Source organism: Equus asinus, chromosome 6, assembly GCF_041296235.1.
Source record: "Equus asinus isolate D_3611 breed Donkey chromosome 6, EquAss-T2T_v2, whole genome shotgun sequence".
Classification (NCBI taxonomy): domain Eukaryota; kingdom Metazoa; phylum Chordata; class Mammalia; order Perissodactyla; family Equidae; genus Equus; species Equus asinus.
The window spans coordinates 74452850-74522753 of NC_091795.1; the positions used below are offsets into that span (position 1 = coordinate 74452850).

General features: G+C 40.0%; 1 protein-coding gene across 1 annotated transcript; it reads left to right on the forward strand.

The window, feature by feature from the left end:
- The first annotated feature begins 44362 nt into the window (after positions 1-44362).
- Positions 44363-60374, forward strand: FAM98A (family with sequence similarity 98 member A). Its single transcript, XM_014854923.3, has 8 exons — positions 44363-44569; positions 47495-47643; positions 49816-49950; positions 53699-53883; positions 54887-54967; positions 55547-55663; positions 58342-58509; positions 58597-60374. Exons 1-8 carry the CDS (start codon positions 44517-44519, stop codon positions 59260-59262), a joined length of 1554 nt encoding a protein of 517 aa, XP_014710409.1. The 5' UTR covers positions 44363-44516; the 3' UTR covers positions 59263-60374.
- Positions 60375-69904: the final 9530 nt, after the last annotated feature.

Here is a 69904-nt window from a genome sequence, read left to right on the forward strand (position 1 = left end):
CTTCTTCACTACTGTGGTTACCAGTGTCTTTGACCTGCCAGCAGCATTATAAACATCATCTATTATTTATAAATCGCTCACACAATGGACCATAGACAGTTCTTTGTGACAGGCGCTCACATTTTTGTCTCCACCACATTTAGCTTATTGATGGGGTGCAAAGAAGAAGTGTCCCTAACCATTCCAGGAATTGATGTGAGGATGTTCTATGTGAACACTTGCTCCAAAAGCTTTTTATTCTTTTATCACCAGAGGGTGGCTTTTCACAGAGATGACACTTGAACAAAATAGCCTCCAATTTCCCCTTAATGAATGAGTTTTAACATGCCCCAAAGGCAAGAGAAAGATTTAGATTTTATTTCTAATATTACATTAGTAAGATGGGCTGAGTTTCTGAATAAATCTCTTTTTAAACAGCACATCTGAGTTCAGATAGTAGCCTGACACATAGATTGAATTAGAAAGGAAACACTGACAGGTAAGGAGATGACAGATAAATAGATAAATAGTGGTAATAATAATAGATAGATAGTCAGACAGATAGATAATTACCAGATACCAGCAGAGCCCCCTCTGAATGGGTTCTGAAATTGTTTAGCAATAGAAAAGCTTTGCAATCCTCAGATCGGCCTGTGGCTCTCAAATAAATCTTGGTAGAGTTCCCAAAATACATCTTTCTCTGTTAATATATTAGCTTATTCTCTGTGTCATCTAAACATATGGTTATAATTTCCAACTATTGAAATTTTTAATTTTTAAAAGGGCATTCTTGCCTCACTCCCATCCTGGCCCTGTTGCTGAGGTAGAAGAGCATTGACGGCAATTTAGAGCTGTGGTCCAACAGACATTAACATATTTTCCACTTCGTAATCACAGTCTTGTGAGGTCTGCTCATGCCAGTTACATTTTATAGAAATACGGAAAATTAGCACATGTAAAAATAGTCAAATTTTTTCAAAGCCCTTTAATTATTTGCAAGGCTCACCAAAAAGGCCCAATGTAACCAGCCATTGTTCAGCATATAGCCCAGGATTAGAACTGATGTCTAAGAAAAAATAAAAAGAATGTTTTCTGCAGCTCTGTGTCTTGCTGATAATTTCTTGATAATTACATCTAAGATTCAAATGTAGGTTTTGTTTTGAAATAGTAAAGCCTCACAAGAAAATAAACGAACAGAATAAAAACCCATGTAGTTCAGCAAAAGCATCTCTTCATGAAATAGCTCAAAAAAATAGACATTTTCTATGCAATTACTTTTTGCAAAGAACTATGAGCATGCTCTGATTCTTACTAGAGGAACTCTGAGAGCAATTAAATACGATGTTATCTCTAGCCCTATTCGGGGATGCTGTTAATAATAGTAACAGCTATCATTTATTCAATCTCTACTTTTTTTTCAACAAATGTACTTAAGATGTACCTTCATTATCTCTCAACCTCCAGATAACCCCGTAAGGAAGTTAATCTCCCCTTTTCAGGGCTAAGGACGCTGATGCTCAGGGAGGTAAGGGACCTGCCCGAGGGAGCAGAGCTAGAAAATGGCAGTGCCAGCATCACAAGGAGGTGCGTCCAATTCCAATTCTCTGTCAACTTTGCCACTCCTTCCACTCTGGTAGAGGCAGGGACCCTACAGATCTCATCCAAGGTGTGTCCTATAACAGACGACATTCATATGAAGGACAAACTACCATGGGGCTCTTACCAAAACTGTTATGGGAAAGAAAACAAATGGTGCCAGAGGCAACACCCAAGGATTTGCTAATTTTATTGTGCCACTCTTTTTCATGGTAGATCAGTATCAGTCACTTACTCTAGATTATAACTTAAATTTGATATGATTTAGGTTATAATTAATTTTAGACACTTTAGCTAATAACCCACATCTCTTTCTCCCACTCAATATGCATCACAGAATACAGAAGAATGAAAGTGATCGTGGTATAGGTACAACATTAAATCCATTCTAATTTGTCATTCATTTTAAAACAAACCAGTTGTGAGTTTTACTAATTTATTAATAGAAATTGATTTTTTGTAACACTTCCCAGCTAATTGTGATACATCTCTTTGTCAACACTGCAGTCAGGAATCACTCGTGTGGCATATAGTAGGTACTCAAATTTTACTTTTATTTGATGCAAGTTATCGTTTTACCTAAATTAACGTGAATCTTCAAGTCAAGTGTGTGAGGAAGGGAGAGAGGGATGGAGGGAGTAAGTAAATGACTTTGTCATCTAGTCAATGGCTCGACATCTCCAGGGCTTGGGAATTTGGTAACTCCTGAGGTGGCTCATTATAATATTAGCAACTTACTTCTTAATTGAACCAAAAGCCTTTCCCCTGAATCTTCCTCCCACCCAGTGGTGCATGTTCTACTTTCCGCAGCCACCCAGAACCGCTTCATTCCGCATTGTATGTGACGGTCCTAAAAATATTGGAACAGTTATCACATTTTTTCTCCCCAGGCTATACATTGCTAGTTCTTTCAACTATTTCTCCCATGATCTGATTTTTCAAACTTCTCACTATTCCAGTAACTCTCTTCTATTTTTCTTGCACTTGGCTCCTTTCTTTGACGCTTCACCTACACTTAGCATTCTCACTGATCGTGTTGGCTTCTAGAGCCTTGACTATTCAGTGAGGGTGCCTTGTCATTCTATTAGGAAAACAACTCATGACACTGTCTAGTGATATCTTTTGCTTTTTGGTCCCTGATATTGCTGCTATCACCCTTAAGTGGTGATTTTCAATCTGTGTTCCTGGAAACCCTAGGATTAGAAGAAGTGCCTCAGGGCAGATCAGGAGACACCAACAGCCAGGAGGGGAAGACTCTCACATCCTGCCTCAACTAGAGCAATTACATTTTTACCCAACTCTACATTCAGCTTCTGCATGGAATTTCATTTGAAAAGATTGTTCTGAAAAGAAAAAAAAAATGATTTTAAAGTTTGAATAGCATTGCCCTAGAACAGAAGTGGAAGAGTGCAAGGATGTCCAGAAAACAGCAGAAATCCAGGGAGCCCAGGACCTATTCAGGCAAGAAGACCTTCTCCCAGGGCTCAGCTTCTTCTAAGCAGTCTATCAACTTGAGACCAATATAACAATTGCATTCAGAGAGCGTCACTTCTGCTCTCAATAACACAGGCAAACTCATCCTCCCCACCCAGATGAGCTCCTGACTGACATAACTCAGTGTAGCCAGATCAATCCACTTGGCTGGCATTAGGAGCACAAAAAGGACAATTCCATGGTATATAGGAAGGGTACTTCCTCAAATTCAGAATATGGGATGCCATATTTCCATTTGTGAAGGATAAGATGAAGGTTAATGGCTGGTTTTACCTGCTCAAAGAGAGGGTCATTATTGGGAGGCATAATTAAGAACTACATCCATAGAAAGGTTTAGGAAATTGGTTCTCAATCTTAACTCCACGTTAGAATCTCTCAGGGAGCTTTAAATAATACCAGTGCCCAGAAGTTTTGATTTAATTGGCCTTAGATACAACCTTGGCATCAGTATTTTTTTAATCTCCCCAGATGACTTTAACATGCAGTCTGAGTTGAGAATCTCTCATTGAAGATAAGACCAATTGAACATAATTTAAACAGGAAACTGTTCGTTCAAGTGTGGATAATCAGTGGAACTAATGGTTGAAGTGACTGTGGGATTTTATGGGGCTACAGAGAGATTATTTTGCGGTGAGGGTCAGGAAAGGGGGGAAGGGACCAGGAAGTGTCCATTTCACTGAGCATTTCTCTCAGGCTTCAGAGTGATCCATTTGCATATGGGGAGGGTAAATTCATGGTACTCTCAACATGTGCCTTGGAAAGATTTGTAAACTGTAGGGTAGGAAGACATTTCCTCTACCCACTCTGGGTCCTTCTGGCTGGACAATGAGTTAAATTCACAGGACACAGAATAACAGGGGAAAATTAAACAAAGCTTTATAACATGTATACATGGAAGAGGCTCAAGAAAACTGAGCAACTCACCAAAATGGTGGAAGCTCTCACCTTAAATACCACCCTCAGCTAAAGACAAAGGAGGATGTTGGGGGTGAGGGAGTCAGTTATGGGAGATTACTAGAAAAGCACAGTAAATAAGAGTAAGGTTATTATGCAGATTTAAGTCCTTGCCTTCTGCATTGATAAGAGTTTCTAGAGATAAAGTCATTCCCCCCTTCTTCCTGGTACAGAGAGGGAGACACCTTTACAAATGGAGATTTCCTTTACAAATATAAATGTCTCTTAACAAAGGGTAAGTAAATTCAACTTTCCAGAGTTTCTCTCCTGTCTGCAGTTTTTAAAAGTAACTAGCCCAAAATAATCCTCATGCCAAAGAGACACATCTTGGGGTTGCCAATTCTAGTCCCCCAAAAAACCATCATTTATGGTTATAGACACAGGCTGGCCACAACCAAAGGCCTGACAACCAGTTGGTGTCTGTTAAGTATAGTAGAACTAAGCAAGGGTTTGAGTCTAGAGGAATGAGAAAAGAAGGAGCAGAACAGATTAGATCATTCAAACTACTTTCTTGCTTGTACCCTCAACTTCCTGACCCCTCATCATTTCTTTCCTTTAGCAGTGTTTATTCAGTCCTTACTTACTAAGCCAGACATATTGAGTGTGGGAACTCATTTTTCATTAAAAAATAAAAAGACATTAACCCTGTTCCCTTGGAGCTTGCTTTCTAGTAGATGAACTGATGGTCTAGCTTTTCCTTCCTTTTCCTGAAAGTTTTTGAAGCACTAGATTACATTCTGTCTGTCAGCTTCCTTGCCTCCAAGTCTCATCTCAGCGTACAGCAATCTTCCATCCCCTCCACTGTTTGGTAACTCACAAAGACAGATAATGACCTCCTGGCCACCAAATCCATTCATTCAACACTCAATAAAGGTTTGAATGGTCACAATACTTTTCTGTTTTAGTATTGGTTTTTTAACCTTGCTTCAGAATTAGACACTATTGTCCATTTTCTCTCTAGAAATTCTCACTTCCCAGAGTGCCTGAAATACTTTGCTCTGTTAGTGCTTTTCTGCCCCTGATGCCAGATCCTCTTCCTTTCTCCACACTCTAGCATTTCAGCCCCTCTGTCTTCTGCCCAGGTAACTGCTCCACCACAAATTCACTGTCTCGTTTGATCATCATATTTATTTCCTCATATGATATCACTGTCGTGATGTTACTGACTTCAAAATCAATATCCTCCTCTCAAGCATCCCCAAAGCCCAAATCTATATATTTACCTGCCCACTAAATGTCCACCTAGATGTCCCACAGGCATAGCTAGCCCAACACTTCCTAATACCTCTCCTACCTCCTTAAACTGCTCTTGTCCCACACTCACATCTTGTTGAAATAACACCATCCTAGTTATCTGAGTTGTAAAATGAGAGTTCTTCACAGCTGTTACCCGTTCCCCACCAGCCCCTACCTCAGCCAGTGAAATAATCCAAGAGAAACTCTTTACTCCTTAAATGGCATTTATACTTTTGAAGAGTATGGGTCGAATGTCATTTCATATCCTTCTGGTTAGAATTCTGTTAGCTGGAATGGCATTTCAAAACCTAGGTTTTAACAGCTGTTAATGAAACACACATTACGTAACTACGGAATTGAATATGTAAATCAAATAAAAATACATATGTTTTGTAAGCTTTCTATCTTTTTAATCACAGAAAGAATCACTGGTCAATCAGATGCTTTTCTTAAGACATGGTTTGATACTCTCCCATTTTTCCTGAGTCTGATATAAAGATCAGCATCTTTCATAGTCAGCACCCCTGGAGGAAATCTAATAAGGAAGCAGGGAGAGAGACATATTTAGTATTTTTTATTAAAATACAATAAGAACAAGGGCTATATATGGACCAGTCTCTGCATGGATTTGCATATAGAAGATTATAGCCTATGAGCTATAATTAGAACAATATTATAAATTAGAACAGTATTACAAACTTCTCTTGCATGTCTCAAGGAACAGGATAGGAAATTCATCTGTAACTCAAAGCAAAACTTCATAAACCCCTTTTCTTTTCTTCTTGCTCCCAGTTCTTTAATTCTCTCCCTTCAACACACAACTTTTTCTCCACCCAGATAGCTAGGTTTGCCCCCTCCACATCTTCATCCTCCTACTGCCGCCCAGCTCTTAGCCTCTCTACCTAAGTCTTTTCCCTTCCTCTAGTCTTTCTGGTCTTACCCTTCTCTATCAGGTTTCCCAATTCTAGGTAATATTAAAATTAGGCTGACAAAGACAGAACTCTCCTAAGAAATTAAGAGGGAGAAGAATCTGTGTGAGCAAACACAGAATTACCTTTAGCTAGTAAAAGAAGCCTGAGAATGCTCATACATTATTAATAAATCTTGTTGCCACCACATTCACTTACATAGTATTGTGATACTGTGATTTATAATAAGAAATATATATTTGGTCTTCCTTCCTGTTTCTAGCACAGAGCTCCTAAAATCTTTGCAATTTCCTGTGATGAGGACTTAAATGTGTCTTTTGTTATGTTAATGAGGTGATATTTGGGAAGCACCTAAGGAGGGGGGCTAGTTACCAAGGGACCCAACCATGTGATTAGAGTAGATGGCTAATGACTTAATCAATCATGACTATGTAATGAAGACTCTGTAAAACCCCAAAAGGACAGGTTCACAGAGCTTCGTGTTGGTGAACATGTGAAGAATTGGGGAGAGTGGTGCATCTGGAAAGGGTATAGAATCTTCACGCCCCTTCCCCATACCTTGCCCTAGGCATCTCTTCCATCTGGCTGTTCCTGAATTATATCCTTTCATAATATAAATAGGTGATCTAAAAAGTAAAATGTTTCTTCGAGTTCTGTGAGCCTCTCTAGCAAATTAATCAAACTCAAGGATAAAGTCGTGAGAACCTCTGATTTAGAGGCCACTTGGTCAGAAGTACAGGTAACAACTTACAACTGGTGTCTGAAGTCCAAGGAGGGGGTTGTGGGAACCTCTAATCTGTAGCCGGTTGGTCAGAAGCATAGCTAACAACCTGGGCTTGTGATTGGTGTCTGCAGTGGAGGGCAGTCGTGTGAGACTGAGCCCTTTACCTGGGGAATCTGATGCTATCTGGTAGAGAGTGTCAGACCTGAGTTGAATTATAGGGTACCCAGATCATGTCCTGAGCATTGCTTGCTGGTATGGGAGTAAAACCCCCTTGTAAGGGAGGAAGACAAATCCTCTACCTTCTGGGTCCCTCTGGCTGGGCTACAAATTAAATTGACATGAGACAGAATAACAGGAGAAAATCAAACAAAGCTTTATAATATGTATACATGGGAGAGACTCAGGAAAACTGAGCAACTCACCAAAATGACAGAGGCTGTTCCCTTAAATGCCATCTTCAGCTAAAGACAAAGGAGGGTGTTGGGGTAGTGGTTTGGGGCTTCAAAGGGGAGGAAGGCAATTCACATGGAGATGGAAAAGCAAATGTTTAGTAGATAAGAATGGGCTTAGCAAGGACCCTCACAGTCTTTGGATACCCAGAGTTATCTACAGTGACGGCCTGTCCTGGGGCCAGGGCTTTTATCTTAAATTCTTTTAGGCAGTTAGGGAGAAGATCAAAGTTTCTTCCAGAGTCTTTTGTTCTTAAAAATAATGAAGCCAAAGAGACACATTTTGAGGTGGCCAAGCCCACACCCTCCACACACTGGAATTGGGTCCAAAACTTTTAAGTATGTAGTTGAATTGTAACGCATCTCTACCAACTGCCCAATGACTTCTAAGCCTGGAGGAAGGTGAAGGAACTCAGGTTCAGAGTTCTATGTCTTCCCCGTAAAAATAAACTGCCTCTATCATATCTCTTCCACAACATGTGTACTGTTGTAGATACTCTGAGTCAGTCTCTCCAACATAGAACAGTGGCATGAGGAGCTTGGCAGAACTACTCTCCAGCAAAACAAACATAATTGGTGAAAATTACAAAAATACAACCATTTGAAGACTCTAAAATTGCCCTAAGGGTATACAGCAAATGAAGAAACATTTATTCAAAAATTTATTGAATCTTCATGAGAATGGTGTCTATGGCACTTGAGCCATGATCCACTCCCTCCTTCGTGCCCCAGCTCAGCATGAGGAAAGTTCCAATCTGGGTGAGTGTGGCCAAGAACTTAGGGCTCCCTGTCTCCCCAGACAGAGGCTATGGTGTCCCCACAGAAGGGACATGCTGCCAGCATTGCTTACTCCCAAACCCCAGCTCCCTGTAGCAGAGGCTGAATTCTAGGTGAGTGCAGCCGAGAGGTTAAGGGTTACCTTCCTCCCCTCAGCCCCCACTCATAGGGTGAAAGCTCTACCCCAAGCACAGCAGGCCAAGAATACTGGGACCCCATCACCCTCACCCACTCAGAGGACTGCAGTTGCCTGTCAGGAGAGGCAAACCAAGAAAATTAGGCTGCTGCCCACCCTGTGCACAACTCATAAAGCCGGGGCCTCACTCTGAGAGGAGACAACTGTCCTCACCCCAGTTTTAGAGGAGTGACTCAGAGATTTTGCCCAGAGGTAGAGGCAACAGCAAGATTAAAAGCCAGATGTCAGTATCTATGAGCCTTTCCTCGGGGGCTCTTAATTTCCTGGGAAGAATCCTTCCATTTCCTTTCTCGGGTGAATCCACCCAGTTCCAGTATTCTGAGGCCAAGGCTCGGGGGAGGGGATGAGCGTGCCACGATTCAGAATGCAGGCTTCACATGGTCTCCACACTGTGTCTCACAGAATGTCTCTAGAGACTAAACCATTCCCTTTGTGTAGGGGGTTGGGAGGAACCTTGGCAGTTTGAGTGCTCACTATACATATTTCCAACAGTGCCTGCTCTTAGGCTTTTTCCCACATCCCCACCTATATAGAGCCTGGTTTCTCTAAATTCTGAGACTTCAACCTTCTTTGCGTGGGAATTCTAACTCTTGACAGTGGTGATCCTCTCTGAGGGCACCTAGGCTACGGGTTCTTTGCTAGGTTAAGTCAGTTATCACATATTTATTCACTTTCCTGATGACCTTCTGTATCATTTTCTGGCAGATGGAATGGATCGGCCACCCAAAGGCCATTCACATCTCGCTTCTCTCCTGTGTCCTCTACCAAAGGACTGAACAGCTAAAATACTCACCTTCTCATACTCCCCTCGAAGCCAGGGCTGGCTGAGTGACCCAGCTCTTACCTATAAGATAGAAGCAAATGACACTAAACGGGGCTGCAGGAGAGCTTTCTAAGAGAATCAGACCTAGTCTTCAGGCCACTCACCCCATTGCTTCCTGGGGCTGCAGGGCTTATCCAGAGACTATGAGTGATACCCACCCTCTTAATCTCAAGTTCATGTGCCTGATGCATAGTAAACCAAACACTGAGGGAGACATTGGTGCTTAGGGATGGAGATAGGTTTATTCCAATTGGCCAAGAGGAGAAATCAGGAGAGGATTCTCTCAAATCCACTTTAACAAGAAAAGGCAGGGAGTTTTATAGAGCCAAGGGGAGTGGCAGGAGGAGTGTCGGAGAAATAAAGGGGTAATCCGTGATTCTTTCACTTCCGATAAACCCCTGGACAATCTGACTTCTAGGCATCAACAGCAGCTGGGGTCTGGTAATCCTTGAAAGCTTTCTCTTTGTTCTGTAAAACAAGCTCATAAATCCTTGTGACCTTTGAGCGACCCCTCAGGTTAAACAGGCAAACAGCAAATTGACAAGATTAGCTTCTTTTCATAACAAGGTCAAGAGGTAATCTCATTGAGAATTTACAGTAACTCTCAGGTACCCAGCTTCAAGAAGACAGACACCTCATGCTGGTATACAATAAGACTTTAGAAATCATGGTGAAAACGAAAATTTTAAAATGACTTACAAGCCACTGAAATCACAAAAGATCCCAGAAATAGACATAAGTCATGGAATAACACCAGAGCCTTCATTCACAGGAAATTCTCAGGCTTCCTAGAGAAGCACAGTGAAACATGGAACGATTTGCTTAGGGATTTTCACTGCATTGCCACTTGCCTCTGTGTCTTCATCCTCCTCTCCTTGGCTCTATTTCAGTGAATAATTTCTGTTAAAAAAAGAAACACATATGCACAAGCTCCCGTTTCATCTTTTCTTTTACTCAGAATTGTCCTTTAGAAGCAGGAAAGGTATACCACTGTGACCCCAGGAGACTGGCTCCCTGGGGGCAGTCCCTCTTCTGGCTCTTACATCTGCTTCTGAATCAGGACTCACTGTTCCAAAAATAGATCAACCCTGCCCGCCCCCACCCCCCCATCATATTAGTGAGAAACGGATATCTATTAATGATTTCTTGGAGAAAATTGTAAGGTGGGTTTACACTGAATATCATAAGGTAAAACACTTCATTAAAATAAAAATCACCTTTAAAGATCTCTATTTTAATCCCACTGGTGACCAACCATATCTTTTTTCCCCTCTACCGTCCCCTCTCCACCCTCCAGCCTCCCTGCCACCCTGGTCTTCCTATTTTATGCAGAGTAATTTATCTCCCATCTGCTTCTTATCTTCACATGCATCAGCCAACCTCTTAAAACAAAAATCCATTTTTAGGATACATCCTTCTTAGAAAGGAGTTTGTGAGAGGGCTGTAAATAAGAATTTTTTCCTGTCACACCAGGGCCATAGATTTTGTTGTTGTTGAATTTATTTTACTCATACTCCCTCTGTGTCTGGCTACATTTCTAAACTCTTCAGCCCTTGTTTTCTTCTCCACAGTTCCTGCTTCTTTTTCTTTTGTTAGTTCTATCTCCTTCACACTTTCATAACTTGCCTCTCTCCTTCTCTTTGCAGAAGGTGGTGAGGTCATGACATGGGGGCAGTAAAGGAAGAGGGCGTGATGCTGAGGGAAGGAGGGTGCTGGAGGAGGGGGATGTTGGGGTGGGAGGTAAGGGCAGTGTCTTGGGCAGGTTCCTGAGAGGTGGGATCTGAGACTGGGTTTTGGGTGCGTGTGATTCGTTGAAAGAATGCCCTCAGAAAAAGCATACAGGGCTGGGAGGGAAGCTAGAAAGGAAAGGGAAAGAGCTAGCAAGGATGTGGTCTTGGGCAAAGACTGACTTGGCCTGATCTGTGGGGAGAGAGCTCTGGAGCAGAAATCACACCCAAGTATGGTCTGCTTTGAGGCCAGGGGCCAGTCTTTTGTGTGAAGGATCAGTCAGCCCTTGGCTTTTCTGCTGTCCCCTCAGGGGTGGAATGCAGGGCTAAATCACAGAGCAATACTCGGCCAGGGCAATGCTCTGGAGAAAGGGGGCAGCAGTGAGCTCTAAGCAGCCAACCTTCATGGGGCAGGAGGATGGGCAGCCCCAGGAAAAGGCACCCAGGTGGACCACTGCACAGTCTATACAGAAACTGGCAACCATTAAGGAAGAGCTGCCTCTCTCAGTGATTATGTGTGAGGCACTGCTCAAAATGTTCTTGCATTTTCTCATTTACTCCTCACAACAGTATGGAGGGATAGATAACCTTTTCCTCCTTTTGCAGATGAAGAAACATTAAGCAATGCATGAAGTTACAAATAGTAAGAGACAGAACCTGGACTAGAATCTTAGCTGACTTACTCTAACGTCCGAGCTGTGAACCATTGTTTGGTCCTTCTAATAACTCTAGAAGATAAGTATTATATTCCCAATTTACAGATAAGTTTGATTCAGGTCCATTAATGTACTTGTACTTCTGTACCTGGCACACAGTAAGCATTGATGACTGGCACAGAAACAGGTAATTAAAACAATGTGATAGAAAAGATGCTCAGCATCATTAGCCATCAGGGAAATACAAATCAAGATCATATCAGGTACCACTCACACCCACTAGCATAGCTAAAATTTTTAAAAACAGACAATAACAAGTGTTGATCAAGATGTAGAGAAATTGGAATCCTCCTACACTGCTGCAGGGATTGTAAAATGGTGCCCCCACTTTGGAAAACAGATTGACAGTTCCTCAAAATGTTAAACATAAAGTTACACACAACCCAGCGATTCTTTTTTTTTAAAGATTTATTTATTTATTTATTTATTTTTTGAGGAAGATTAGCCCTGAGGTAACATCTGCCACCAATCCTCCTCTTTTTGCTGAGGAAGACTGGCCCTGAGCTAACATCTGTGCTCATCTTCCTCTACTTTATATGTGGGACAATTACCACAGCATGGCTTGCCAAGCGGTGCCATGTCCGCACCCGGGATCTGAACGGGTGGACCCTGGCTGCCCAAGCAGAACGTGCAAACTTAATCACTGCACCACCGGCCCAGCCCCTACCCAGCGATTCTACTCCTAGTTACATACCCAAGAGAAATGAAAACACATGTCCACACAGAACTTTGTTCACAAATGTGCTTGACAGCATTATTCATAATCACCAAAAAGTAGAAACAACTCAAATTTTCATCAGCTGATGAATGCATTTTAAAAAAATGTGGTAAATAAAGAACTAAGACATGCTACAACATGGATGAACATTATGCTAAGTGAAACATTACACTAAGTGAAAGATGACAGTCACAAAAGATATATCGTTTGATTCCAGTTATATGAGATGTCCAGAATAGGTAAAACCACAGAAGCAGAAAATAGATTACTGTTGCCTAGAGCTAGTGGATTCGGGGTGAGACTGCTAATGAGGCACAGAGTTTTTTTGGGGGGGGTGATAATATATTCTAAAATTAGATAGTGGCAATAGTTATGCAACTCAGTAAATATGTTAAAGACCATTGAATTGCGTACTTTAAATGGGTGACCTTTATGGTATGTAAATTATACATCAATAAAGCTATTTTAAAAAATGAAAGCGTGATAGAAGAAAGCATGGGATTCTAGAGGAAGTATAAATGAGGGGTATGGTGGGTCTCAGTAAGGACGATTTCAGCCACAAATAACAGAAAACTCAATTTAAGCTTCATTCAGCAATAAGGGAATTTATTATCTCACATATCAAGGAGGCTGGAAGAAGAGCAGTGCCAGGGTACTTAGGTCAGCAATTCAGTAGCATCTTCAGGATTCCAATTGTTTCCATCTTTCTGTTCTTCCATTCTCAGACTATTGGCCTTTGCCCTTAGGCTTGTCCCCTCATAATCAGAGTGTGGCTGCCACAGCTCCACATGCCACTTCCTCACCAGCAACCTTCACAGACTAGAAGAGAGAATATCTCTTTTGGCTCCCTTTTTAAGAGTGAGATCCACTTTCCCAAAAGCTCCCAGAAGACTCCCTCATGTGTTATCAGAATTGCATGATTTGATTATTCCTAAAACAGTAGATGGTAAGAGGAATAGAATTATTGCTATTGTCTTAAACCAGTCAAGATTCAACCCCTGAGTCCAGGAAGAGGCCCAGCCACCCTCGATGCTAAAAAAATCAGAGTATTGTTCAGTAGAAAGAAGGGAGGATACCTGGAAGCAATCAACCTCTGCCACAGTGTGAAATAAGGAAGAGACCCTGGTAGGCAATCCCTGAGCTAAGTTTTAAGGTGCTAGCAGAGATGTGGCAGATTGGGTGGACCCAGGAAGGAGTGGCTTGAAGAGCAGGCAGGGGAGAGAGGACATTCTAGGAAAAGGAGAAAAAATGAACAGAAGCATAGAGACTAGGAAGAAAATGGAAACGTACGAGCTATTCGCTGAAGCATAAAATGATGAAAGATGCATTCACAAGCCAGCAAGTTAACTAGGTTTGTCTGTTTACCAACAAAAGTTTATGAAACTAGAAGAGACAGGTCAAATCTGCTTTGGATTTCTCTGTCAGAGAGATGTTCAATAGATGACCTGTGCTTCCCTAAGAAATCAGAATGAAAAGTGAAGAAAGATAGTAGCTTTAAATTAATTCTCCTGTTTTTCCAGAGCATCTCCTCCCCACCCCCACACCCTTCTCTCTCTGTTAGGCGGCAAAGGCCTACAAGCCAGGGCTAGACCTTTGGTACTCGTGTTCACTGGACTGCCCACTGCATTAAGTCGTTTGGGGTGGAGGGGAGGCTCCTGCCGTAAGATATCCTACTGTCTGTGAGCTTCTTTTCCTCTACAGCATTTTTGACATAAGGTTTCTTGGCATGGCTGTAAGTTCTTTCACTCTGATGCAGTGCCTTTGACTGGGAAAGTGGAGAAGGCTTAGAGAAGTTCAGAAGTGAGAAATGAGGCTACCTGTCCATAAAACGGAAGCCCATTCCTATGGGGACACTGCGGACTCATCGTGCTCCTGTGGAGTGTTACCTGTCCCCACAGTCATGAACTCAGGGGTCATCTCCAACTCCCTTCCCCCTACACTTAGGTAATCTAATAACGTGAGCTGTGACTGGGATCCTGCCTCTGAACTTGGGGATGATCTCTAACCAATTGTAGCACCGTTTTGTACTGTCTAGAGGTGGCCTCAATCATCTTCTAGGCTCCATGCTCCACAAAGCCAAAAACTATCTGTCAGACTTTGTATGAAAAGTAAAATCAATTTTCTGTCCATACTAGTCAAAGTTAGGCAGTCACATCTGCAGAGACAGCAGGGTTGAAGAGCGTGACAACTGGCCATGTTATACAGGCCCCCTGTGTTAAAGGAAATTTATTTACTAAGTGCAGACAGAGGGATGGAGCAGCACCAAGAAGGAAGGGCTCTTTTCTTGTTGGGGTGATCATGAATCACTGGACAATAGTGAAGATGGCTCACCTTTGGATTCTAAGCCCAAAATGCCATTTATACCAATGGTAGTAATATGCTGAAACTAATTAATACTGTATCCCAGGTCACTCCGGGTAAGATTGCAATTGCCTCTGAAAAATAGGAAAGATAGATATAAAGAATTATTTCCAGGTTCCCCATAAGAGAAGTAAAAGCTATAACCACTGAAAATTTCTAATTTAATAAGGAAAGAAAGCAGATGAAAACATGTTTACGGCTCATATCTGCCAAAGAGAATTAACTACAATGCACTTTAAAGCTCTTCTTTCAGTGGGGGATTAGGTGCAATAAAGCCCAGCACATTTTGTCTCCACCACAAACTAAAATGATCATCTGCTTATCTATCATTTATTTCACACAGAGGGCTCACACCAATAAAGCTCTGATTTTACAGAGCTAGGAAGGAAGATAAAACCCATAAAACATGCTGTACACTTTTATGGCTTAAAGATATGTCTCTCAGAAAGGTGAACCAAATATTTACAAACAAGCCTATCTCATTATCTTTTTTGCACAGTGATTTTTTTCACAATATGGTAATTCCTTGGGTATCGGGAGGTCAGATTCCAGCAACTCTAGGTATCTCAGCATGATCCTTGCAATCAGAATTTCCTTACTAGGAGGAAAATATTCTTGGCACTATTGTCTGATGCCTACAGGGTGGAGGTAGCCCTGCGCTGACAGTAGAAAAGAATTGTCAGCCCCATCCCCTACTCACTTGAAGCAGGAGGAAAGGACGGGACCAGAGGTCATAATCAGGGGAGGACAAACAGACAAACAGCCTCTCTTCTGGAATCAGCACTCATTTGTGGAGATTCTTTTGCTGAATCTTTGACTTTTTATACTTTGAATTCTGTCTGTTCAGTTCAATGGAAATTTGTTTAATAATACTATAATCCAGACACTGGAGAGATAATAAGTTCCCTCAAAGTGCTTATTGTCTAGGAGGCAAACAGGTAAGCAAACAGATGATTCCAATATAGTCTGATATGAGTCAAACAGAAGCAGACACAAGGTGTGGTGGAGGATGTGGAGGACGCCAACCCTGAGGGAGACAGGTGGGGCTGTGGAGATATGCAGAAGGGTTCTCAGAAGATGCTTCAACATAATTGAAATGTTGTATTATGATCGTATTAAATACGAACATTTTATATCTGTTAATGAGGTAGTTAAATACATAAACTACTTATTTTTAAGAAATAATGACCTTATTTTCTCATAAACTCATATAAAAAAGTGTTACCTACAAGAAACCACACCCTCTAACCCTATTGTCATCAAAGACAGGTCTCTGTTTCCTTCTCCTTCTATGCCTTCACAGGAGGTGGGGATGAAGGTCAAAAACTGTGATTAGAATGATGGATGAGAAGGAGTGAAAGTGCCAGGTATCAAGGAGAAAAGCAGCAGACTATACTCTCCCTTTACTGACTTCAGACTTTGCATCTGCAGCAGCTGAGGCTGGAGAAAGACAGAAGATTTAACTTTAAATCAAGATTAAACACTTAACTATGACATGGGACTGGAAAGCATCTTTGGTTATCTGAAAATGATGAGAAAAGTTATGGGAACGGCTTTAAATTTCATTCAAGGGCAAAGAAAGAGCTGGCCCCACAGAATAATAAAAAGAGAGTGGTAGACAAAAATAAAATTACGTCATGATTTAACTCAAAGCAGTGCTTGTTCAAAATAAGAGACACAGCTGAAATCCAAGAAAGAAATGGAGGGAAGGAGGGAGAGAAGGCAGGAAAGAAAGAAAGAGGAAGAAAAGGATTAGAAGGAGAGAAGAACTGAAAGCCAGGGAAAAGGAAAACTTCTGAAAAGTAGAATAAAAAGGAAAGGCAAATGGAAGGAGGAAAAAGATAAGAAAATGAGAGGATCGACCTGAGAAATCTAACATCCAACTAGTAGAATTTCAAAGTTAAAAACAAGTGAGAGCCATATGATCCAGCAACTCCTCTTCTGGGTAGATACCCCAAAAGAACTGAAAAGTGGGGACTTGAACAGATATTTGTACATCCAGGTTCATGGCAGCATCATTCACAATAGCCAAAAGGTGTAAGCAACATAAGGGCCCATCAACAGATGAATGGATAAACGAAATATAGTATATGCATACACCGGAATATTGTTAAGCCTTAAAAAGGGAGGACATTATGACATACACTGCAACGTGGAAGAACCTTGACAACATTATGCTAAGTGAAATCCGCCAGTCATAAAACAATAAATATTGTATGATTTTACTTATATGAAAATAATGATTAATTTTATATGTCAACTTGGCTAGGCTGTGGTACTCAGATGTTTGATCAAACATCTGTGTAGATGTTGCTGTGAAGGTATTTTTTACATGAGATTAACCATTTAGATCAGTAGACTCTGAGCAAAGCAGATTATCCTCCATAATGTGGGTGGGCCTCATCCAATCAGTTGAAGGCCTGAATTGTACACTTAAAAATGGTTAAGATGGTAAATTTTATGTTTTGTGTATTTTTTCACTATTTTTAAAAAATAAAAACAGATGAGAGGACTGTCACTCGTGGAGAACATGAATCCAGAGACTGGAAAAGACTACCCGAGAGCCAGAACAGAGATGAGAAAAGACGCATAATCAAGGCATGCCATTGTGAAATTGCGGAACACCAAGGTTAAACAGATTATAAAAGCTTTAAGAAAGAAAAAACATATATAAAAGGTCACTTACAAAAGGAAACTAGAATGACTAAATTAGACTTCTCAAAAACAGCAATGCAATCTGGAAGCAATGTTTTTAAAATTCTGAGGGGAAATTACCTTCAACCTCGATTTCTATACTTAGTCAAAGTACTAATCAAGTACAAGATTAAATTTATATTTGTTACACACAGTGTAGAATGTTCTTCATCAAAATAAGTAAATAAATCAGGAAACACAGAGACTTCGTATCCATGAAATAGGAATCTAGAAGGGTAACAATGAATAACTCCAGAGGATGACTAACAGGCCTAGAGACATGGACAGGAAATCTGTGGGCTCAAGGAAGGTCTCCAGAGAACCAGAGAACCTGGTAAATTATCTGAAGAGCCTGTCCAAGTGCAAAATTACATTGAAAAGTTCTCCCTCTCTCTCTGTCCCTCCCTCCCTGTCTCACTCTCTCCCTCTTTTTCTCTCTCTCTGCTTATTCATATGTATATTTGTGTATATTATTCATATGTATATAATTACATTTTTATAAATATTTTAATATATTTATATGTACATAAAAAACAATGCAAATAAAAAGCTATGAAATCACTAACTTCAAGACAAGCAAAACATAAACACAAATAGGAAAAGTGAGCAATGAAATTAGGCTGAGGAAAAGTATGGTTTCAAAGTGTTAAATCTTCATCCTTCATAACAGGAAATGAATCGATAATGTATAGAATTAATAAATTAAGACATTGCAGGGTTATTTTAAAATATGGAGGCAGACACCAAAAGAAACAGGCAAAAGAGTTCAAAGTATTTGTCTCTGGGAAACAGGACTGGGGATTGGAAAGGAGTGAATCCAATAGGTTGATTTTCCTTAAAAGCCTTTTAGTTTTATTTGTGTTAAAACTATAGTAGAAAAAATAAGTTTTAAAAGCTGTATAGGGACTACACACCTAGAAAAATCCAGAACACAGAAAACACCAAATGCTGGCCAGGATGTAGAGCAACAGCAACTCTCATTAATTACTCGTGGAAATGCAAAATGGTGCAGCCACTTTGGAAGACAATTTGGCAGTTTCTCACAAAACTAAACATAGTCTTGGCATATAATCCACCAATTGCACTCCTTGATATTTACTCAAATGAGCTGTAAATTTATGTCCACACAAAAACCTGCACACAAATGTTTCTAGCAGTTTTATTTGTAAGTGCCAAATATTGGAAGCAACCAAGGTGTCCTTCAGTAGGTGAACAGATAAATAAACTGTGGTATACCCAGATAATGGAATATTATTCAGTGCTAAAAAGAAATGAGCTATCAAGCCATGAAAAGATATGGAGAAAAATTAAATGCATATTATTAAGTGAAGGAAGCCAATCTGAAAAGGCTATGAAGGGTAGCGGAATATGCCATCCCAAAATATGCCACTTTGGCCTAAGAATTATTCTGGGCTAAAGAAAATTAAAAAGAAGCAGATACAAGAAAAAAATCTCTGCCCTTCCCTTATTTGCTTAAAGACAGGGCATAAATTTGTAAAAACGTCCCCTCCTCCCCTCTTAACCAGTGAGGACAGAAGTTAATCACCAGAGACAACTGTAGACAGCACCAGAGGAATCTACATAACAAACTTTGCTAAAACTAGCCTTTATCTTCCATTAATTTCCCCATATATGTGCCTTCCCACAATTCGCCATCCTAGAAACTCAAAGTCCTTTTCCTTTGTCTTGTCACTTTTCTAAAAATTTATTGTTCTTTCGTTAAGATCCCATATAAGCCCAAGTTCTAACCACCACTTTGAGTTTCTCATCTCTGAGTGCTCCCGTGTGAATGCACAATGCATGCGTTAATAAACTTCTGTTTGCTTTTCTCTTGCCAATTTGTCTTTTGTCAGTCTAATTTATAGTTCCTAACTGGAGAACCTAGGAGGGGAGAAGGAAAATAGTTAAGTTTTTCCTGCCCTACAACACATACTGTATGATTCCAACTATATGATGTTCTGGAAAAGGCAAAACTATGGACATAGTAAAGGACCAGTGGTTGCCAGGTTAGAGGGAAGGAAAAGATGACTAGGAGGAACACAGAGGATTTTTTTTTTTTTTGAGGAAGAGTAGCCCTGAGCTAACTACTGCCAATCCTCCTCTTTTTGCTGAGGAAGCCTGGCCCTGAGCTAACATCTGTGCCCATCTTCCTCTATTTTATATGTGGGACACCTACCACAGCATGGCTTTTGCCAAGTGGTGCCATGTCTGCACCCGGGATCCAGGCCGGCAAACCCCAGGCCGCCGAGAAGCAGAACGTGCCAGCTTAACTGCTGCGCCACCGGGCCAGCCCTGAACACAGAGGATTTTGAGGGCAGTGAAACTACTCTGTATGATGTCATAATGGTAGATACATGTCATTATACATTTATCAAAACCCACAGAATGAACAACACCAAGAATGAATCCTAGTGTAAACAACAGGTTTTGTGTGATAATGATGTGTTCATGTAGGTTCACCCATTGTAACAAATGTACCACTTTGGTGGGAAATATTGATAATGGGGGAGGTTATGTATCTGTGAGGGCAGGGAATATATGGGAAACCTCTGTATTGTTTGCTCAATTTTGCTATAAACCTAAAACTGCTATAAAAATTAAAGTTTATTTTTAAAAGTACATATTTGGGGGACCGGGCCGGTGGTGCAGAGGTTAAGTGTGCATGTTCCACTTTGGCAACCCAGGGTTCGCCAGTTCGGATCCCAGGTGCAGACATGGAACCGCTTGGCAAGCCATGCTGTGCCAGGCATCCCACATATAAAGCAGAGGAAGATGGGCATGGATGTTAGCTCAGGGCCCGTCTTCCTCAGCAAAAAGAGGAGGATTGGCAGCAACTAGCTCAGGGCTAATCTTCCTCAAAGAAAAAAGATACGTATATATATTGCAAAAAGCATGTCATGAAAAAGAATTATACAGGACCTACTATAAAAGTATTCTTCACATAGGAAAGCCAATGTGGAATCATGGAAAGAACACAGATGTGAAGCCTGGTTCCAGCCTTGAGTCAAGCACTTCACCACCTGGGTGGTCCTGGACGTGTCAATTCCCTCTCCTGGGTCCCATTTTCTTCTACTGAAGCATGAAGGAGCCACACTGGACTAAACATGACTAAACATGAGCCCCACAAAATGAAATGCTGAAAAAAAGTTGATTTGTGGTCGAATAACTGTGGTAAGTACAATTTAATTATCTCTCAGAGACTCCATACTCAATTAACATTTTAAAGGGGATGTGAAATCTTACAATAAAGAAAACTTTATGTTTTTTAACCTCCTTCATAAATCTCTTGGACCAGGTTTTCTCGACACCAAGTTTTTTCTTTGAATGTATTGACAGTTCTCTAACTATTGTTCTGTGGGAAACCAGTCCCAGTCCATTCAGGCTGCTAGGACAAAGTACCATAGACTGGATGGCTTATAGACAACAGAAATGGATTTCTCACAGTTCTGGAGGCCAGAAGTTTGAGATCCGGGTGCCAGCATGGTCAGGTTCTGGTGAAAGCCCTCTTCTGGGTTGCAGACTGCTGTCTTCCTGTTACAGCCTCACATGGAAGAAAGAGGGCAAGTGAGAGCTCTCTGAGGTGCCCGCCCTCTTTTTTTTTTTGAGGAAGATTAGCCCTGAGCTAACTGCTGCCAATCCTCCTCTTTTTGCTGAGGAAGACTGGCTCTGAGCTAATATCCGTGCCCATCTTCCTCTACTTTTTTATATGTGGGACGCCTACTACAGCATGGCTTGCCAAGAGGTGCCATGTCCGAACCCCAGACCAGAACCCACGAGCGCCGGGCTGCCAAATCGGAACATGCGTACTTAACCACTGCACCACCGGCCGGCCCCTCTGACGCCCCTTTTATGAGGACACTGATCCCATTCATGAGGGCTCTACACTCATGACCTAATTACCTCCCAAAGGACCCACCTCCTAATCACATTGTGGGTTAGGATTTCAAAATATGAACTTGCGGGGGACACAAGTATTCAGTCTATAACACTACCCTAAGATAATTTCTAGGATGAATATCCTAACATTCCTTCATTATCTAAGACTCCATAGCAAATCCATACAACGGCCCTTGGAGCAGTGATAGATTTGGGAAAATACATAGACTTAAGTCATTTCTTTCTCTGATTTCTTTCTTCAGTGCTCTGTAATAACTTCATAAGAAGTCATTTAATATGGAGTTATGAATGTCATTTCAGAAATAAAATTCCCATAGAATGAATGATCATTTCAAAGCACAGCTTGGAGCTACAGAATTGTTTTCTCTAAAACTTTTTTATGTGGCCTAAGCTACATAAGAGATAAATGTCTTCTTATCTGAAAATGAATAAACACACACCCAGAGGCACCGCCAAAGTGTCATTCAGTGTTATAACAAAGAACAGAGCCAGTTCAGTCCTTCCTGAGCAAATAGCAAATCTTCCTCTTTTGATAGAAACAAATCTGAGTAAGGAAAATGCAATGTATTATTTCATAACTGTAAACTAATTCTCACAGGAATTTATGAACACAGCTGATGAGAGCCTCTGTCTGTCAATGCCACGATGCAGAAAACGCTTCTACTCAGAAGCAAGGCGAGAACGTGATTAAAATGCAGTCGATAAGAGTGTGTGTCATAGATCACAGAGTGCCAAAGGAGCTCTTGCTTTAAAGCCCTGCAAACTGTGGGAGCAGATGCTGTGACTGGCTCAGGAGAGTCATCAAGGAAGCATAAATATAAAATAGCAGTTATGCAAGAATGTTTCGGGGCCTTGTGGTAGCAAAGGGAGAAGGGTTTTCAAAGCATATCTACCAAGATAAGGCACAAGAGAGAAGTCTGGATTTATAACAGTCATCAGCTATGAAAGAAGCTGGAGACCTTGACATCATTAGCAACAACTCCAAGCAGATCTTTCCGCTTGGGACGTATTTATCGGTCCACTTACAGTCATTATCCCCGTTTCTTCCAATTAGGATTACATGAAAAATCTAACCTGCCAGAATTAACATTCTGTGGAGGCTTGCCTTCCTAAAATCTTCACCATAGCCGAGAAAAAAAGAAAGCATCCCTGTCCAGGACAATTTAAAAATAAATTGCCATCTGCCACGGGCAGGAAAACCTCATTGGCCACAGAACAAAGAAACTGTTCCAAAGCTATTGTTGAGTATCTGCTGCAGCAGAGAATAAAAACAAGTGTCCCCACAGACTCTGGGGCTCATAGTTATATAGTTATTAAAACAAAATACAAATATTTCCCACTTTGTTAGAATTTGGTCAACTCATCTTTTGTCTTTTCCCGATCCACAGGCACACAATTAACTTGAAAATGATACTTTCTCTAAATTTTATCTTTCAGATGAGAAAAAATACAGGACATCCGGTCCTCAATAGAGACTAGAATAACCAACCTGGTAAGCCATCCAGTAGATAAAAACTTGTCAAGCAGGAAAGAATATTGTTAGATGTTGGGACTACAAACTAAACACCAAAGAGTAGAAAAAGTAAAGGCAAGAAACCAAGCTTTTGTTTTATTTTTTTAACTTATTTATTTTTTTTGCTGAGGAAGATTGGCCCTGAGCAAACATCTGGGCCAATCTTCCTCTATTTTGTATGTGGGATGCCACTGCAGCATGACTTGAGGAGCAGTGTGTAGGTCTGTGCCCAGGATTTGAACCAGTGAACCCCAGGTCCCAAAGCAGAGCAGGCAAACTTAACCACTATGCCACCAGGCAGCCCCAAAACCAAGCTTTTATTGTGTGAGGAGGTAATTGCATTTTCACTTCCTATACCAAAGTGTGACATGAGCCACCAGCCCCCTCACCCCTTCTATGCCATGAGGCACCATGGAATTGACCAATGAGAAACACCAGTCAAGATCCACTGACATAAGAATTTATTCCTGCTACTGGCTGAGGTTTCACAGTAAACGGAATTCCAATAAGCTCCTTTGTCTCACATCCATTGGAATGAACACATAGTTAGTGTTAAAATTAGTCATGGTTGGCTTTCTAGGGAGATTAAGGAATATTTGGGCTTTTTTAAAGATTGGCACCTGAGCTAACATCTGTTGCCAATCTTCTTTTTCTTCTTCTTCTTCTCTTTCACTCCAAACCCCCCAGTACATAGTTGTATATTCTAGTTGTAGGTCCTTCTGGGTGTGCTATGTAGGACACCGCCTCAGCATGGCCTGACAAGTGGTGCCGTGTCCGCACCCGGGATCCTAACCCATGAAACTCTGGGCCACAGAAGCAGAGTGCACAGACTTAACCTCTCAGCCGTGGGGCCAGCCCCTGGGTTATCTTCTTAATTGAAGTTTGTTAAAGTGAATTATACTTTTCTTCAAAGGAATAGGAAATTATCCTCTGTATATTTTAAAAGTTTGTTATATTTAATAATGTTCAAATGAGTTGGTCCTTTTTGAAGACGATCAGGACATGGCATCCAAAAATATGCCACTGTGGCGTAAAAATTATTTTGAGCTGAAGGCATTTGAGTTCCCGAAATCCCACATCTCCCAAAAGAACTCAGTTGTCATAATTGAGGCAACTTTAATTTTTCTCAGAGACTAGGACTCAAGAAGTAGGCACCACAACCAGACATTGTCACAAGACTATCGTATCTCCTGTTCTCCTAAGAGCCCATTTATCTTAACAAAAAGTCATTTGTCTTCCATAAGTGCCCTTTCTCCTGCTCTCCTTCTACAAAGTCATTTGTTTTCCCAATGCCTTTCTCTTCTCCTTCACCTATGAAGATGATGTATAAACCCCAAATTGTAACCACCCCTTTGAATGACTCATCACTGAGTACTCCCATGTGTATGTGAGTAGCATTTGTAAATAAACTCCATTTTTAATCCTGCTAATGTGTCTTTTGTCAGTTTAATTTGCAGGCCTCCAGCTACTGAACGTGAAAAGGTAGAGGAAAAGTTTTTTCCTCTCCTACATTTCCTCCTCTGTCAGACAGAGGTCCAATTTTTTTGGGATACATACAGAGATTGCTACTCAACAACATGAACATGCTCAGATTCAAAAACTCAGACCTCCTCTTGCATGCCCTCAAACCCCTCCTTTTGTTGCCCCATTATTGGCAGCACATGGCCTTGGATGGGTATTTGGAGCCTCAGATGAGGAAAAATTTTAAATTTATGGCAGCTGCCTCTGGGTCTGAAGTTGAGACACAACTTATCTAGGGGCAGATTGTCTTGTTAAATGAGCCACCACTTGAATGGTAACTCTTTTAGTGACGCAAGGAAAAGGCAGCACGAACTGTGTCCTGCGGGAGATATAACAGAATCCTTTGCGGCTTGATAAAGGTTCCCACAAAAGACCCCTTTGTATGCAGCTCTCAGAAGGAGAGGTTGGCCGCTTTGCTTACGGATCCCAGGACCCCTGGGAGAGAAGAGACTTGAGGCCGCACATGACCCAGATAGGCCAGAGGGCTTACACAGTAGTCCACCGGCAGGAAAAGATGTCAAGAGCCCCAAAGCGGAATCACTACAGGAAAACAGAGTCAGGGCTGGTTGTTCAGGTTCAACTCAAAAGCAAAGTGTGAGAAGTGACCCTGGTACAGAGTTGGGCTGAGTCTGGAGCCCCTCTGGATCCACTGTGGCACAATGTCAGGCTGTGGGGAAAACAGGTGAGTACATATGTTGTCAGGGCCCAGGGCAGGTCACCACAAAATATCCCAAAATAGCATGCTGATTATTTTGAATTAAAGTTACTTGAGACGCAAAGAGGGCATTCTGCCCCTCCTGTCTCTGTTCCCCTGAAAGCAGGAAGTAAATCTCCTGCGTGGAAGGTGCTCTGCCTGCGTCCTCATCTCCAGAGCTGGGATTCAGGGCTGAGACCCTGCATAAACAAACCTTGCTAACTTACTACCTCAAATCTTAACTCTGCTTAAATTCCTCACCAATTAGGTACCTCAAATCTAAGTTTCTTTGTCCTGTCACTCCTCACAAATTCATTGTTTCTTTGTGAAAAGACCTATATACTGCCTGCTTTGTTCACTCTCTGAGCATCATTTCTCCATGATCTCCAGCATGGGCATATTAAACTGGGTTTTCTCCTGTTAATCTGGTCTTTGTCAATTTTATAATTAATCTAGCCATAAGAACACAAGAAGGGTAGAAAAGGGGGATTTTCCCTCACTCTGACAATGTCAACATAACCTTAGAGCCCAAGCCAGGCACCAGCAGCAGGCTTTGCAAGGATCTACGCCAGGAAGGGCATCACTGAAGGAGAGTGATCCACCAGGCTATCCAAGAGAGCCAGCAGCAGAGCTAAGAAACAGCATCTGCAGGACAGGCAGCTAGCAGGCTAAGTGGACTTTGCACCTCAGTCTCTGCCTGGTGTGTAGAAGGACTGAAGCTATAGTCCAAGGGTTCTTGGACAATTAGGAAAGGCAGTGGGAAATATTTGACGTCTTGCCACATAAAGCATATGAGGATGAAGAACATGAAGTGATATTCCCCCCAAGCTGGTGAAACAGGTCGTTTCGATCTCAGAAAGATCATTTAAGTTACTTGAGTTAACACAAGTGTCTATAGCAACTGCTAATTTAAATAAAACTGTTAATCATTTTTAAATGATGAAAACTAGCAGTCATACCCAACCCCCACCCACCCACATTAGGGAGAAGAAAGGGCCACTAATTTGAGAAAAGCATCTTATAAATATTTTTCCTTTTTAGGAAGATAGAGATGTCAATTTCAGCATTATAACCAGGGCAAAAAAAAAAAAAAGGAATAAGAAAAACATTCAGAGTCACATGTTTCTCTTTGAAGGTTATTTTCACAGAACACAGCGCTGTTTTCTAAGGTCTTTGGAATCTTACAAGTTCCCTTTGTTTCAATTTTCCTTCCAAGGGCAGATATATATTAGCAGGAAACAGCAAGTTAGCAACAATTATGAATGTTCACAGAAATCTCTTTATTGCACAGACAAGCAAGTCTAATGAATGTTTCCAATGCTTTATCAAATTAGATTATTTGTCTACTTTGAGGGCACAGAAAGCTCTCTCTCCCCCAGAAGCCGTAGGACAAAAAGAATCTCTCTTTTTCCTCTTCTTTTATTTATTCATTTATTTATTTTGGTGAGGAAGATTGGCCCTGAGCTACCATCTATTGCCAATCTTCCTCTTTTTGCTTGAGGAATATTGTCCCTGAGCTAACATCTGTGTCCATCTTCCTCTATTTTATGTGGAATGCCACCACAGTATGACTTGATGAGCAGTGTGTAGGTCCACGCCTGGGATCCGAACCTGCAAACCCTGGGCTGCCAAAGCAGAGCCTGCGAACTTAAACACTACGCCACCAGGCTGGCCCTTCTTTTTCCTCTTCTTGAGTCTCCTCATTAAGTAGAAAACACTTGCACTCACTAGAACTGTAAGCAAAAAGCAGACTGTCGATATCAATTTCACTGGTAGAAATGGGGTGAGAAACGGGGTAAGAAATGGGTAGAGTCTTACTAATAGTGAAATGAAGAGAATATAGCACTACTCTTTCATTTTACTACATTGAGAATTTGAAGACTACTTTGGGTAACACGCAAATTAGATAACCCATAATAATATGTGTACGTGGCCTCTAAACATTTAGAGAGAGAGAGATCATAGGCAAAAAGAGATGGAGACTCCTCTCCCAGAATTTTATTTCATCAGTACTACTCAAGTGTTTTTTCTTTTTTACTTTTATATGAAGGGAGAGAGTATAAGAAGAGAACGTTGGGAATACAATTTCCCTTTATTAGCTCTGTGTGTTTAGACAACTGAACTCAAACTCTCTGAGCTGCAGCTTCACTCATCAAGATGAGAAACCACCTATACTCTTCAGGTTTTCTGGGTGGCTTCCTCACCTCAGGTACTGGGCCATGTTACATCACAGCCACCCTAGACACAGCCTTTTCACCACTGTCTCTGTGGCTCAGTCTTAGTTCCCCAGTTTTCCAATTCCAAATTCACAAGGAGAAAAATGCTTGGCCCAGCTCATCTTTTCATGTGAGGGATCTTGGAGGACATTATTCTTAAGTTATGTATTCTCCTCTCATACAATCAACTACAACAGCTGTGGGAGGACACAAGGTCATTTTCTTGTTGGTTTAGCAAAGCAGAGAAAATTTCAATAGAAGGGAAGGTGGGGAGGGCAGACAATGATCAACAGCTCTGGGCTAACAATAAAATACTTTAAAACTTCAAATAAAATATCTATCTTAGCACTGTATTTAGAATAAATGTTTCTAAGGTTTCTTTATCACTTCAATACTGAACAAATTCTGAGGTATCTTTTTTGTAGCAGTGAAATAAAAAAGTGAAGCTCCATAAAATTCAAATGCAGGAAAAAAAGTCAAGGCAATTCAAACAAATTTTGAGAATTTTAGTCACCTCAGGATACTACAGTTTGAGAGCTGACAGATAATATGATCATGGGACAAATAAACCACCAAGACATTTATTGGGACAGATTTTTTTTTTCAATTTCAAGAACCAAATGTCATCAAGTAATTTGTGAAGAATAATTGGTCTCCTCTAGTAGACAGCTGGGGAGGGGAGCCCAGAAGTAGCTTATGATTTTCATTAAATATGATGCCACATAGTGGGTGCTCAGTAAACGTTTGTCACATGCGTTAATGAATCAGTGCTTTGGTTGTCTATTACTTTGGCAAAGTGAAGCAATTAGGTAGTTTTAACTAAGATGGATTCTAATGCAAAGCATTTTTTAAAAGATAGGTTATAATGCAAACAAACAGAATAGGTGGCTTTAACTAGGAAAGGACAGGCCAAAGTGAGGAGAGGCATATTATGAGCAAAGATGGGAGGTGTGCCCTTGTTTGAGTTTTTCTTAGTGTGAATGAATTTACCAAAGACTGTTACTTCCAAGGAGAAAGCATATACCTTGGTTCCCATAGTAAGATGGCTTCCAAGAACCCAGAGCCCAGTCTCAGAGCATCTTCACATAACCACAGAGACAATTAGGCCTTATGGGGAGCTGTCAGCTCTCAAGGACAAGAGCTGAGGGTCTGAGCACATGCTGCATCTCCACATTCCCATGTTGTTCTATTCCTTTTGTCTGACTCACACCTTCCTCCCCACTTTCTCTCAACTCTCTTCTCCAGGACCTTTCTGCCAGTGGAGAGACGGCAGTAAGGGTGCTTCTGGAGTCACTCGGCCTTGGTTCTTACCCTGACACTTTCCTTACTGGCTATGTGAGAAGTTACTTACCCTCCCTGTGTCTCAATGTTCTCATTAGTCAAATGGGATCATAATTGTACCAATCTCTTACAGCTGTTGTAGAAATGAATGAGATAATATTTGCTAGGCTCTGAGAACAGTACCTGGAACATTATAAGTGCTCAGTACATTAGCTCTTGGTATTCTGACATCTGGAACAGAGGCTAGCATTGATTGCATAGACTGGAACAGGTGCTTGAGCATCTCATGCTCATCTTTGTCTTGGCCTCTCAAACTGGACCCAACAACAAGGGGCCTCATAGCTCAAAAGCCCAAACTCAGTGTATCAACAGTCGTGCCATCTCAGACAGATCACTCTGTGGATATTGAAAGACTGGAAGGCAAGTTTGAATTCAGCGCCTCTGAGAAAAGGAGGCTGGACCTTTGTCCATAAAACAAGTTGCCACTTTGAAAGTCAAGCGTGTATGTTCAGCTTCCTCTCTCTCCACTGCTATTATTTTTTCTTTTCTCTTCCTATAGCATTTTTATAGATAAAATGTAATCCAATGATATATCTTATCAATGAACTCTTTTACTGGCAAATTTCTCTAAGAAGAAAGTTGGCCAGGGGAATTCTCCATGCTACTCAAGAGAAATGACTGACACAGCAACCACCTTCTCATCTCTCACACACATCTGCCGAGACGTCAACTATGGATGAATTATCTGCTACCTCCATGCTATGATTATAAATTTTTATTTTAAGAAGTCTCAGTGTGCGCCGGCCCGGTGGCGCAGCGGTTAAGTTTGCACATTCCGCTTCTCGGTGGCCCGGGGTTTGCCAGTTCGGATCCCGGTTGTGGACATGGCACTGCTTGGCAAAAGCCATGCTGTGGTAGGCGTCCCACATATAAAGTGGAGGAAGATGGGCACAGATGTTAGCTCACGGCTAGTCTTCCTCAGCAAAAAGAGGAGGATTGGCAGTAGTTAGCTCAGGGCTAATCTTCCTCAAAAAAAAAAAAAAAGAAGGATCAGTGATGTCAGCCTCTGTAAATTTAGAACAATTATCTCTTTGAGCTTCAGTTCCTTATCTGTAAAAAGGGACTATGTTTTTTTCTTCTTATTCCAATGCACTATTCAACAGTTTACAGAAAAGAGCTATAAGCTTTGTTTTACATTTCTGCAAATAATAATAAAAATTAACATTTACTGATAGCTTACTACGTGCTAGGCACTGTTTTAAACCCATTGCATAGATTGTGTCATTCAAGCCTCAAAACAGCACCGTGAGGTAGATTCTAGTATAACACCCACTATACAGATGAGGAGGCTGAGGCACAAAACCATCTTACAACTTTCCTAAAATCACACAGGTAATAAGTGATAGAGCCAGGGAGTCTGTTACTGGAACCTAGGTTTTTATCTGATCTAGAATGTCTGGAAAGAGTTAAGACCAGCCTGCTTTGAGGAACTTTACTTCTAAGAATGAAGAAAAGCCATGCGTTGCACTGTGCTATTAATTGTGGCTTAAAGGTAGAAACATATTTAATGAAAGGCATAATGTTGAACCTCCTGATATCTAATTCCTTCATTCATTAAACAGATATTTAATGCTCACATTGTGCCAGACCCTGTTCTAAATATTCACAATAGTTGAAGGTGCTTGATCTCATTAGCCATCAGAGAAAGAAAAATTAAACCACAATAAGATAAAACCACAACCACCTACCAGAATGGCTAAAGTGAAAAAGACAGACAATAACAAGGATGTGGAGCAACTGGAATTCTCACTTATTCCAGGCAGGAATGCAAAATGCTACAACCTCTTTGGAAAACTTGGTGGTTAATAAAATTAAACATACAACTACCCTATGACCCTGTAATAATACTCCTAAGTATATATCCAAAAAAAATTAACATATAGACATAGACCCACCCACAAAGACTTGCATAAGAACATTTATAGCATAGCACACATACAGAAAGTACACAAGTCATAAGTGTACAGATTGGTGAATCTTCAGAAACATCTCAGAAGCCCACATTTTTTCCCTTCTCAGTCACTAACCCCCTAAAAGGTACCACTACCTTGCCTTCAAAGATGACAGATTAGTTTTGCCTGTTTTTGATCTTCATATAAATGGACTCACACACTATGTACTCTTTTGTGTCTTGTTTCTGTTATTCAATTTTATGTGAGTGGACTCATCAGTATTGTTGTGTGTAGTGGTGGTTTGTGCATTCATTTCTGTATAGTATTCCAATGTATAGGTACACATTTGGCCATTTTCCAGAGTAACTATACACAGAGTAAAGGGAATACCCAGATCTGTTAGATACAGAGTCTGAGCTGACATCAGTATGAAGGGAACCAAAATGCTGTCATGCCCACTGCACTTTAGGGTGGGAGCATTATGGAGTCATAGCTCAAGGCCATCTCCCAGCTAGCCAAACAGACACAGCCTCTGGTCATTTCCCAAGCCTCTGCGTGAATAAGAGACGGATATACTCAGCAGATGAAGGAACCTTCACATTGGCTCTCTGACCTGTGGAATAAAAGCCCTTATGGTGGGAAAAGTCCAGAGGAAGCCCCTGAAAATGGCTCTGTGAACCTTGATTCCACCCTCTGGGAGATTCTTCCATGTCCATCATCCTCCTTGGCCACACTTGACGTAGGATTGGGTAGAAGCCCCTCCTTCAGTACTGGGCAGCTTTCTCAAGCTGCTTCTTGCCCATAGAAGGTTCAGGACACAAGATCATTGTTAAGTCTGAGTCAGTCATGGGCTTCTTCCAGCAGGTATGTGATTTTTTTTGCCAGATTAACTCCCTTAAACATGTCTCCCATATTCTGATTCTTGTCAGTTCTACCTCCGTAATTTTATTTTTCTTTTTTAGGCAGAGTTCTCAGAATCACTACCTTGCTTTGCTTTCTTCCCCTCAAGACTCTCACATTAATTGTGCACACTTGTTTATAAGGCCAATGTGAAGTTTCCTTCACATTTAATCTCTTTTCCTTGAGTCCTGGAAGGGATTTACTGCACGAGACACATTTAGCTGGATCCTTACTCTGAAACATCTTAGTTTATTCCATTGTTTTAACATCAGAGAGTTTGACCCTTGACACAGACTGAGTTTTAATTGGCTTTTGTTCCTCAGAAGCCTTCTGAGTATCAGCTCTTTCTAGTTAAGAGGCAATTGTGTCTTAGAAAAGCAAGCTCCTGAATTTGAGCACTCCTTAACATTCCTGATTGCAACACGGCAATTCTTCTCTGAGTTCTTCTCTTTCAAATAATACCTTGCAAATGCAGCCAATGGACACCTTCATAAGCTTCTAATATTCTGTTTTCCCATCTTGTTCCCTAGGCCTAAAATTTATTAGATATATGTCTCCCAAGCTATTGCAGGAAATAGTTTCATCACCTATTTTGTCACTGCATAACATGGATTACTATTCTCCCAACCTCCAAGGCTCATCCATACTCTAGTACTGTTAAAGAAAAAAATATTCATGACACTTGTTAAAGACGGCAAGGTGGACTTGGTTCAAAGAAACCCCTACAGTGGGTTCTTTGCAGGAGAGAGGTTGGGTTCAACTGCAAATACAACAAGGACAAGTAGAGATTTATAGCTAAGGAACAGTGGGGGGGTCAGTGGATGGAAAATTACTAAGAGGAAACATCAGGGGTAAGGGGGATTCTGATTAAACTGACAGGATTTTTGCTGAAGGCAGGCCAGAGTGATAAGATATTAGGGTGGGGAATTAGGAATTTGACCAGATATCAAGGGTGGGGGATTTTTTGCTAGACTGACTCAGCAGGATTCTTGCTAAAATTGGACTAAAAAGGGCAGAGCCACTAGATAAGGATAGAGCTCAAGGTCAGGGCAGGTCAAAAAGAGGACTCAGAGGAGCCTGACTCAAGTTTGGTCAAAGGAGAGACTCTGTCAGTTACTTTGGATCCTTCCCCCTCCCAAACTTTTAAAAATGTCCTTATCAATTTGGTCTTCTGTCATTTTTATAAAATCCCTCACTCTCAGGAGACCCTTTTTATTGGCTTTTAAACATGCTCAAATTGTAAACAACAAAGCTCCCTTGAGTCCACATATTGTCTAGCAACATCCCTATTGCTTTCATCTTTATCCCTTAAAAATCAAAGTTCTCGAAAGTTCTTCTCTAAACTCACCATCCTCACTTCCACACCTCTCATTCAGTCAATAACATATTTCAGTCTTGCTTTAGGCTCCATTACCTCAATGAAACAGCTCTTCCTGAGGTCACGAAATGATGCGGGGTCGGTGAGCCGAGGAGTCGAAAGAAAGATTTCTTAGACTCTCAAGATCTGGCAGTAGTGCTCTTTTATTTAGAGAATAGTGTGGAATAGCATGGGGACAGGACCCACAGGCAGACAGAGCTCCTGCTGCTGCCCCGAGTTGAGGGTTAGGGCTAAATTTAAGGCATAGGTATATGATTCATCTCTTTACAAGACAAAGGAAAGAACATGAAAAAAGTTAAAATGGTATCAGTGCAGGTGGGGTCTGGTCATTGGGTGATCCCATGACTTTTAGACAAGAATCAAATCGGATTAAGTAAAGGTCAGAAGCCACCACCCTAAATCAGTTACATGAGATTGCCAGACAGCAACCAACTTAAGTTCTTGCCTCTGGCATTGATTAAGAGCTTCCAGAGATAAGACCATCCCCCCTTCTTCCTGGCACAGACAGGGAGGCATCTTCACAGATAGAGGTTTCCCTTAGAAATGTAAATGTTTCCCAACAAAGGGGCAAACAAATTCCACTCCTTGGAGCCTGAATCTCATCTGTAGTTTTAAAACTAACCAGCCTAAAAATCCTCATCATAAGCCATTTTAAAATTAAGCAGCCTAAAAATCCTCATCACTAACGACTCCAGGTAACTAAATTAATTGGACATTTTTTTATCCTCATCCTGGTAGACCTGTCGGCAGCATTTGACACAGCTGTCCCTACTTTCCATCCTGAAACTCTCTATTCTTAACATCCACAGTACAACACTCCTCTGACTTGCCTCCTCTCTATCTGCCTTTTTTCTCTATCTCATTTTTACATTCACCTCTTTTATCAGCCACTAAATACTGGGGTTTCTCAAATTTTTTTTTTTTTTTTTGAGGAAGATTAGCCCTGAGCTAACTACTGCCAATCCTCCTCTTTTTGCTGAGGAAGGCTGGCCCTGAGCTAACATCCGTGCCCATCTTCCTCCACTTTACATGTGGGATGCCTACCACAGCATGGCTTTTGACATGCGGCGCCATGTCCGGGTGCACCCGGGATCCGAACCGGCGAAACCCGGGCCGCCAAGAAGTGGAACGCGCGAACTTAACCACTGCGCCACCCGGCCGGCCCCCTCTCAAACAATTCTTTTCCTCTCTCACTATAGTCTCCTTTTAGGTAATCCCAGCCCTCTCCAGTTTCAAATCTTACCTTTTCAGAGGTAACTCAGGAATCTAGATCTCCAGTCCAGACCTCTCCATTCAACTCCAGACTCTTTTATCCAATTGCTTATCCAACAGTTCCATCTGAATGTCTCAAAGGAATGTTTCAAAATGTCTCCGCATGCCCAAAACTCTTGTTGCACAAATCTGGTCTTTGTCATGGCTCCCTAAAGCAGGTGAAAGCACCACCCTCCATTCAATCACACAAAGTTCATCCCAGGGAGTCTTCCTCATCCCCGGGGATTGCTCACTCATCCTATCCAAGTGATGTCAGTGTTACCACGATGCTGCGCAAGTTTGTCAACGGTAAAAAGTGACCCAGAAGAATCTTTAGATTCTAAATGTATAAAAGGATTAAACTCAAACTTTGATTGTGATCATGTAGTGTATGTATTTTTTTAATGTGAAAAGAAATTCATGTGCATGACATTGCTTTCCCAAAAATCTATTATTATGTTGATAGAATATATCACAACAAGTTGTAACTCACAATCAAAAAAATATTTTTATGTAAGGAAAACACTTTGGATTAAAAACAACAAGGACTAGGGGTCAGCCTCCAGCCTAGAGGTCAAGATCAGTGCTCCACTTCAGTGGCCCGGTTTGGTTCCAGGTGTGGACCTAGACCACTGGTCAATGGCCATGCTGTGGTGGTGGCCTGCATAGAAAATAGAGGAAGACTGGCACAGATGTTAGCTTAGGGAGAATCTTCCTCAGCCAAATATTTAAAAAACCCGCAATAAAGACTGCCATACAAGCCCTTTAGTCCCATAAGAACAGCAGGGCCATATGGAGTCTAATGGTTACATCATTCAAACCTCCTCATCAATGTCCTAATGAGGGGAACTGAACCCCAGAAGGATGGCCTGGTGGGCAAGGGCAGGCCCTGTCAAACAGGCCAGGAGGGCCTGGTATCTGAGGACAGGTGCACAGGAGCAAACATCACTTTGTGGGCTGAGTGACTAAGCAACGAGGCACCCTGGGATTGGTCTGCAGTGGGGGAGTTGTAGGGATAGACTGGGCAGTGGTGGGGACTTCTGAGTGACACCCCCAGGGGACACATTGCAATGCCAAGGTCCATCTTGCTTCAAAATAGTTACCCGTCTCCCTGAAGCCAGATCTCATGGGAACTCCTTAGCCTTGCCATTCCAGGTATAGGAGAGGAAGACATTTCCTCTACCCACTCTAGGTCCTTCTGGCTGGGCTACAAATTAAATTCACATGAGACAGAATAACAGGAGAAAATTAAACAAAGCTTTATAACGTGTACATGGGAGAGACTCAGGAAAACTGAGCAACTCGTCAAAATGGCAGAGGTTCTCATCTTAAATACCATCTTCAGTTACAAAGGAGGATGTTGGGGGTGGAAGAGTCACTTCTGGAAGATTACCAGAAAAGCACAGTAAAAAAGAGTAAGGTTATTATATAGATTTAGGTCCTTGCCTTCCACATTGATAAGAGTTTTTAGACATAAGGTCATGGGGCTGGCTCTGTGGCCGAATGGTTAAGTTTGCGTGCTCCGCTGTGGCGGTGCAAGTTTCAGATCCTGGGCGTGGACATGGCACTGCTCGTCAGGCCACATTGAGGTGGCGTCCCACATGCCACAACTAGAGGGACCTGCAACTAAGATATACAACTATGTATGGGGGTTTGGGAAGATAAAAGCAGAAAAAAAAAAAAAAAGATTGGCAACAGTTGTTAGCTCAGGTGCCAATCTTTAAAAAAAAAAAAAAAGAGAGAAAAATAGAGATAAGGTCATCTTCCCTTCTTCCTGGTACAGAGAAGGAGACACCTTACAGATGGAGCTTTCCTTTACAAATGTAAATGTCTCTTACAAAGGGTAACTTCTACTTTTCAGAGTTTCTCTCATGTCTACAGTTTTCAAAAGTAACCAGCCCAAAACAATCGTCATGCCAAAGAGACATATCTTGGGGTGGCCAATTCCAATCTCCCACACAGGCACAGTGGGAAGTCTCCTGATGTGAGTCACCTGGGAGACTTGACTCCCAGAGAAGCCCTGTGTATCTTCCCAACATGGGCCACAAGGGGTCTGACCCCAGCTACCTTCCCCACTCCACATCAGGACTGTAGTGCAGGGAACCAAAAGCTCCAGGAAAAATGGCCTGCTGGACTGGGGTGGCCTCTGTTCACATAGGCCTAGAGGTCTTGGGGCAGATGTGTGGGGAGTGAACTGTGTGTTCTCATGTCACTTGGCCTGCTGGTCAGCGCTCTCTAGGATCTGTCCCTGGTTCGGGGTCATGGATGGATAGTCACAGTCACTTTGGGGGAGTCTTCTGGGGGACACGCATTCACGTAGGGACTTCTGGAGGACACACTTGACTGTCAGGGTCCATCCTGCTCATTAAATAAATAAATATACCCATACATATATACGACAACCAAAACACTTATGAACCAGGTTGAGAATCAGAGGACATGGGTTCAGGTATCAGTTCTGTTGATGTGAACAATCCATAACCAATCTATAAATCAAAATTGAGGTGAGTTTATTATGAGCCAGATCTGAGGACTATAGAGCCTGGGAGAGTCCTTTCACAAAGGAATGGAGCACTCCAAAGAAGTGGGGTGTACAGACTGGTTATATACTGTCAAAGAGCATGTATCACATATGATTAGAATGTCCCTTTTACAATAGTTACGAGATTGCTTTGTTGGCACAGCAATTCTGGGAATGCAGTAGGTCAGTGGTCTCGAGGTGGGTGGTCACAGGTGAGTGCAGCAGGCCAACAATCAATTCCTAGCCTAGGGAGAGATGCTTATCTTTAAGGAAATGCCAATGCAGAGGAAAGTACATCCTTATCTTTGTGTGTGTGTGTGTGTGTGGTGAGGAAGACTGGCCCTGAGCTAACATCTATGCCAATCTTCCTCTATTTTGTATGTGGGACACCATCTCATCATGGCTTAACAAGCAGTACATAGTTCCACGCCTAGGCTCCAAACCCGCGAACCCTGGGCCATCGAAGCAGAGCGTGCAAACTTAACCACTATGCCACTAGGGCGGCCCCCATCCTCATCTTTAAGGGCATTGTTCTTGTCTTTGGGACACAGTAAATACTTAAAGCAGATATACAACACATGCTCAAGGGCCACATCAGACTCTTTTAGAAACGCAAGGTCAGGCTGAATTAGTTTTACACCAAATGACTTCCTCATATTCTCCAATATATCCTATTGCTTGCCATTTATTTATCAGTTCATCATTACTAACGGTAAAAAAAAAAAAAAAAAAAAATTCCCTACAGTTCTCCTTTAGCGCTCTTTTCATACTCTAGGAATTAGACCCAGGTTTCCTTTGAGCCAAGTCAGAAGTCCGGTTAAGTGTCACCGCCCTAGAATATGCTCATAACCATTACTCCTCGAGAAGCCTTAGTCAGGATCTCTGACTAAATTCATACAGTCATGCTGTCTGCTTAGGGTGAGTTCTTTACCCAATCTGGTTGAGTGCTTGGAAGTTGGTTTTTCACTGCTAAAGGATGCTGACAGTAAGCCTTCAGGTTCAGGTACTTGCTCACTGGGTCCCAAACATCTTCCCATTAGCCTTCCCAGATGTGTTTGAATCCTTAGTGGGTGCCCAGCATTTAGGCTCTTGTGCTTGGAGCCTCTTGGACTTACCTGTAAAATTATGGCAGTTAAGCCATAGAGTGAAATGCTAAAGCTGGAAAAAACTGACTTCCTCATCTATTGTTTTTCAGACTGCTGCTCACAACCTATTAGTGACCTGAAAGATTAATTTAGTGGCTGCCAACCAGTGTATTTTAATAAATGGAATAGAGTGAGAAAAAAAAAACCCCACAGTGCACAGAACATAGCAAGGAGTGTGTCTTGTTTCATGAAACTGTTTCAGTTGTGTGCGTGTGTGCACATGCCTGTATATACTAGGTCGTGATGTAAATTCATTCTTACTGATTGACATGAACCTTTTTAAACAATGTAAGAGTTTGTCTAGATCAGCAGTTCTCAAATTATGGTGTCTACACCAGCAGAGTCAGCTATTACCTAGGAATTCATTAGAAATGCAAATTCTTAGGCCTCATCCCAGACCTACTGAATCAGAATCTCTAGGGGTGGGGCCTGGCAATCTGTGTTTTATTTTTTTATTTTGTTTTACTTTATTTCTTGCCTGAGGAAGACTGTCACTGAGTTAACCTCTGTGCCAATTTTCCCCTATTTTATGTGGGATGCCGCCACAGTGTGGCTTGACCAGCAGTGCTAGGTCTGCACCCAGGATCCGAACCTGTGAAGCCTGGGCCAAGGAAGCAGAGCATGTGACCTTAACCACTAGCCACTGGCCGGCTGCAATCTGTACTTTAAAAAGCCTCCAGGTAATTATGATACACAAAAAGGTTTGAAAACCACAAGGGTCTAGATAATTTTGCCTTTTGCAATCATAGGAGAGATCTGAGCCATAGAGAAAATGATTTTAGTGACTCTTCCCTCACTTCTCCCAAGAATAATACATAAAGAGCAAGCACTCTAGATGCGTTGGAGAGAAGCTAATTACTAAGTACAATGGCTACCTTAGGGCATTAGGGCTTAATTCTCTCTTGGAAATGGCTGAGAAGCACTGGTCTAGAATGAGTTCTCTTCAGAGTCAAGTTTATGGGACTTTACCCAAATTCTCTGAAACACAAAGTAATCCAACACAAGGATTTGAATATAATTGTTTCTGCTTAAAATATCTTTTCTTATCTCTACTGTGTTTGTAAACAAGGATCCATTGTAATAATAAAGTAATTAATTATGCAATTGTTACTAAGAATTGGAAACTAAGATTTGCTGAGGATATTCAAAATCAGCCTCAAGTTCACTTATCTAATCAGAATGGTCATACTGACAAGTCCTCCCTAGGACAGCCATTTACAGTCTATTCTGCTTTAGCCCTGTTTTGTTCACAGCAAATTCCCAATCGGTAGCATCTCTCATCACAATGCTATGATGCTCATAGGGACTCCTGTGAGTGGAGAGCTTGAAAAGTCTTCTTGAGGATTCTAACCCCCCACCCCATAAAGGATCACTGCACTAGGATAAAAGACAAAGTTGCTAAGAACAATCTAAGTCAGCAGAGAACACATCATCTTGCCAGAATAGCCTAGTTTTAAATAGGCAATGACTGAATTCCGGGAGGATCCAAGAACTCAGAGTATAATTCATTGTCGTATACTTATTTAGTCCTTGCAAAGAATCACTTTATTCTTTCAGAAGAAAGCAAAATCTGGTCATGAGAAAGGGAAAATTTTCTTGTCAATCAACTAATTAACTTTTTTTATGCCTATTGTGTATGCATCAACGTACTAAGCAATATGTAGGATGGGCATGGTTTTATAGCAACTGGAGAGAAAAGATCAGAACATCCTAAATAGGCAACATAAAAATATAACCTTAATAAATGTTAAATTATGAAGGACTCATTATGAAACCATCTGAGGTGGTTTTAAAAACAATAGATTCCTAAACCCACCCCCAGAAATGTTGACGTAAGACTCATCAGAGGCCAGGCCCAGGAATCTTCATTCAAGTCCTCCAGATAGTCATGATAGTCAAGTTGGGCACTACTACCTTAGAAATCTAGAACAGGAAAATTATCTCTTCTTTTTAAAGATTGGCCTTGAGCTAACGTCTGTTGTCAGTCTTCCTCTTTTTTTTGTTTTCTTTTCCCCAGAGCCCCCCAGTGCATAGTTGTATATTCTAGTCGTAGGTCCTTCTGGTTCTGCTGTGTGGGACGTCACCTCAGCATGGCTTGATGAGCGGTGCCAGGTCTACATCCAGGATCTGAACCAGTGAAACCCTGGGCCGCTGAAGCGGAGCACGTGAACTTTAGTGCTTGGCCATGGGGCCGGCCCCTAGGAAAATTAACTTTAACTAGTACAGTCAGGGAATACCTTCTCTCTGGGGCAGTGAAGCTGAGCTAAACCTAGAGGATGGGGTAGAACATAAGCAAAGCAGCAGAGCGAGCAGAGGGCACCTGCGTGTGCTTACCTGGAGAAGGAATGTTATCTGGGACAAAGTGCTAAGGAAGCTTTAGGAGGCAGAGAATGAATGCCTAATACAGAGAAGGCTTCCTCCAAACTAATTCTCAAAAGATTGTGCAAGAGGAATCTGCCAGGCAGAGAATGAGGGAAAGGGGATTCCAGGCAGAGGAAACAACTTGCACAAATTATAGGGGCATGGAAGGACAAGACGTGTTAAGTGAATAGGAGTTCCATATGACTAGTGAAGGAGATCAGAACATGCCACCCCAAAATACGCCACTTTGGCATACAGATTATTTTGAGCTGAAGGTAACTGGGAATCAACAGATGCAGAAAGAAGTCTTCTCAGAGCTTCCATTAACTGACTAAAAGCAGAAACTTCTGAGAAACTAGGACTGCCATAAATCCCCACTCTAGGGGAGTTTCAAGGCCAGGGAGAAGAAATAAAGTTGGCGCCAAGATGAGTCTGCACAAAGAAACCTTACTAAAATAATCCTTATCATCCATTAGTTTCTCCATACATTTACCTTCCTACAATTTACCACCCCTAGAAGCTCAAACCCCTTTCCCTTTGTTTAGTCACTTCACAACTTATCACTCTTTGTTAAAACAGTATATAAACTCTCAAGTCTAACCACCTCTTTGGTGTTTTCACTTCTTTTCTGTGAAGCACTGTGAACATAAAAAAAAAATGAAATAACATCAATAAAATTTGTGTGCCTTTTCTCCTGTTAATCTATGTCAGGTTAATTTGCAGGCCCTATTCATAAACCTAGCAGAGTAGAGGAAAAATTTTCTTACCCTATGCTGGAAGAGGCAGAGGAGGCCTATGAGAAGTAGGGTAGAAGAAGTGATCAATATGATTAAGAAGTAAAAGAATAAAAGAGATTGGAAATCTCAAACCTACAAGGGAAAAGTAAAGTGGTAGGTATATATGCATTTGACATGGGATCCAGAAGCCACAGAGAACTGGTAGATTCATGCCCAATCTAGAAGGGGTAGCCTTCTCAAGCCAAGCCAATCATTGCCTTGATGGGTAAAAGAGCCTACTGCTGCAACTCATCTGATTTATGTTTTCAAGAAAACCCAGAAGTCCACATTTTATTTTATTTTTTTGGTGATCAAGATTGGCCCTGAACTAACATCCATGCCCATCTTGCTCTATTTTGTATGTGGTTTGCTGCCACAGCATGACTTGATGAGCGGTGTATGTCCGTGCCCGGGATCCAAACCCATGAACCTGGACCACCAAAACAGAGTGCGCCAAACTCAACCACTACACCACTGGGCCAGCCGCAGAAATCCAGATTTTAAGATGTTTTCTCCAAACTTTTGAATGACACCTAAAAGTTCTTTAAATTATTAGTTAGACCAAACAAAACATAACTCTTGGCCTGATATGGATGCTGGTTTATCACCTCTGGGTTAGAGTCTAATCAACTCTTACTGTATCCAAATTAGACCAGTGTCTATCTAGTTCACCATGTGCCTGGTTCACAGATTGACAGAACATCGCACCTGGGTTGAAGCCTTGTTGGGGAAAGAACAGAGATCAAGTTTGGAGATTTTATTCTAGAAGGACCTGGTTATGTCCCTATATATCTCTATCTATATGGTCCGTATCTATATCTCTACCTATTCCTCAATTTAAACATAGGCAAGATAATTGTCCTCAAACTTTGTAACTTTCTCTAAAAATTTCCAGGGCTCAGAAAATATGCTAACAAAGCCAGCGACTGGATTCAAAAAACACCATTCTTTAGTAATGTAAGAGTATTCGAGACCCTACAAGATTAATTCTACATGCTAATATTTAGGGGGGGGGAAAGTACTGTTTTCACTGTGCAAGCTAAAAAGGACTTTATTAGTAGCATACACAAACTTTCACTGAGGAGCAACATGAGCAAATCTATGGTCTTTCTTTTTTCTCCCTGTTAGAGGGTCATTCTAAAGGCAAATTACTTGGCATTATAAAAATTACCCTTCTATAGATTTTAGAAGTAACTTTCTTAAGAATCTTACCCGCATAAATTTTTAACTAGTACCTAATTCAAAACTTCCCTTATAATACTTTTCAAGGTTGTGACGAATAAGATGTTCTTCTGAAAAGTGAAATCAGTTTTCATTTCAATCTTCCCTTCTACATTTTTTTCACATGTATAAAATACGATTTCTCTTTACGCTTTTCAAGAAGATCTGGAAAGGCTGGTCTTTAAACTAAGATCATTCATGATTTCTAGTTGAACACCTTCTACACAGAAAACTCATCTCTCAAAGATAGCTCATGGACTTTAGACAATGCTAAGTGTTAGCAAATTCTTATACAGATCTGAGGCAAAAACCAGGGCTCCCCAACACCCAGATTGGTGTTCTTTTCATTCTATTAAATTCAGCTTGAATGAGGTCTTTAGATACCCAGGTTACAATATAAACAATTTGAAACCAAATGCAAAAGACTCCTAGTAGATTCTATAGCAATGATGACATTTACTTTTAAAAGCATTGTTTTTGTATTTTTTGAGGAAGATTAGCCCTGAGCTAACATCTGTCACCAGTCCTCCTCTTTTTTCTGAGGAAGACTGGCCCTGAGCTAACATCTGTGCCCATCTTCCTCTACTTTATATGTGGGACGCCTGCCACAGCATGGCTGGACAAGCGGTGCCATGTCTGCACCCGGGATGCGAACTGGTGAACCCCGGCTGCTGAAGGGGAACGTGTGCACTTAACCACTGCGCCACCAGGCTGGCCCCTAAAAGCACTGTTTTTATTGCAGCAAAATCCATTACAGAATTATTTTAAATAATAGTTAAAAAAAAAACCTTTGTGTTGGCTACCCTCCATTTAATCTAACAATTTGCATTAGAAAGAGAAGAACAAGTAACTTAGAGGAATCATCATGTGTTCATTCACTCATGGTACATGCTACAACTTACATCAAAAAGTGAGTCAAGAATGAAACCTTTTTGTCAAACTGATTTTGCGGTAAGCATTACTCTTTTTAGAACCTTCAACAACCCTATGAGAACAAATAATTATTCCACTTTTATTATAATGAGGTAATTATGTATAATATGCACAAGCTTAAACAAATTCAACTAGCTAGCTCTTCCTGTCTTTTCACATCCTGCTTATAAATCCTTATTTGACTAGTCAAATAAAAAGGAATACATATTCACATATGCCTCAGTCTCAAAATACAGTTCCTTATTGGTTTGACCATTTATGACAGATCATTAAGCCATTGAAGCTTAGTCCTCATCTCTAAAACGGAAGTAATACTTACACAGCCTTATGATGACTGCAGAAAATAATATGGATCAAGGGAGTAATACCATGTCAAACACACACGAGGTACTGTACATAATCAACGTTAATTCTTTCCCCCACTCCAGATGAGGCAAAATAAAGAACTACAAAAAGCACTATTAAGGATAGGGGGCATTTATCCATTAGACACAAAAATGTTTGAGAACTACAAAATAAAATGTACTGGCACCAATGCGAAAATTCTTTAATTAAATGCCTACACAATGCAACATATGCCAATTTATGGTTAAATATAATTTTGTAAATATGCCATCACTATGAAAACAATTTTTCTCACTTTCAATAATTCTAAGCACCTACCCAACCAATAATTGACCAAACAAATCGTAACCCATTGTGAACTGAGTGTCACACCCAGCCAAATACTGTCAAAAGCAATAACATTACAGCAAAAAAAAAAAAAGGATTATTCACTGTCTAAACTGCGTGGATTTAAATATATTCTATTCTACTTGTTATGGAATGAAGCCCTCCTCCGCCCCAGCCCTTCCCCCCCATCCGCCCTTAAAAGAAATTAGGTAGAAAATGCAAAGGGGCGGTGTGACGAAATAACTTTCTGAACACATCCATGTCAAAGGAAAGTGGACTCCTTCCTAACACTGAAATACGGCTAGTGCAGCCACAAGGAAATCAAACGGCATGTTATCTGCCGTTCTTGGCACTTGGCCAGGCTTCTCCTGTCCTACGGAATCAGAAGGGAGCTCGTGAATTTCCCTTTCTCCATGACCCACAGCTAAGGCTAGAACATGCTGACAGTGGGCGGACAGCCACTTGGGCTACTCCCTGAGATCCAGAAACTCCGTTTCACAGCTCACACCCACCCAAGTCTTGAAAACCCCCCAAGCTCCTCCCCCGCCCGCCTCGCCCCAACATTCGCACATGCGTACACTCAATTAAGAGAGTTTAGAGCGCTCCCCCCTCACCGGGTCCCCACGCCCAGCTGCCACGCAGCCAGTCTTCCTGCCCTTTTTCGGGCCGCCGGCTTCACTTTTCAGTAATACGCATGTGCAAAACGGTGCCGCCCGGCAATCCCTTAGCAGGCAGGGGTGGGGCGGCAGGCGGGACCAAGTTTCTTGCGCACGCTCGGGACATGCGCAGTGCGAGGGCTGAAGCGCCAGCTGTCGATTTGGAAGTTCCGGGGAGGCAGCGCATGCGCGAGTGTACGCGTTGCCGGCGAAGAGGGGAGCCTGACGCCTCGGAAATTTGAATACCACAGTAGCATGGAGTGTGACCTCATGGAGACTGACATCTTGGAGTCGTTAGAAGATCTAGGGTAAGACTGCCAGGGCACGGGTCTCCCAAACCCCACAGTGCCGGCCCCCCGGGAAAAGCTTCTCCGCTCCAGTCGGAGACACCTGCCTCTCCACGCCGCACCCCGTGGCTCCCGGCTGTCGCCTCCCTCTGGCTCCGGGACCCCAATGCCACGTCCACTGCCTGCCCTGCCGGCTCGGGTCCCTCCAGCTGCGACGCCCCTAGGCCTGCCCTGTGCTCCCTGCAGCGGACTTACCCGTAGCGTTTGTCAGTCATGCGTGTCATTGTCTGGGCTCCGGTTCTCGCCAACCCCCTCCGCGAGCTTTTCTCCTTGCTCCCCATCCTCCTGCCCTACCTCCTCACTCGAGACCTTGCCAAAGTTGATTCTCTGTTTTCCTACTTGTCCTCCAAACTTCCAGCTTCTGTCTGGAGCCCCTACTCCTACCCCACCCCACTTTTCGCAAAAAAATCTCCTTTGCCCAGTCATCTCTGCATGCACCCAGGCTGCCCGAAGCCACATGTCTGTACGCTGCGTTCTTGCCGCTAGCCACCTCCCTTGTGCACCTAACCTGTCACCACCTTAAGGGGAACCACTAGCAGATTCCCTTGACTCTGACACTACTTCATTGAGTCACCATTGTCCCTTACCCTCCGAGTCGCCTTGACCCGCACGTCCCTGCATATTTTTTGTGCATTTTGTCTCTCCTCTTGACAATTACCCAACCATAATTCATCCGTATCTACAAGCTGGAAATTGGGCTGCTTATCTCACTGGGTCACCCAGATCAGTGTACTCTATTAAAACTTGAGAACTTAGAACCTCTTGGGCGAAATGTGGTTCCAGAAACAAATTGTATGATTAAATACTTGCCTGCAGGTACGGTGTCCAAAAATGTATGGATTTAGCTAACTGTAGTTGTAAAGTAACAAGTCCTTTATCAAAACCTTCCACTAGACTTTTTCATGACGGGGAAACCTTTCTTCTTTAGGAAAGGACAGCGAGAGGGTTCCCAAAGTCTGCCCATTTAATAACTTGCTGTCCTGGTAGAAATTTTCTGGAAAGGAAGTGGTAGTGCTTATCATCTTTCTTTGTCAAAATGAATTACTGTTGTTCTTTTCTTTGGAACTTTGAATTTTCATGAATATTCCAGACTTCAGGGGGCTTATTTCTTTGATTAGAGCACAAGTAAAAGTCGGGTTCAGCGAAATGGTCTCTCTTTGTGGACGTCTCAGACTAGCTTGCTTGCTCACACATGAAGCCATTCATTCAGTAAACATTCTTGAGGAACATTTGCTCTGTGGCGGTGTTGGGCTGAGCACTTAAAGGTACAAGGTGAGGTGGAAGAGAAGCTCACACTGAGAATCTGCTGTGGGGAGAACTAAGGAGGGTCAGGAAGAGGAAAGGAAATGGGAAAAAAAACTAGCAAAGGAAATGAAGTTCTGAGCTTCCCGGAAGAAGTGACACTTAAGATGAGAGGATGGAGTAGAATTCTAGAGGATGGAGTAGAATTCTAGAGGATGAAGGTAAACTTTATTTAAATTTAGGCAATCAGCATGGAGAGAGGTCCCTTAATGATTGGTGACAGATGCTGTTTCTTCCCATTATCCTTCTTTTACCCTCTTTTAACTATGTTTTTCTTCTCTTGGGTACTATAAAGGCCATTGTTACTGCAATTAAACTAATCAAATAAATAATTGAGATGGGTTGTAATGTGAACCATGGGATTTTCTGAAAACTTTGCTATAAATTGTAACTGTCACTGCTTAGTTTGGTGGCATTCAGTCATTAAAATTCAGGCTTAATTGATGTGTACTTTCAAGGATTCTCTGAGAAATATTAGAATTAAATGACTGTCCTTTATCTCTAACCTGGCCCACAATAGGAATAAACTAATAAAGTCTAAATGTGTAACACAAAGAGAAATGTCTAGGCCTCGTCTCTTTATTCCAGTGTCTAATAATATATGGTTTTGAATCTAGATGCCAGACTATATATAATCTCATTTTTTGTGTGAGGTTTTTTTCCATTCTATTCAATATATAAACATATAATTATATTCTAACAGGATCAAGTGATGTCATTTCTCTAATATCTCTCTACCTCTAAATATTGAATTATTTTAAGCATATTTAATGTATCATCTTTAATAACCATTTTTATCAATATTTCATTTAAAAGAAGATAAAACAACTTTCTGAAGTATGTATATTTTTAAATTACTTTGAGACTGACAAAATCTAATTCTAGCTATATTCTACATTGGGCTTCATTAATACTATTGTCTTTCATGAATGTTTCAATATTTAATAATTTTTAAAAATTACGTTTGAACCATTTACAAATGATTAGGGTTCACTTGCACCAGTTCACCCAAACATCAGCTCACCAGTAATTAAGTTAATTTTGACATTTCTCTGGTCCTAGTATAGTATGTCTTACTAATCTTAATTGTCATTAAATACAGAAAAGGGAAATGATTAATTGTAAAGTTTTTGCTTTTGAAGAAAGTCATTAAAAACCTAACCTCATTGATTTCCAGGAAAATTTATAGAAAAGATTAACCTAAGTTTTATTTCTGCAATAGTAAACTATAGTATAATTAGCTATCATTTATTACTCTAGTTTTAATTCTCAATTCAGTTAAAGTAAGAAAATAAACTTCTGTACAAGAACTTTCAGTAAATGTACAGGAGTTGAAATCATTTAGTAGTCTATTATATGTGATTCTATGAAACATTCACATGTACTTTGAAGGGCTGAGCTTTTTTTTCTAATGGTTTAATATAACTCTGAATCTTATTTATATTTGTCAGTTTAGAAATTGGTCATCATAACATATGTATTAAACTATTGCTTAAGTATACAAATAATACATAAATATATTGTATCTGTAATATGTTAGATGTGATTTTACATTCTTCTGAAGTGTAATTTCTTACTCACCAGTTACAAGGGTCCATTGTTAGAAGATGGCGCTCTGTCTCAGGCAGTCTCTGCTGGAGCCAGTTCCCCTGAGTTTACCAAACTCTGTGCTTGGCTGGTATCTGAATTAAGAGTGCTGTGTAAACTAGAGGAAAATGTGCAAGCGACTAACAGTAAGTAAACATTCAGTTTTAGGTGCAAAATTTGAAAATACAGTTAGGGTATTGTCAAGTGAACATTATCAGGACTGCAGCTGAAATTTCAGTTCTTTGTAAATATAAAAAAAAATTTGTAAAGAAACCAAATACTTTTTTCTCCTATATTATTTTTAGAGATAAGGTGATTCAGAAGTTGAAAAACCAGAATGTAGTCATACAACTATTAAAAATTTGTGGAAATTGAAAAGACCCTATTACTGAGATATGGAAAAATGGAGACCAGTATGGCACACATGAACTTTTTATTCTTTGTAAAACATGACTTGTAGATCTTAAAATGGTGGCTAGAACTAGAAATTGGGATGTTTTTCTCTTAGGCTTACCAGATTCCAGAATTATGTATAGCCTATAAAGTAAATGGATTATAACTCAGCTATGCATGGGGAGAAAGAGAGTGCTATATTAAGAAGCTTTCTGTATCATAGGAATGTATTGCTAGATACATCACAGCCAGATCCAGCACCATCAGATTTATGGTGTTGATAGCTGGTTTATATTTGCCAATTTTGTTATTGCTTTAGCACTAATTCGTTGATGCTGCAAAAGAGGCAAAAGCTTGGAACCTGACACTCCACCGTCTGGTTCCCTCTTACCATAGGTAAACCTATAATAGGAGACAAAGAAAAATGCCCACCTGTTAACCCACCTTATGGAGAACTGTATACATAATCCCTTCCCCCCCCCCCCCACAGAATTTTGAAAAGCTCACTCTCTTGCATGTTTAGTGTATTTAATGTGTCCATGTTAGTTGCATCCAATTCTAATTATTAAGGAGAGTATAGTGTAACAGTAATGATAGCAGCAGCTTACCCTTACTGAGCACTAGCCTCTTCTAAGCACTTTACTGTGTTAATTCATTTAAACCTCAAGGCAATCCTGTGAGGCAGGTTTCATCACTCTTTCGTACATTAAACAAGGAAGAACAAAGAGGTTAAATACATCGTCTGAGGTCACACGGCCAGTAAGTGCTACATGCTGGATTCACTTCCAGCAGTCAGGTTTGGGAGCCGGTGCTCTTAACCCTGCCTCTCCGCCTGACATTTCACAGGTCTTAAGAACCTTTGAAAACACCCCTACTAGATGGTCACTGTTTATAGCCTGGAGCCCCTTTGTTCAAATGAAAGCATTTTATAGAAGCCAACATATAAAACAGGTAAAAGTACAGCTGCTCTAGTTGAAGCTGAGAGGGGGTGCTCTTAGCACAACTCTCCCCTCATCCTCTCCAGCTGACTCTGAAGGAGTTCTTGGAGCTCTGGAGTTCACAGAACGCAGTTTGCAAAACGTTGGTCATACGTTCTTCCCATTTTACAGATGAGAAAATGGACCCACGTGAAGTGACTCTCAAAGAGTCTTAGTTAATTTTTGCCCCTCTGTGATATTGAATAGAGAACCATCAAAAGAGTAAGGAAGAAAGAGCATTGTTTTTCCTGGGTTCACCCAGTGGACTCTATACTTGACATGTTATGGGAATACAGAACTAGAAGTCATGTTCGCTATCTTCAAATTTAGTGTAACTGGTAATATTTAGGCACAAATGAGAGAGCTGGAGACTAGTGCAGTAACTGAATGCGTCACTTTGGTTTGCAGTGGGGGGGAATCACTGAGTGCAGTAGTACTTGGGGACGGTTTCATCAAGGAACAAGACCACTGGGCTCTGATGGATAGGTGGGATTGATAGAGGGGGAAAGGATAGAGGGCATGTCAATCCCAGAGAATAACTTAGATGAAAGCCCAGAAGTGGAAATGAGACCATTCCTGGGGCAATGAGGAGAGCAGCCTAGCGCAAATAGAGGGAATATTTGTAGAGCTAGTAGGTGACAGCTACATACATGTAGTAGCTGCTCCTACATAACAGTATGCTGGGAAAGGCAATCTTTTATGGCAGACAGAAAAAATTAGATTAGATGAGGCAGAAATTAGGAAGCCACTAAAGATTCTCAAATAAAGGAATAACCTCATGAAAACTGTTTAAGAAAGAAAATTGGCAGTGGTGTGAGAAAGGATGAATTAGAAAACAAAGGAAGAACTTGTATTAGGAGAATCCTATTAAAAATTACAATTTATGTATATATGCCAATTGGAAAAACAATCATTTTTATTAAATAAGGTTATTTTAATTCTTAAAAGGCCCGAGTGAAGCTGAAGAATTCCAGCTTGAGGTGAGTGGGCTCCTAGGGGAGATGAACTGTCCGTATCTTTCACTGACCTCTGGGGATGTGACCAAGCGCCTTCTCGTTCAGAAGAACTGCCTCCTCTTGCTCAGTAAGTTATGGCTGCTGAATGTAGCTATTATTTTCCACGACTACTAAACTGGTTGTTACTGTTTTGTTTCATTATGGATTTAATTCAGAATACTACTTATTTTAAAGAAAACTTTGTAATTTCCAACTTAGAAGCTAACGGCAGGCCTGTACCCCGGCAGCAGTGTTGTTTTGTGATTGTTACCCATTTGTCCTTCAGCTTTGCAGGTACTCAGGCTGTGCTTCACCAAATGTTTAAGTGTGTGATCCTTAATCCTTAGTGTTCTAGACTGGAAGCACATTTTAAAACAGACTAGGAAGATAGTGTGGAGATAATGAAGATTTTTTTAAAAATTGGTTTAAAATATTTTGTCTTGTTGATATTTGTGGTTGGGTAATTTTGGGGGGGGGATTTGTTTTGTTTGTAAATATGTCAAATTACAATATAAAATTCTCTGGAATAGTACTTGGATCGTTCCTGTACCTACTGATCATTCTGAGAAATAAATTATGAAAAGTTCTTTCCTTCCATGTTTTTTATATACTAACTACTATTTCTCTCTTCACCCTGAAAAACAGTAAGTAGACTCACAGATTTTATTACCTTAAATAAATTCCTCAGTAAACCCAACCAGTAGTCTTAACTCGTAATTTTTGTAGCATTCTGAGACACATTTAGATTAAGCTTTGGATAACTGAATATTATAGTTATTATTTGGACAAACACAATTCAGAAGATTCTTTAAATGTTTGTCTTTACAGCTGTACTATGGTTTTTGAATAATGATACATCTCTGCATTTGAAGGTTCAGTTTAAAAAAAAATGTGTTCATAGCCATTATACTTAGACACTGAGTTATTCCAGAATCACTCTCTTAACTTCCCCTTTGTCAAGTGATTGGGGGAGGGAGGTGATATGCACATAAGGTTAGAAGTTGCTTTAGGTATTGATATTGCTGCATATAATTCTTATGCATGCGTCAGTATCCTTCACATTGTGTATTTTCTATAACTGGCTCAGCCGCAATAGACTCACTAATTCTTCCTTGGTAGTACTGCTTATCCTTACTAATAGCTAATATTTGTCACTTAGAATATGTTATCTTATGTAGGAAGATAGCAGCTGTATGGAAAGCTTGGTAGTGACCCTGAAGACGTAATTCTTCCAAAGAGCTCAGAGTTTGGCTTTCTTAGTGCTGATACTTACAAAAACGACTTTGAATATAAATCTTTATAAAACGCCCTTAACTCTTTCCTGTTTCTTAAGCAGACTGCACTGAACATTATTATTTTGGACTCAGGGTCATAATTATAGACTTTATTTTAAAGTGTTTTTTTTTTAGGGGTGCTTTCTTTTGGTAGGGAAGATTGGCCCTGAGCTAACATCTCTTGCCAGTCTTCCTCTTTTTTTTCCTCTCCAAAGCCCCAGTACATAGTTGTATACCCTGGTTGTAAGTCCTTCTAGTTCTTACATGTGGGATGCCACCACTGCATGGCTTGATAAGCAGTGCTAGGTCTGCACTCAGGATCTGAACCAGCAAACCCCAGGCCGCAGAAGTGGAGTGTGTGAACGTGACCACTATACCACTGGGCTGTCCCCATAGACTTTATTTTAATGTGTTATCACCTCAAAAGCTTGTCAAGAATATACTGCTATCTGCTGTGCAACTAAATGACTAAATCAACTAAAGTTACTCTGCTCTTGGAATTCTTCATACATACATATGCACCACTTGCTTCCCTCCTCTTTGTCTTTGCTTCTGCGTTTCCCCCTTTCTAAAATATTCCCCTCAGTTTGTATCCTCTCTTTCGTGCTAGTATTTATGTACATGTCCTCATTCTCTACTCACTCTGTGTAAATATTTCTCATCTTTCCAAGTATCAGTTGTCACATCTTGATGCTATAATTTTACTTACTTCTTCCAGAACCCTTACCTTACTAATTTGAATCTTTTAGTACATTACAGTTGTTAACAAAATAGAATAGTCTTTGAATAAGTGGCTGAAAAACTCTTGTGTGTCAGGTTAAGAACCGTTTTGGCTATTCATGGGCCGTTCTGATTGTCAGATTATTTCCCTTAGATAAAATAACTCAGGTATCTGAGTTCCTAATAGGTGAAGAACTATTAATCTTTTTATGCATATATTCTTTATTCCTAGCCATATGGTCAATAGAGATAAGCTTTTTTGTTTATTTTGTATTAAATCTCCAGTGCCTTTACCTAGTACTTTGAACACATCAGTTACAGCTAAAGTTTTTTGATGATAATTGTATTGATGAACTAATTTTGTGAATGCCTCAGCTATGTTGTCCCAAATTTAGAGAACCAGTTTATTAAATCTTATAATATATGACTTTGTAGAACTGGGGTTGACAAACTTTCTTAAAGGGCCAGACAGTAAATATTTTTAGCTTCATGGGCTGTAAGGTCTCTCTCACAACTAACTTAACTTTGTTGTTGTAGAATGTAAGCAGCCATAGACAATATGTAAATAAATGTGGCAGTATTTCAATAAAACCTTATTTACAAAAATAGTGATTATTTTCATGACAGTGAAGTTTCACTATGTTGATCTTTTAACTCATACACTTTGCTGTATGGAGCATGTTAGGATTTTATTAAACCCATTTAGAATGACCTTTCTAGAAGCTTAGCTGTCTTTATTGTCCTAGGATAGGAGTTGTCAGCTTTTCAGAAATGATCTGCCAAAATTATGACCCCTATACTTCTAGCATTATAGGAAATGAGACATTCAAGTTAATCATTCTTGTATTTCTAATAGGACTTAAGAGCCCAGAAGGTGTATTTTTCCAAAACTGTCTTCCTAACGTTGTCAGAAGGTTCTCACTTTATCACATAATCTGAAATCCTGAGATCCAAATGATTGTTAATCATCTTTTATAAAAGTTTAAATGTGTTTGGGAAGGTTAAAGGGATAAGGTTGAACATTTATACCTTCAACCGAGTTACCTGAAGCAGGTTGCAGCCCTGGTTATATCTGGCTGAAATCAACACACAAGGGGATGATACTGATACAAAAGGACTCTGCCAAGAAATGATTAGCAAGTTTTATTGTTTGTTTGTTTTTCAGAGGAGGGGGTGAGAATGAGGAAAGTAGGGGGAAATGGAATACTGAGAAGAATATAGATGGAAGAGGGTTTTTTTGAACAGCTAGAGAGTGACAGTAGGCTACAGGAGACCATGAGAAAGGAACTTTTGGGAGTTGAGTGCCTTCCCTCTTCTCCTGTAAGTTAAGCTTTGACTACTTAAAATGTTATTGTTTCACGCCAGTTCTAAACAGACTGCCTAAGTATTGGAAGGTAAGAGGGCAAGATGGTTATGTTACTGGTGCGTGTCAGTGGTGAGAAGTGAAAAAAAATTAACCTTTTTAACTGTCGTTGAAAATTGGCCACCTGCCACCTTTTGCAGATCTGTTAACAGATGCCAACCCCGGTTCGGGAGATTCCTTAATAGTGGAATGAAAGAATCCAGATTTTTAGATGTGATCTGCCTTGATCCTTTGGGTTCAAAGAAGAATCACTTATTTTTAAATCAATCTTTAAAAATGTATTGGTTAAATACGTGAATTACAGACTCATCTTATATGTTATGTCATTTGCAGGTAAAAATGGTTTTCCTTTTTTGTTTTTATCCATTCTTGCAGCTTTAAAAGTTACCTATCATTAGGTCTATAGAATTGTAACTCCAGACTTATGACTATTAACTGTAGCTGTATCTCATTTTGAAATCTTATTTTGTTTACTTCAGCATACCTCATCTCAGAACTAGAAGCTGCCAGAATGCTCTGTGTGAATGCTCCTCCAAAAAAAGCTCAAGAAGGAGGCGGTAGTGAGGTCTTTCAAGAGTTGAAAGGCATATGTATTGCTCTAGGAATGTCCAAACCTCCAGCCAATATAACTATGTTCCAATTCTTCAGCGGGATTGAAAAAAAAGTAAGACCTTTAGTACCAGATTGTAGTGTATTAAAGGCATAGTCCTACAGTTGTTTGAAATGAAGCAAGTTAATTTCTCTTAATGGGAACCTAATGTGCATATTATTAAGTAATTGTTACTAAGTGAGTTTTGGGTTTTAAATCCTCGATACCTTAAAGAGAAATTAGTATTTTAATTTTTTTTAAAACATATTAGCATGTTTCTTTTTCAAAAAGGAAACTTTACACTTTGATTTGTAAGCTGAAATGAGCTAGATATAATGTAAAAAGAATTGAGACTTAAGTCCTTTTTAAAATTATTTTATCATTGAACTTTGATGCAATTATTTTTAAGATCTTTATCATTAAGTGTTACCACCCTCCTCCCCATTGACTGGACAGAAAAGGATGTTAATATTTTTGGGTTTTAATCCAGTCACTTCGAGTCTTATATGTTTCAGTTGGCAAACCAGATTTGTTAACTGCTGACACAATCTAGTATATGAAAATAAGTCAATTATTTTTATACCTCACATTATCAACAGTTGAGTTTTTTAATATAATTGATTAGGAACAAGCAATGTTACTTAAAAAATTAATGAATAGAAGAGAATGATATTTCTTATAGCAGAGTTTTTCTCTATATGCATGTCTGCTGGACTCTAAGAATTGGTACATTTGCATTGTGGTGTAGATGGACACCGGGATGCACAAATTTGGCTGAACTCTACAGGGGAGCAGCAATGTATCCATAGTCCATATTTTTCTGTGTGTTCATTCATCCATTCAGCAAATACACATTGAGTGCCTACTAGGTGCAGTGAAGGAATCATGCTTCCGTAGGCACATGAGGAGTGGGACAAGTGAGTGTCTTTATCATGTGGGTCTTGTACATTTCAAAACAGCCTCCACCTTTGCCTCTGTCAGGAATCTTCTTTTGATGGCAAGATATGATGGGAATTGGGAAGATGAGGAGGATATGTTTACTTTTAGATTTATACATTCATTTATGTTTTTGTGTCAGTTAAAGGAAACATTAGCAAAAGTTCCACCTAATCATGTGGGAAAGCCTTTACTGAAGAAGCCAATGGGACCGGCCCACTGGGTGAGTAGTGATCCTCTTGAGTAAATTTCATAAGGAACCATCTATCTATCCCATGATATTTGTGTCGACACTTAGAGTTTGAGCTTAATTTTTAAGGTGTGTTTTCTAATCTGTAGTTTACTAAGTGGACATCCTTAGAATCATTTTTGTGAATCTTAAGATTTATGCAGAATAATTTTATTTGTGTTAGAAGCACTTACCTCATAATTTATAAATATTTTACACAGCTGATTAAAATAACTTGAAATTTGGTATGACGTGTGTTTCTAATTGCCAAATGGATTTACCTTCAAGCCAAAAACTTCAGTGATCTAAGCTTCACACAGTGAATTATGGGAAAGCAAAATGAGAATTTGGTACTTCACGTATTCTTTATTATGTTTTGAAACAACATTATTTTGCCTATCGTTTTGTTAATTTATTGTTATAACTTTCGATATTATATTTATTAAATAATTTATTTTGTGCTAAGTGCTGAGGATTCAGTTATAAGTGAAACAGACACAGTTTCTTCTCTTTTGGAACAGAGGGTCAAGCAGATTTAAATTCTAACTGGTTTTTTTTTTAATTTCATTTCAGGAAAAGATAGAAGCAATTAACCAAGCTGTAGCCAATGAATATGAAGTTCGGAGAAAGCTGCTAATAAAACGTTTGGATGTTACTGTCCAGTCTTTTGGCTGGTCTGACAGAGCTAAGGTACACATTAAATAATTTAAAAGAGCAGAGTGTTTATAGACATGATCCTTAAACATTCCTAGCCCAGTTTAGATATAGTAGCGACTACAAGAGAAATACATAGGAGACACACACAGGAATTTTTCTCTAGTGAGTTGCTGAGTAGCAATTCTTTCAGCTATTCAGCAATAATAAAAACATTTATTTTTCAATTTTTAAAATATTTTTTAACAAAATTGTGTGTTATAAACCCTACTAGAAGTACCCATTGGTAAGAGAAATGGAAAGAGTATCTGAATTACTAAAATAATAAATTGTTAAATTTTTTGTTTATTATACTGTAAGCTAACAATTTAATTTACTAATTAAAGTTAGAAATACTGGCCTTAGCAAGACCAAATATTCTGATCTATTTATAGAGAATTGGAGAATTTAGTTAAGACTTAAAGTTTTATTTCAGGTTAAATTAGATAACCCAGGCAAAGGTCTTGGTCATTCAACAGATATTTATTAAATATCTACTACATGATCAGTAAGTAGGAATTAATCGGCGCAGTTGATTAATCTGACCTTCCTAGAACCCTGAAATGGAGCTAATCCTCGAGTTTATATGGAGGTCGGTCCAGATGTGTTAGTATTAGATGTTCCCTTAAGAGTGCGTTCATTTTTGAAAGTGGATTTTTCTCTGAATTTTTGGTAATTGACTCAGAATGTTTTTATTTAGTCTTCGGTTATCTTGCTAATATGTTAGTTTCACCTAAAATCTTTAAACCTTAGCACAGTCCTACTTGGCTGCTAAATTGTTGAGGTAGATGTTTATTGAGTTACAGTATTTTAGTATTGGAAAGGAGTCTTAGACAGTCTTAACTCACCTCATTTTGCAACTGAAAAAATGGAGACCCAGATAAATAGGAGGTTTTGCCTAAGATCTCATGGCTAGTCAGTAGTAACACCGGGAGTAAATTGTTCTCTTCTGTGACTGTTGTTTAGGAAATACCAGTCCTTTCTTAAATTTTCTTTGATAAAAACAATCATTTCACTCTCAGCATGGTAGATATACTTCCAAAACAGTAACCTGCAACTCTCAGCTACAAAACATATGACTGATGAAAGTTCACTGACCAGTCAACACACTGTGGTTCTGGTCTTGGCAAGGCCATTAATGGACTTTACAGCTGGCATCCTGATACAGTGTGTCTGAGTTCCAGCTTACTCTCCTCATTTCTGACATCTTTAAAATGCCGTCTTTTAATCTAGGTAATATTTAAGATCCTTTTGAACTATATAATACACAGTGATTCTATGAAATATATAAACATCCTGGGGAGAGGATAAAGAAATATACAAATTAAGTTGCACAAATTTATTGATTGTTTCGTTTAATGGAATTTATGTACTAGTATCTCACTTTGAAAGTTCATTTTAAATCACTTTTTAGAAATTACTTTGATATGCACAAAGTGAATTTTTGTTTCCCATAATGAAATTTATGTGCTTATATCTCACTTTGAATTGCATTTTAAATCACTTTTATTTGAAACATATGAGAAACCATTTTCTCAAAAGTTTTTGTTTACCTTCAACATTGATTGAGCACTTATAGGTACTATAGTGACTGAAAGAAAAAAATATGACATATTATTATAATTTTCATAATGACAATCTTTTTATCCTTTTAATTATTAAAGAAGGTTTTTTTAAATGAAGTCACTGATCATCCCTTTGTCTTAACCACAATAACTATTTTCATTTTAGTAGTCTCTTCCTTACTTTGTCCATATGTACAATCGTAGTAAACATACCTTTTTATGTCCTGTTTTTTCACATTATATAATCTAAACATTTACCATCAATATTTGACTACCTGCATATAACTGACAGGCTTACCTGATATTTTTGGTTCTTGTGCTATTTTGCTATGTGTTGTGGTTGTAGTTGTTGTTTCTAAAATTTAGGTTACTTTAATTTGCATTTATTGATTCCTGTGTGGAAAAAACGTTTAATATTTGTTTGAATATATGTTCTCTTGTGAACTTTCTCTTTGTATTCTTTGGTCATATATCTTTTGGGAGCTTGTGTTTCAAATACATTTAAAGGATATATTCAAGTTTCCTAATTTCTCAGTGATCTTAATCATTAACTTAAACTTCTACTAAATAGTTAAAGTATAGTCCCTTTTTTAAGTTTATTATTTATAATAGAGGGAAGTATTAAATAAGGGAAGTCACTTTTACAAGTGTATTATGTTAACAGCATAATTAGTACAAATTAGTCACAGCTAACATTTTTTATCTCATAGTAAGCAAAATGGGAAAATTAGAAAACACAATTGTTGAAATGGGCTCATATTCTTATATTTAAACAGACAAGATGAATATGTTTGATCTGAGACCTGTGGCAAGGGAAACATTTTTACCTTCTCAGCTCCACAGTCCTAAAAGGAAGCCCCCTACCCTTGTGTCCCCCTCCCACCCGCTCCCTGCCATCCCTCCTTCCTGTATCAGCAAGTCTGACAGCTGTACTGTGAGATAGTTCTTGACTAGGTAGGAGCAATGGTGAGTATGTAACTGTTTCCCTCCCTTCTGGAGCCTAGTAAATATTGTCATCAGACATTTTGGAGATCTTTAACTTATTTAATATGAATGTTTCTATGCCATTTTGAAAATTGACATTTGTCTTTGAACACTTTCTTTCAACAGAGTCAGACAGAAAAATTAGCAAAGGTTTACCAACCAAAACGCTCAGTCTTATCTCCTAAAAGCACTATTTCTGTTGCGCATCTTTTGGCTGCAAGACAAGACTTGTCAAAGATTTTAAGGACAAGCAGCGGCTCTATAAGAGAAAAGACTGCCTGTGCCATCAATAAGGTGACTACAATACCTTTAATTTTCTTTCAAATACATTTATTTCTGTTTATAAAGTAAAGTAGTTTGAATATCTTTCTTATCCCCTAGGTGTTGATGGGCAGGGTGCCTGACAGAGGAGGTAGACCCAATGAAATTGAACCTCCGCCCCCAGAGATGCCGCCATGGCAGAAAAGGCAAGATGGCCCCCAGCAGCAAGCAGGAGGCCGAGGAGGAGGGAGAGGTGGTTATGAACATTCATCATATGGAGGACGAGGAGGTCATGAACAAGGAGGAGGGCGAGGTGGACGTGGTGGCTACGACCATGGTGGCCGAGGGGGAGGAAGAGGAAATAAGCATCAAGGAGGCTGGACAGATGGAGGGAGTGGAGGAGGAGGTAGCTACCAAGACGGTGGTTATCGAGATTCGGGTTTCCAGCAAGGTGGCTATCATGGTGGCCACAGTGGTGGCTATCAAGGTGGCGGTGGTTATAGTGGCTTCCAGACATCTACGTATACAGGAAGTGGATACCAGGGTGGTGGATACCAGCAGGACAATAGATACCAAGATGGTGGGCACCATGGCGATCGAGGCAGTGGTCGTGGAGGGAGAGGTGGTCGTGGAGGGAGAGGTGGTCGCGGAGGCCAGGGAGGAGGTTGGGGAGGAAGGGGGAGCCAGAATTATCACCAAGGGGGACAGTTTGAACAGCACTTCCAGCACGGAGGTTATCAGTATAATCATTCTGGATTTGGACAAGGAAGACATTACACTAGTTGAGGCTACAGAACCTTACATTTTGCTAGAGCTCAAGTAATAGAAACTTAGTTTCAGAATCCTGAATCCAGCATAGATTTTGAATTCATGTGAGACCACAGGTGGCAGGCAGTTTCCTGCGTGGCATCAGCATTTGTAGGTCTTCATTCAATTCTGTTGGTTTTTTTTTTTTAACAGACTTGCATAGTGCTGTTTATTTGAGAAACACATCTCTCCTTTGTATGAAGAACTTTTTAAAAGGTAATTAAAATTGCCTTTAATTGCCCAGTAGACTAATTCCACAGTCAGAACATGCATACTTTTTTGAAGAAATTACTTGAATAAGTAGTTTTCATGTTTTCAATATGCAGTTTTGAAAATGAGGATTCGCCTAGATTTTTACAACTAAGAAACCTTCCTCAGATTAACAATCCATTTATATGCGTTTTCCTCAAAGTATTCTAATGCCTGTTTTCCAAGCACAGTTCTGCCCTGATTGGCTTTTTTTCTGGAAAGATGATGCCGCATTTGCTTCACGATAGGCCTTTTAGGTCGGTTCCTATTAAATGAGCTCTTCTGCAGATAGCACATTCAGTAGCCTTATCCTTTTGATGGAATACTGTACCATATGCTCAACTCTGAAAACCTTGAACATGGCCAAAACCCATAAAGATATAAAAGCAAACTCAGTTGTGAACCTATAGTCCATGTAGGCATTTAGTTAAGTATAGCAACTCAAACTGACCTGCATCCATTCAACACAAGTTCCTCCTTCAACCTTATTTTTACTTGAAACCTGCTAGAAGAAACAGCAAACTAAAATTTGTTTTATGCACGAGTTAATAGCACTGGCTCAGCAAATACAAGTTGGTTTGCTTTGGACGGAAGGCTTTTTTGTAATGGAAGAAATGCACTACCAAGGAAGAGGACAAATTTTTGCTTAGTGCAGGAGGCCCTTTCTTATTGCTGCAGAAAACAAAAGCCTGGCTAAGTTGATGTTTGACATTCTCCTTTACTGAAATCTACATGACGCTTCTTGCTGGGTTTTTGTGTACGTAAACATTGTCAAGCTGTGAAAGAAAATGGCTGGAGGTGTGCTTTGTGTGAAAGGTGAGCAATAAAGTATCTGTACGTTCTCTCTTTGGTTTGAGTTTTATTTTAGCTACTTTTTTAAACTGAATTATTCTGGTCACTTGCTTCAACCTTATGTGCAAGGGCTTTGTTCTCCAAAGATTCTCGAGTGTTTCCTTGAGACGTACTTTGTAGTGAAAGATAGCCCTTACCCTAAAACCTTAAATAAATTGAAAAATAGCCATTTCCAGATTTACCTTTTACCATAACATGATAGCTGGAAAACTTCACTACTCATCTCTGGCCGCTGGGTGTAGCTGTTGCTACACAATGTATTAGGCACAGAAATTAATGGCCCTAATATTTTAGGGCTTTTTTGTTTTGTTTTGTTTCTTCATTTTTCCTAAGAATGAGGAACATTTTTCTTAAAAGGAAGTGAATTGAGAATATAAATAGATGTTTGTAAAAAAGAGAAATAGTATATCCTTTTCCTACTAAATTGGGCTTTTGAGAGTAAAAAATCAACTGTCTTGCCATTAAAAATATTCTATTTGCTATTGAGATAAGCACATTCTTTTGATAGCTAAAACCATTTTTGAAAGCCTGCCTTGATCATTTTGTTAATTTTACCTGTTTATTAGATTTTTTGGCTAGCATTTACCATACTAAAATGTTCAAACTTGAAGACAATTTAAAATTCTTTCATTTATCATTAAAGATTTTAAGTTCTGTCTTGAAAGTTGTAAGTGTTGGTCTCTTTACTTAACACTGTTAACTATGTTTAGTATGTATAGGAGTTTCCTAATAGAAATTGTCAAGGTTTACCTATCAAAATGCTTTCTTAGAATGCGTGCACATTCACTTTGGGGTTTGTTTTAGTCTGTTTTGTAGCCTCAGATGCCACAGTATGTCTGATGAATGTTTCATTTTTTGACAAATATAATTTTGATTTATTTTTATTGTTAAATTGCTTTTCCAATATGAGCATATGAGAGAGCAAATTATATATTTCCCCATGATGGCTCTAAAACTTGCATCTTCATTTTCTGCTTCAGACAAGAATTTTTTTTCACATTATAATCTCATAAGAGAATTGTCTTTTAGTGTCTCTTCTTCCACGTAGATTAAGTTCTCTGGAAGTAGGATATTTCAAACCACCAGTTAGTTTTGTTATGATATTAAAATAAAGCTCTTAGATTTTGTATAGAGTATGTCTATTGATTTTACACACGTTCTTAACCTTAGCCTGTAGTAAATAATGACTCACTGGAGTAGGGAATGTGGGGATTTCTTGGAGAAACAAGAGAAACCAATTTTTTGGGAGGGAGTTTCTGACATTGAAATCTTAAAATATTATCTCATAAACAGAAAGACTGAGACACACAGTACCTTTGTTAGTGCTTTGTTTCCAACCTAACACCAGGAACTAGAACAGGATGTCAACATTCTCTATGAATATTATCAAGGATGTGCCACTATCATTTTCATTTTTTGCTGTAGATCCAAACCCAGCTAGTGCCCAACTGTGCCAGGCATAGAGTTAAATTCTTGCTAAGTGAAAGCGTTTGAAGCTATTTCCATGTATATTTACTGTTTTCCCACTGCCCAAATCACGTATTCTTGGTTTTTTTAGATTTTGCCCATTATTCTGTCTACCTGTATTATATCTTTTTGAAAATAGATTTTAAATATGTGTAGATAATTATCTTCCCCTTCAGTAATTTGGGTGGTGTTTGATTCATTTGGTTTGTTTTTTGTTTTTTGTTTTTAACAGAGAGAGCCATTGGGTTTACCTAAATAAAAAAATATATTCATCACAGGGTATCTAACATTATATAAAACTTTTTTTTCCTGCTTTTCTTGTTTTCTCTTATTCCTCACCAACATGGCTATAGTCACTAGAAATGCTCTTGTTGTTTTTGTTGTTTGTGTGCAGTAATGTATCCCTATGGTTCAGATCACTGATTGAAACAGTTCTGCATGTCAGTGTTTGAACTCACTTATTCACGGGTGCTGTTAGTCACCTGCAAAATTATGTTGGTAAAGAAGTTGCATAAACGTAGCTGCTGGCATGAGAACTTCCACAGTAATCATTCACTGCCTACTAAATGTAAGTGAAGAAGCCTAGGTGGGAGTAGAAAAAACGTTTTAACATGTTCCCTAGGAATTTGAAGGAAAAAAATCTATTAAATGAGCAGTATTTGTTAATTATGTTAATATACTTTCTTGAAGAAAAAAGGCCTGTAGTTCAACTTAATAAACAGTTGAATCCCTGTTATATTCCAGGCACCGTGTTGGGCATTTGAAGCACAAAGATAAGTCAGAAAGTCCCTGCCTTGGAAAATGTCTGGTTGCAGAGCCAGAAACATTTAATTGCATGATTTGGTACAAAGTGAAAGTTATGCCAGTGTACCACGACAGCATACCACGACAGCACAGTGGTCAGTATTGCTCATATGAGGTGGAAATTGGCAGGAGAAATTGGAAGGGTTGCAGGGGCCAGGTAATAGAGGCCTCTACATGTACCTTCCTAAGTAACTTGGAGTGTGCCAAGGCATGTAGCGTGGTCAGACCTGGATTCTGTATAAATCATTGGCTAAAGAATAGAGAACAGATTGAAGGAGGGGAGCAAAGATTGGAATCAGAAGCATAAAGCTTAAACTAATGTAGTGAATAATAAGGACAGAGAAGGGACAAGTTTGGGAAATATTTAGGAGGTAAAATTATAGGACTTCATTAGTTGGGATGAGAACAAGAAATTTAGTATGACTCCTCGTTTTTTGTTTTGTAATTGAGTGAATTACAATACAATCAAAATTATAAGAAGGGGAAAAGGTATGCTGGGGGAATGATCTCAATCTGCAACTCGGGAAAGTGCGTGAAGACAGTTTTGGGAATGATCGGTATCCAGTGATTTTGCGTTGAAACATTCAATCAGCGTAATGATGCCGTATTAAATCACCCAAGAGGGGGGAAAAGAGCATGGGACCAAGGATGGAATTTTGGGGAATAATTTTTAAGGGGTGAATGAGCAGGGTCACAGAAATAAGAGAAAAACCAAGAGCACAGTAGCATGGAAGTCTAGGTTTTGTTTAAAGAGCAGTGATTTATTACTGGTCGTTAAAAGCAGTGTGGGCACTACTGTTAACCCATCTCCCACGGGGAGAATGAAGTCCGGGATGGTTGCATAGACTGCTCACAGCCCTGTAGCTAGTAAGCAGGGGAGCTGGGATCAAAGCTAGGTCATCTGGCTCCATAGCTTAGTAACCAGCAAGCAACCAGGTGCTACGGAGACTCAACAAGCCAGGGCTTAAAAATATCCATTACAGAACCAACCCTGATGGCCTAAGTGGTTAAAGTTCTGCACTCTCACCACTTTGGTGGCCCCGTTCAGTTCCCGGTCGTGGAACCACACTGCTTGTCTGTGGGTAGCCATGCTGTGGTGGTAGCCCACATAGAACTGGAAGGACTTAACAACTAGAATATATAGCTATGTACTGGGCTTTGGGGAGGGGGAAAAAAAGGAAGGTTGGCAACAGATGTTAGCTCAGGGCAAATCTTTCCAAGCAAAAAGTATATATATTACATCCCGTGACGTTTCCAAGAGCACTTTCAGAATAAATACTGAAGCGTTTCCTGGAGTTTCAGGAAAGAATGAGACAGGAGAAAGTAAGTTTTAACTACAGAAGCTTCACTGAGGAGGGAAGGACAGAATAAAACAACTGTAAAACTTCATGGGGTTAAGTATTACACTCTGAAAGTTTCCAAAAAGCCAAGGAAATTTTCAAGAAAATGTAGTAATTGAACATCTTTAAGAACCCAGAAGTGTCAAGTGTAGAATTCTTTAGGAAGTCAATGTGAACCTATCCAGCATTGACTGTATCTTAATGCTGTTTTTTATGTGGCATTTATGAGATGGTTGAGATGAGTCAGGTTTTCTCGGGGGAAAGGTGTGAAAGTACTATCAAGTCGTCCGAGAAGGTAGGTTTACTCCCAGTTGTGCACAGCCTCCAGCATTTCCCCAGGCCTTAGCCCACACTGTCCCTACTGGCTCCTAAGCCTCACCCGCTTGGGAATCCTTTCTCTCTCAGTAGTGACCAGCTCACGTGGTACAGCAGACCAATGGCAAGTCGACTGCACTAATGTGAAACTACAGAGAAACATGTTTCATTCTAACTAATCCTCACTTACCAGAAATTAATGAAAAAATTTGAATGAAACAAGCAGAAAGTAAATCCCAGCCTAAAGGGAAGAGTGAGGGCTGTTGTCGTCTTCGTTACAATGATGGTGAAATATAGTTTGCAGTCTTGCGGTGCTGCTGTCATATCAGTTAACTTCTTACCCGATTATTTAAGTGCTTACTGTGGAAAAACAAAAGCAATAGAAAGCATGTCCCCCCTCGAGGGACTTGCTCTAACACGAGGACAATGAGATAGGTGCCCATATTAAAATTTGAAAGCACTTTGCGTGTTTTGAGGGATGAAACAAATGCTGGCCTAATGTTTCATTTAGAGCACCAGGAAGCAGGTGATCTGGATTCAGAATTCTGGTGCTCTAGCCATGTGACTTTAAGCAAGTTATTCAACTTAGCTGGACCTTAATCTTCCCTTCCAGGTTCAAGTTTGGAACAAGTGTCACAAAGAAGTGTATAGCACTCAGTTCCCCTTCCTACATCTTCAAAACCCCCTAGGATATCCCAATTGCCCACATATGCAGAGCCTTTGATGGACAATCTGCTTTGCATCTTTTTGCTTTTTAATTCTAGGGGTTTTTCCTAATATGAGCATCTTTTCCGTTGTATTTAGTGTGTGACTGTGTGGAACAGAGCAGCTCTGCAACAACCCTGTCAAGGACAACAGAGGGTGAGGTGAAGATTAGGAGACTCGTTGCTCATTGGCTCATGTCACAGCACTCTTTTTATATCTCTTCCATTCGTTCCCTGTAGTTGGTCACTCTTTTTCTTTTTTTCATCAAAAACAAAGTAAAATAAGGTAGGATGATGCCTGTGATTTAGCAAAGTGTTTTCCAAAATGGAACAATCAATAATACACAAAGTCATTCCAAAGGATATGCTGCTTGGATGGATTGCTCTAAGGAAGGGAATCAATTTCCAGTCCTCATCTTCCACAAGTACTCTCCCAAACCAGCTGAGAAAATAACTTTCTCCACTTTATCAAAAAAAAAAAAAACCCCCAAAATGCATCTCCTCCTGTGAACTGCTCCGGAGTGGAAAATCCTCTGGGTGCCAAACAGAGACAATTCAAAACGCTGGTTCAAGCAAGTCTCCTTTAACATCTCTTCAAAGCATCTAAGCCCTTTAAGTCCTTTTATACTTACTTCCCTTAAGGATCAAATTGGCCTGTCTAGGGATATCCTGAGTTCAGAGCCACAAAAAGAGTATTGGTTAGTTATATGGTGGGGTTTTTTTTTAATATATAATTAGACTATTTTACAAAAACCAAATCTATTAATATACATTGGATAAAACTCAAATAAAACGTCAAATGACTTCTTTCAGATTCAGGGGTCTTTATTCAATAACATAGTTAAAACTTGTTTTATCAAATCATGTCATGAGATATCTATTCGAATCACTGGCAAAGCTCATTTCATTTTACAGCAAACAATGAGCTTATTTAAATTTATGGTAAAACATTTTGTATATAAACTTAAAAATGTGCAGGTGAACAAAAAGGCTTGAAGACCACCGACTGGTAAAAGTCTCCATGTGTGTCTGAGGAATCCTTCATTGCTAATGCATTGTCCTAGACCAGAGATGTCTCTGTTTACGGGACAGAGACAAGACCCCTTTTGAGAATGTCATCTCTGCTATATTTGAAGTGTATAGAACACCACCTTTGAAGTCATTTTAGCCATAGGAAAAAGAAAAGTGATGATGTGAGGTACTGCAAAGAGGACTATATTAGGAGTTTAGAAAAAGTGGGTTCTTGTCTCAGTTCTGCTAATGACTCAGTTCTGTGATTTTTCTGTTGTATTAAGTGATGATTAAAAGTGTGACTATGCATTCTTCTGCAGACATTCCTTAGGAATTTGCTGCAAGGGGGCATTTGTCACCCTCGTTCACCTTGCCTCAGTTTGTTCCTCTGTGACACACACCCTAAGGAATTTTCACACCATTTCGTTATTATTATTTAATTTTTGAATAGTAAGAGACAGAAGAAAGAAGTTTTAACTAGTTACAGAAGCTTCACCGAGGAGGGAAGGACAGAATAAAACAACTGTAAAACTTCAGGGGGTTAAGTATTATCCTCTGAAAGGTTACAAAAAGCCAAAGAAATTTTCAAGAAAATTCAAACGGCTCAAAATTCAAACAATAGAAAAAAGGTATTCAATGAAGTCTGCTAACTTTTGTCCTCGGCCATACGGTTTCCCTCCCACAGACATCTAATTTGTTAGGGATGTGTGTGTGTGTATCCTCTTTCAGAGATATTTTAAACATATAAAGAGAGTAAATATATTCATTCTTTTCCCCCATTTGTATACAAATGATGGCATGCAGTACATACTATTTTTCATCTTGATTTTTATTTAAAATTTATTTTGGAGAGCTTTCCATATCAGTTCATAAAGAGTTTCTTGGTGACAGCCTGGTGGCGTAGTTGTTAAGTTCACGTACTGCTTCAGCGGCCTGGGTTCATGGCTTCGGATGCTGGGCGTGGACCTACACACCACTCATCAAGCCGTGCTGTGGTGGCATCCCACAGATATTAGCTCAGGAACAATCTTCCTCAAGCAAAAAGAAGACGGGCCAATATTCTTCATCAAAAAAAAAGAAGTTTGGTTTTTTTTTCCTGCTGAGGAAGATTCTCCCTGAGCTAACATCTATGCCAGTCTTCCCCTACTTTTTTGTATGTGGGACACCTCCACAGCATGGCTGGTAAGTGGAGTACGTCCACGCCCAGGATTCGAACCCATGAACCTGGGCCACTGAAGTGGAGCACACAGAACTTTAACCACTCAGCCATGGGTCTGGGCCCAACTTCTTAATTTTTTTAACATCTGAATGGTATTACATTGTATGGATGTAATAATTTATTTAACCAGGGCTTTACTAATAGATACTGGATTATTTCCAGTTATTTCCTATCACAGGTAATACTGTTGTGAAAAACCATGTTTGCTTTGTACTTCTCTTGTGTCCAAGTATATCTTGAGAGGTCACAAGTAAGAGCCTGAATTCTGGAGACATACTGCTGGGGTTTGAAGCTTGGCTCCACCACTTAATAGCTGTGTGTCCTTGGGCCTGTTACTTAACTTCTCTGTGCCTCAAGTTTCTCATCAGTAAGAACTCAGATTAGTGAGGGGATTCACTGAATCGCCCTATGTAAACTACTTGGAACAGTGCCTGATATACAGTAAATGCTGTATTAGTTACTGCTAGTACTTCTATTGTTATCATCATCATCATCTTTAGGATAAATTTCCAGACTTGGAATTACTAGGTCAAAAAGAAAATACATTTCTAATTGTGATGGATATCGCCAAAATGGTCTTTATCAAGCTTCCAGATTTACATTTCCAACAGTGATGTATGAATAGAATGTCTATTTCCCCACACTCCACACACCAAGAAAGTATTTAAAATTTTTGAGTCTGATGAATGAAAGTGTTACCAGAATGTAGTTTCAAGTTACATTTCTTTTCAGTGAAGAGGATAACCTGGTTTCATGAGTCCTTTGGATTTCCTTTGGTGTGAATTATCTGTTTAATTTCTTTGCCCATTTTATTTGAAACCAGGATGTTGAACAATTTGTCTTAAGAATTGGTAGCTCTTTCTATATAGTAAATTAGCTCTGTGTTAGTGACATGACTTGCAAATATTATAAAGGGTTTTTTATTTATGTCTTGACTTATCTTTTGGTGAGATGAGCCACTCAGACTTTTTATTTATTTTCTTTTACATAGCTAATTTTTTTTTTTTTTTTTTTTGAGAAAGATTAGCCTTGAGCTAACTGCTGCCAATCCTCCTCTTTTCGCTGAGAAGACTGGCCCTGAGCTAACATCCATGCCCATCTTCCTCTACTTTATATATGGGACGCCTACCACAGGGTGGCGTGCCAAGCCGGGCCATGTCCGCACCCGGATCCGAACCGGTGAACCCCGCGTGGCTGAAGCGGAACGTGCGCACTTAACGGCTGCACCACCTGGCCGGCCCTACATAGCTAATTTTATCTATCTTCTCTTTTATGGCTTCTGGGTACTTTGTCAAACTTACAAAGACTTTCTCTAGCCAAAATAATAATTTAAAATAATTATTGCGTAGTTTATAATATGGTTTGATTTTTTTCATTTAATTCTTGCAATCATTTGGAAATTATCCTGATCAAAGTTTTGAGCTATAAATGCACATTTAAGATCACTACCCAATTATCTCAAATTATTTTACTGAATAATATTTTTTTTGGAATAGCATGAGATGCCAGCTTTATCGTATACTTAATTACCATGTTGCTGCTTCTATTTCTGGACTTGCTCTTTTATTTCTATCAACTTGTACCTTTGTAATAGACTGTTTCATGTATGTTTTATTATCCGATGGGGCTGATTAGTATTCACTCGCTCCTTTTTTTCAGATATTTCCTAGCTATTCATGTTTGTTTTTCCCCCTATGAACTTTGAAATCAATTTGCTAATGCAAAAAAAAAATTCCTCTTAGTGTTTTTTGGGGGTTGCAATAAGAAAATCAAAGGTTAACTTGCAGAAGACTGAAATCTTCATGCTGTGTTCTTCCTATTCAAGAACTTAGTGTCTTTCCCTTCATTTCAATCTTGTGTGTCTCTCAGGAGCGTTTGAAAGTTTAGCTTGCTTGTTTCTCATTAAGTTTACTCCTTGATATCTTAACTATTTTTGTCACTCATAAACGAGGTATTTATTTTGTATCTTCTGATTGCTGTCTGTATTTATGAAAACTTATTTCTGTCTATTAATTTAATGCTCAACCACCTTATTGATTTTGTTTTTCCTTGTTTTCTTAATTTTTTTTTTAAAGATTGGCACCAGAGCTAACATCTGTTGCCAATCTTCCTTTTTTTCCCCCCTCCTTCTTCTCCGCAAAGCCCCCCAGTACATAGTCGTATCTTCTAGTTGTGAGTGCCTCTGGTTGTGCTGTGTGGGCGCCGCCTCAGCATGGCCTGATGAGCGGTGCCATGTCCGCGCCCCGGATCAGAACCAGTGAGACCCTGGGCGGCCCAAGCGGAGCGTGAGAACTTAACCACTCAGCCACGGGGCCAGCCCCTGTTTGTTTGTTTGTAGTAAGTTTTCAGTTGATTCTCTGGGGTTTCTAAATATAGAGTTGTATTATATTAATTATTTTGCCTACTTTTAAATATTTACACCCTTTTCTTTTTCATCTGTTTGTATTACCTGATACCACAAAGGCAATGTTAGATAACAGTGATGATAGGCCTTCTTATCTTAGACAAGTCTCTAGTAAAAATGCTTACAGTGAGGAAACTCACTAAGTATCAAGCTGGTTTGGGGGTTAAGATAAATTTTAATCACATTTAGTTTTCATCTATTTTTATTTTTAGGAGCTTTTAAATCAAAATGTGTGCTGAATTTTGTCAGATGTTTA

Coding starts and splice junctions, on each gene's coding strand:
- FAM98A (XM_014854923.3), top strand. CDS start 44,517: ATGGAGTGTGACCTCATGGAGACTGACATCTTGGAGTCGTTAGAAGAT. Junction 47,644..49,815: donor AAATGTGCAAGCGACTAACA/GTAAGTAAACAT, acceptor AATTCTTAAAAG/GCCCGAGTGAAGCTGAAGAA. Junction 49,951..53,698: donor GAACTGCCTCCTCTTGCTCA/GTAAGTTATGGC, acceptor TGTTTACTTCAG/CATACCTCATCTCAGAACTA.